Here is a 71,367-nt window from a genome sequence, read left to right as displayed (position 1 = left end):
CCGAGCCACTGTGGGGTCTGGCCTGGGATTGTAATATGGGACAATTAAGAATGAAATCCCGTTTTCACACAAAGAGTAGTGAGAATCTTGAAAGTTCTTCCAAAAGACTCTGTGAACTGGGGAACAATTCAAATTTTCAAAACTGTAGATTTTTGCTACATCAAGCTCTCTTGTGATCGGCAGCAGAAGAAGCTAAATGGGGTTTAGAGACAGATCGACCATGATCTCATTAAATCGTGGAAAAGGCTCAAAGGACTGAACAAGTTACTCCTCTTCCTAGAAATTCTGCCAATAATGTGCCTCAGTCCCACCTGAAAAGACTGCTCCTTCGAGCACCAGTGTAACACTTATCAATTTCCTGTACACGCCAACTTTCAGTTCCTTTAAGTGATATTGCCAATGAATGCCTAATTAGGGACAATTGAATTGAGATTTCCTTTTTTTAATAAATTTAGAATCCACAGTTATTTGTTTCCGATTAAGGGGCAATCTAGCGTGGCCAATCCACCTACCCTGCACACCTTTGCGTTGTGGGGGCGAGACCCATGCAGAGATGGAGAGAATGTGCAATCTCCACACGGACAGTGACCCGGGGCCGGGATCGAACCCAGGTCCTCGGCGCTATGAGGCAGCAGTGCTAACCACTGCGCCATCGTGCTGCCCGAATTGAGATTTCCTAAACACATTTGACATAAGATCTGGACAGCTAAAATACAGACAGGAGCATATTTCAACCATGCTTGCTGGGTTCAAAGCCAGGCTGCAGAGGTGAAAGTGCCAGGTCCCTCCCTTTCACGACCAGACCTTTTCATAATTTAAATTCTAAAGACATTTGGTGCCCCAGGTTGACGGCTATGTCCATGTTTCTGTTCAGCTCGATGCCCTTGAAGAGGAACTCAATTGTAGACGTGCTCACTGGCATCTTCAACGGCACAAGGAAGAAGCTCTTCATGTTGATTTGAAGGGTTTGATACAGGTTTCTGACACCAAAGCCGATTGCAAATTTGAGAAGGTATAGTATTCTTAGCGTAAGGTCTATAATAAACACTTGAAGTCGGGTGTCATCCTTTTTTAAAATATATAATAAATAATAATTTGTTAATACAGAACTTGAGTATTGATGAAAAAAGAAGCATGCTGTCGAAGCGTTTCATCCTGAACTCATCAGGACAGTTCACAAGAATACCAATAGTAAAGGGAGCAACAATTTGTAATTTAATTTAATAAATGTATTTTTAATTAAATGTATTTATTTTACAATTCTACTTGCCAACCAATCAGCACTCTCTTCTCTTGTAGCATGATTTGTTGTTTTCTTTACTATCGGTGGTCTTGCAAACTGTTCTGATGAGTGCAAGATGAAAAGCTTCGACAGCATGACTCTTTTTCTTCAGCAATACTCAATATTTAATGGTGCAGTAGAACTTAAATGTCCAATTAAAAGATCGAACTTACAGCTGCATCTGATGATATTTGGTTGGTCATTCAAACCTGTTCAAACAGTTCTCAGCTCAGTATCACGACCTTTACGCATCCAATTGCCCATCACAAACTGCCACTTGTACATTTCTCTCACTTCCTCTACATTAAAATCCAAAAGTATTTGCATTGCATCTTCCCAAAAGTTCAAATACACCTCCATACAACAAGATTTTTATTTAATTATTCCTTGTCAATTACTCCAGTTTTCCCTACTTAAAAGCCTCTTTTTCCATTGAGCTAACAAGATTTTGTAAGCTTCTTTATTTAGCGATCATTGTAACCTTGCATCTAATCGATACTCTGGTATCGTTCTGCAAGAGTAGTTCATCCTTTTTTGGACTAGAGGAAATGACACTTAAGACATTGTTTCTTCAGTCGTAAGCTACAGCCCTGAGAAGAAGTTCAGTGGCTCCATTGCTTCGATCGCCTGTTTTGATGATTCTGTTCCTCTGTGGATGGTGCAGCAGGTCTGAATCTTTTTACCTGGTTTTCCATAGGTTGAGGAGGATGTGACAGCCCTTGAAGATACCATTGACATGTTGCAAGACTCTGCACAGAGTGAAGCACAACGCAGGGACATACAGGATTCACACTTTGCATCCTTGATGCCAAATGACATTGTGCTTTTAGTTTCCCATGGTAAGACCTATGGCACCAGTAGTCTAATTTCAACTTTCAACCAATTAATTGGTTAATTTCCCAAACACAGGGGGTGGGATTCTCCGTTGCCCGCCGCCGATATTGTATTCGGCAATAGGGCAGAGAATCCCTGTTTACGACCGAATCGGGGGCAGCCCCTGTTTTCGGACGCTCCGCCCCCTCCAAAACGACGTCAACGAGGAGTAGGTCGCACGCCATTGGGACGGCCTCAGGATGTTACCTGAAGGCCCTCCCCCAATGCTCCGCCCCCGATGGGCCGAGTTGCCGACGGCACGGGGCATGTGTACTCTCAGATTTCATGAGCCCGGCGTGGCGGCTGCGGAACATGTCGTCGTGCCATGGACCCGGCAATTATCCAGGCGTTTATATCAGGAAGGCCATGGGTTTTACGTGGCGCCGCTGCTAGCCTTTCACCGGTCGGAGGATCGGTGCTGGGTCCTTGCCGATTTTTTTCAGCATAAAACTAGACACCTCCTCCGGACATAGCCTCGAAATCGGAGAATCCAGCCCTGGGTCTCTAAACGGTGGAGGCAACAACCACACTTGCAGTGGATTTTCTATTCTGTTCCCTCTTTACAGCTATTGTTAGCACCTTTGATGCTGTGTTTACCCTTTGCTCTGCCTTGTTAATAAGAGATAGAATCCACAAGGTTGTATGAAGGTGAAAAATGGCAGTGCATGAGTCAGCAACCCAAAGTCTGCATGGCCTTTCAGCTAATCAATGGTCAGGTAAGAGAATAACCTGTGGCCCAAGAGGCAACATTTATAATGATGTCTTTGGGTGTGATCCACTCAAAGAGGTGGCAGAAGAGAACAAATTCTCAAGGTGGATCTCAAGTGCTTCCAGAGACATCAATGTCACCTCAGTGATGATGATACTTGACGCAGTTGTTGGTGTCAATCTCCAGTTTACAACACCGAGGCAGAAGAAGGAGACTCAGGATTGTTTGGGGGTGGTGGGAGCCCTGCCCACCAACCAAAAAGTCAAGGGTGACCCCAACTACACCGGTCCGGGGAGCCTGACTGGGCTCTACATTGATGAGGCAGTTAATTGCCTGCCGTTGCAGATTCTGCCCCTTTCCGTTGCCAATCAGATGGCCAGCAGCTCTTCAGTCCCACTGGGAATGGTGGGCGCTGCTGGAACTGCAGCAGATCCCAGAACAGTCATCACAGAAGGAAGCCCTGGAGTACAGGTGTGCTTGTGGGACTCACCGGGGCCAATCAGGCAGGCCCCAGGGAGGGATTGTGGGTAAGGGTGGGAGTGGGTGAGACGGGGTTTCGGTCAAGAGGGCAGGGGAATCCTTCCAGTGGGTGCAGCCCTTGTCATTGTGGGGACCCCCAATAAGGAGGGCTCCTTGAGCCCACAACAAGCTGCCACCTGGCAGTCTCCCTACATCGTGTGGTGCCCACCCAGTGGCAGGGAGAAGGCAACTTCCCACTATCCCACCTGATGTTATGGAGCCCACCACCCCTCCTCCCAGCAGCCCCTAATCTCCCATGGGCCCTGTAAAATCCTGGCCTCAAAACATGCAGCTGGTTCAAGGAGAGAGATTTAACCTTCAGAATCCCAAGTATCTTGTCCTGCTGCCTGAATCTCTCCATCGTTCCAAAAAGTGATTTCCCAGGTCGATTCCGAGGCACAGCTGCAATATTCTGCACGAACAGTATTGTGTATTGCTTAACTCATCATTCTTTGATGCCCCCACTGGTTTTGTTGCTAATCTGAAGCGTGACATCCTGTGATCTTCAATGTATAGTGAACAAGGAGGAAGCAGAGCAGCAGCTTCTGTACTTAGCCATGGCTCAGACGTTCCTTGAGAAGGTGACACAATTTCTTCAAAAGATGCGTGGGGATGAGTCCCGACAGAGGGGTCAACTGAAGGAACTACAGGAGGGCATCGACCGACATGCAGAAGAATCTTCCAGACGGAGGTATCAGCAGGTGGGCAAATAATCACACACAGTGTGCACCTGAAGTGCAAGTTGTTTTATAGTGACCATTCACTCACTAAAGGTTTTCTGGCCCTTAACTATTGTTATGGACACTATAATAATAATCTTTATTGTCACAAGTAGGCCTACATTGGCACTGCAATGAGGTTACTGTGAAAACCCCTAGTGGTCACATACTGGCGCCTGTACGGGTACACAGAGGGAGAATTCAGAATGTCCAATTTGTTGTGTTATGTTTCTTCATGTATACATCCTTGATGTATGCTCTGACAAAGGAAGGTTCAGACTTGGAGATAGGTTTGACACATTTATTGAACAGTTAACAATTCTCCTACTTGAGTTCGACTCTCCTGCTAATCTTGCTATAGTAACTCAGTCTAACTAACCAGTCTGCTCTAAGCCACGTGGTGGGTGTGATGCTTCTGATCTGCCCCTGTCCTCTCTAAGTGTCACCTGTGGAAAGAGAATGAGCATGTGTGCCCTGTCCTTTTATATGGGTTGCCCCCTTGTGGTAGTGTCACCTCTGAGTGTCTTGACTGCCCATTGGTCGTGTCCTATTCTATGTGTTCATGAGCTGTATGTCTGCATGTCATGATGTCTCTGGTGCTCCCTCTAGTGTTTACTTAGTTGTAGTGTATTTACATTAACCCCTTGTGTATTTACAGTGATGCATATCACCACACAATTCACCTAACAGCACGTCTTTCGGGACTTGTGGGAGGAAACCGGAGCACCCAGAGGAAACCCACGCAGACACAGGGAGAACGTGCAGCCTCCGCACAGACAGTGACCGAAGCCAGGGATCGAACCTGGGACCCTGGTGCTGTGAAGCAACAGTGCTAACCACTGTGCTACCATTACAAAGGACACGGGGGGGATAGACAATATTATAGCTGTTTATTATTCCAGCTAAGGATGTGCATAATGAAAAGCTTAGATTTTATTTCCGTTGTTAAGATCTGGATGCACTGCCTGTCACGGGGATGGGCACGCTTTCAGTGGTAACTTTCAAAATGGATTTGGATATTCACTTATGGAAGAAAAACTTTCAGGACTTCGGAGAAAGGACAGAGGACCACGGCTCATCGTTCAGAGAACCAGCACAGCTCAGTGGGATGAATGGCTTTTTTTGTGATGTATAATTCCATGAGCTATTCAACTTCACCAAGGAAAACAAACGGATAAAACTGTTCTTTTTAAAAAGGTCAAGGGTTGGTTCGTGTTGTTGAGTGACCCTGTCAAGAAGGACGATTTGAACTTGGGGGCTTTACTTTATAGTCCCCAGGGGCTTCCCGCTTTTCGGGGCGGACCCCGTACCTGGTTTCAAGTGATTGAACTTCGTTCCAATCGCTTGGTTCGATTTCTCCAATACTGGAACGGTTCCCAGATCGATGGGCGGTCTTGAGGTGTCCGTTAACCTCTTTTGTGTTGGCTCCTGCTGGCGCCGAGGAGTCTGGCTAGGCCTTGTTTATCTCAAATGTTTTGATTGTTCCCGGGGATCGCTCATTAGTATGTAGATGGCTGCTACATTATTATGCAGATGGCTGCTTGCATCGATGCTGTCTGGGCTTTTGCAGAGTTTAATACACAATAAACTTTCACCTGCTAGTTTCTGCCTGTGTTGGCTGAATTTCCCTTCAGCCTTTGCTGTTCTCCATTTTACGTCAGGAGTTGGCCAACCCAGGTGGCTACAAGGGCAGCACGGTGGCGCTTTGGGTTAGCACTGCGGCCTCATGGCACCGAGGTCCCAGGTTCGAATCCCGGCTCTGGGTCACTGTCTGTGTGGAGTTTGCACATTCTCCCCGTGTTTGCATGGGTTTCGCCCCCACAACCCAAAAAATGTGCAGGCTAGGTGGATTGGCCACGCTAAATTGCCCCTTAATTGGAAAAAAAATGAATTGGATACTCTAAATTTTAAAACAAAATGCGGCTCAGGGTCACACACATGCTGACGCAGGGTCTCCTCCGTGATTTTGGCGACTGTGGTGGGGTCCCTGCCACCTGCGGAAAATGTTTCCCATGGTTTCAACTCAGTGAGGATTCAAAGCTGCTTTAGGCTTATCAGAATTAGTTTCTCCTTGTTTGTTGCAGTTCCTATCAATGCATCTGACCAAACCTCATTAAGGTTAGGCTTGTACTTCAGGCTGAATGAAGTTTGCCCTTTGATTCTCAGTCATCCAATCATAACTCATAAGGAAGCTTTATCCTGAATAGAATATTCATTCTCCACGCTCTGTTTCTCATAGGTAAAATCGCTTCTGACTCGAGAGTTTCAGAAAAATATGATGAGCAGATGGACTGGCCTTGACATGGTCTACATTAGGCTGGAGCACATCCGGGATCTGGCAGAGCTGTGTGTGTTGGAAGCCAAGGTAAACACACAGCATTGGAAAAGTAATTTATCAGTGAATTGACCACATCAACAAGGAATTTACAGCTGAGGAAAAGACGATTGCGGTGGTTAATCGAACTGGTCCCGATGTATAGACAGTATGGTGTCTCATGATATCCCTCATATCGCCCTATCAATTTTTTTTTTCCAGTTACTTATCCAACTACTCCTGAATTTACTCCCCCATTCCATTCCTTCACAGCTTACCACAAGAAGCACTTAATCCTAAACAATGCTTTCATACTCCCTGTAACAACTCTACTCCTCAATCAGTTCCAAGGCAGCACGTCATTGGGATGGTTTTTTCTATATTGTCCAGAGGAACAATGCTGCTACCCAGGGCTGAATAATTCAAACACACGAGCTAACCTTCCCCAGCCCTGCCACAATCATTAAGGTTAGGTAACTAGTGGTTCTCACCCCCGTATACCTTTCCATTTCAGGGTATTCTCCTTGGCGGGCTCCACTGTTTTGGAGACTACCAATTGATTGGGAGCCACGTTGGTGGCCATTTTCATGGGGCTCCAGATTCTACCAACCAAAAGATGCTTCCTCTTCTGAAACAGCTGATAGGCCTGTTGGAGGCCAACAGGAACATCATTCTATCACCAGACACCCTGAATCTTGTATCACGCAAAGGTAACAATTGGACTTATTTAAACATCTATTGGTCTTGCAACTCTTTACCGTTAACAATTAAGTATTGGAATGTTCTCATTGGTCTGAAAGTATGTTGGCATCTAATATGGTTCTTTACCAGCAACTGGGGGGGGGGGGGCACAGTTAGCTCAATTGGCTAAAGTATGGTTCAGATTAATGCCAATAGCCCGTTCCAGCTGAGGCCTCCTTACGCTGCCCCATTGTAAAATCACAGTTTAAGTCGTGGCTCGACAACCCTCAAAATTGAGGATGCTACAAAGAGGATTGAACTCCACCAATCCCAAGCCCATGTATTGCATTATCATGTATCTTCACTCAGGCTGAGCATACCATTCTTCCTCAAGCAAGCTTGATCCCCCCAGCCTCCATAGAATAAATCGGGCGTATTCTCACAACGGAGACCATCAAACTGGATGCTTTGAACTCATAGCCATCATACGCAATGTGCAAGTCCACATTCATATTTGTCGAAATCTTTAATAGATTCTGTGACAATAGGTTCAGCTCCTTGATTTGTGGTGACTTGTGATCAGACCAAAAAATGGAATTAAGGGTTTAGAAATAGTCGACTGGTAGTACAGAACTTCACTGCTGAAAAAAGAGACATACTGTCCAAGCATCTCATCTTATACTCATCAGGGTAAATGCTAGACTTCCAAATTTCAAAGGGAACAATGATTTACATCATTTAGGAAAAGGGGTGTTGATTGATTGGCAAGTTGTCTTCAATTGGTCGCAATGTTGGCGTGGCAAATGCACCAGGGAGCTTTTGTCCCCCGATCATTTGTTTATTCAAAAAAGATGGAATATAGGGGCATGTTCCTTTTTCTTGGAGAGGACAAGTCCCTGCATATAAACATCAGCTTCTAGTGAAGTGGTTGTTCGTGGAATCATAGCACACTCAGGGTTGTCCAGCAAGTGCTGCCCAATCTAATGTTGTTCTGAGTTTTGAAAGCACAGGTTGGTTCAGTGGGGTCAATACTATGCCTTTGTAAATATCCAAACGGACATGCTGTTTGATGCGATCTTCCAGTCATTGGGACGTATGACCTGCATACCTGGCATCACACCAGTGCTGAAATTCATATACCACATGTATTTGTGTGGTAGGCAGAACATATTTTGGGCATCCTGTTAATGGAAAACAGCATTCATGTTGCCACTGCTCATGTTGTTGTAGCAGTGTGAAATCTTCCTTTGTTGCTTAAATTTGAGATACGGTACACTTCTCGGGTAATTTGAGGTCGATTTAGCATTTTGCGTTCCAAAGCCTTAGGCCCATTCACAAGTATGAGTGTGAGCAATACATGGGGCACAATTATCTGATCAGCCATTATCCCGCAGGATAGTTTTGATGCACTCTATTTCTGGTAGACTTGCAAGGTGAGCAAAATGGCTAGAACCCTATTTACAAGATTGCTGATAAGGCCGGTCTTCTAGCATGCGAAGCTCTAGGAATCCCAATGCAGGAGGCTCGCGGTGACAGCAGGAGAGAGCCCATGAGCAGATTTCTCAACTGGCAGGTTGAGGAAAGCGAGCTCATTAGACAGTTCCATTTCAAAGGTGAATTTGAGCGCGAGTGTGTCAGGAAAGTCTTATACACAGCTGCAGGTTCAAAGAAAGCAAACGTGCCAACTACATATCAGAAATACACAACTAGGGGATTGTCAAACACAACACAACAGACTCTTACATTTATGTAGTGCCTTTAACATCAAGAAATGGAAAACACAATGCGATGGCCAACGTGCATTGTGGCGCGTGATTAAATGTGAAGTCGGTGTTGGGGCTGTCCAAAAGAAAGTACTGGCTAAGGAAAAGATCAAAAGTAAAGCTCAGCCAGTCTGAATAAACTTGTATTGGACTTAAATGCCTGGCTCAGAGCTGCATTTGAAGAGCAATATGGGAATCTCATATGAACGGGGTTTCTCTCCTATTGATCTTTTCATTCTTGCAGAGATAGACAGGGCCAAGCTGCTGTCACAATCTCCACTCTTCATGCTCCTTAAGGAAATAAATGGACAGCTGAAAGAAAATGCAGGCACAGAGGCACTTTCGCAGGAAAAAGACCATCCGCAGAACACAAGTCAAGCAGAAACCAAATATCAAGGTGCATTGCCTTAACAAATGATCAATCCAGATTAAATTGCGAAACTGTAGAATTTAACTGGATTATTCTTTGCATAAACCAAAAATTTTGTTTTGAACTTGTGTACTTTCTGATGAAAAGGTTTGTTGGTCTGATATTTTTGTCGGTTTAAATGGAAACTCTCTCATTGCAGAAACAGACAGACCATTCATAGACATTATGGATGCTCAGTGGACATGTGAAGGAACGTTGGTGCCACTGTCTCTGGAGAAGATTTCAGGGACTGAGCTTGCCGCCTACTGTTTTGGAATCTTTGTGATCCAACTGGTGAAAAGATCGATCAACGTGAGAGTTTGCTGCGGCTTGTGGAGGGGAAGCCTGTAACTAGAATCCTGCGCGTGTACTGTCTTGACATAAGATTCATCAGCCTCCATTTTACTCAAACTCGTTTCTTCCTAAGACCTCAACAATGAAACTCCTTCACCTTCCTCAGTTTTTCTTCGTTGTTGGTGGTGGGTTTCCTTTCACTGAAACAGCTAAGTGGCGACCTCGTAATAATTTTCAATATGATGAAAGGGGTAATTTTTTAAATTTGTTCATGGGCTGCGCTCCCTAGACCAGTATTTATTATCCATTCCCAATTACTCTTGAGAGGGTGGTGATGAGCTGCTGCAACCGTGTGGTGTAGATGCACCCACATTGCTGTTGGGAAGGGAGTTCCAGCGATAGTGAAGGAACCGCGATATTGCCCCAAGTTAGGATAGTGCGTGACTTGGAAGGGAACTTCCAGGCGGTGGTTTTTCCAAGCTGCCCTTGTCCTTCTAGGTGGTAGAGGTCACGGGTTTGGAAGGTGCTGAGAGATTGATTACTTTGATGGAAAATCGGTATCCAGTGGGTGTAGGCTGAGGATTATCACCAGTAGAACAAAGAGAAATATTTTTGCATACACAATTGTGTTAGAACATGGAATGGTTTACAAGTACTAACAAGGCAGAGCCTTTATATAGCATCATTCAAAAATTAAACTGGACAGTTGAAAAGCAAAAATATTTATGGAAATTATGATAAAGCAGGGAGATGGAATTGGAGTAGATAGTTCCAGTTGATGAGTTAGCACCAGCTAGTGCCATGGCATGAAGGGCCATATGGTTTCTTTCTGAGCTATACTTTTACAGTATTTTTCTCAGAATATTGATACATCACCTTGGCATTATTTGGTGAGTAAGCATGTATTTTCTCTTGTAAAGAAAAATATGAACAGTTTTGTCCCCCTTATGTAAGGGAAGATGTCCTGACATTGGGGGCAATCCATAGAAGGTTCACTATGTTGATCCCGGGTATGGAGCGATTTTCTTATGAGGAGAGGTTAAGTAGGTCGGACAGAGGAGGATTTATACTTTTGGAGGCCCGTCTTTGAAATGCACAAATGCAAGGCACAGAATACAGAAAGCCAAATCACTGCTTGACAGACTGGCTGCTGTCGTGCTCTTTAAATTATGACAACAACAAGCCTGTGCTGTAATTGATAAATTGAAATCCACGTTGGTGCCACTACCCGTTGTCAACATGACGGTAGAGATGGTCAATACTGCGATCTGTGTGTCTTCCGGCGAGAAAACATGAACTGGCGGATGAGCAACGGGATGGGAAAATCAACCGATGATATGACTGCTACGCAGTAGGCCAGTGCTAGACAGAATGTGCCAGAAAAAGTCCAGTGTAGAAGCAAATACGCCAATGAAGTGGAGTGTCTAGTTCAAGTCTAATATCAGTGGCTTTGCTGGCAACTTTGGTGCGTTAAAAAGTTGGTCTTCCCTGAGCCACAATATTGATAACTTTTCAAATGCTCTTTGAGAAGCTCGACAAATTCACTGAGATATTCAAGGCAGGCTAAAAAATGTCCTCTTTGTCTTGGCACTGATGAATCATCGTGTCCTCTTAGATGTAGTTCCAAGGAAGATAACAGTTTGACTGTGACAACAACACGTCTCAGCATTTTCCTCCTGTAAGAGCACTCCTTTTCAAACTGAACCGATAACAAAGAATCAATTATTCCAGATAATTCACATACTTGGACGAACACACACACAGCCTTAATATGAGCTTTGGAAGTTTCATGATCAGCAATATCTCTTCCAACATTTCTCCAGCTGGAGTACCCGTCGACAAATGACAGTTTCTCTTCACTCGAGTCAGGTAATAATTTGCAAACCTAACAGTCGACTGCCTTAGAGATTTCTGGAAACAATTAACCAATTTCTCCTTTCCGTCACACCATTTCTCTTCACCCTCGGAAAATGGGACCTATGAAGACTCTAAACTGCTTTCGCCTTGAACCTCAAACTCTTTTCTCAAATTTTCAACATTACCGATGTTCTCTTGTCTGTTTATTACAAAATATTCAATCATGCCCAGTGGAACAGATTTTGACCATAAGGCAATGCCTTCAGGGTGGGGTTCTTCCCCCACTCCAGCAGCAGGGGAATGGGCTTGAGCAGCCTCTTATAGTTCTAATCCCATTTCAGAGTCAACAACTTGTTCAAGTTTTTCAGGCGATGTGTTGACTCCGGAAATCAGCAGGTTGAAGTCATCAGACAAGTCACCAAATGTTTTTGTGGATGCTATTATCGAGGATCAATGCACTGTTTGGGCACTGCTCAATATTGGAAACCTTTTAAAGTAAAGTGCAAAATTGTCTTATTGCCCAGCTTCGCCCTCTTGCCTCGCCTTCAACTAGCTGCTTTTTTGACTCCCAGATTCATAGCGTCTCTTCATGGTGATTGGGGTTGGTCTGTCTTGATTTAGCAATTCACGAGTGTGAATCTGTCGAATGAAGTCTCCTTAAGAAAAAGCAGCCGATTGTCTAAGCTTCTCAAAGGCAGTGACAAATTAAACAAAGCTTTTGAGAGAGTTAGCCAGGGGGTCGCCTTCGGAAATTGTGAGAAGAATTGGCGTGAGGATGAGCTGCAGTTCACGGCCAAGATCCGACCGAGTAGCTGGCTCCTGGCAATAATCTTTGGGAACGCTGTGATACCGATGGCATCAATCAGAGATAGAAATGACCCCAAAAGAGGCAGTAAATTCAACATGCAAAACAAGAAGAAAGAACGTGTTGGTTGCTGCCCAGCCTTCTCACGCCCAGCCCTAGCTGGCCTCTGCCTTTGGTCGGGTCGCCCTGCTCCCAGTAGCTCTGCTCCCCTCACAGGCAAAGATCCAAACGCAGTTACGTATGTGGGACAGGATCAGTTTACTAACAATTAGTAATGGCCGTGATACAGAACCCCAAAACCAGATCAACACTTGACCTTTCTCCTTTCGTCCCATTCTTACTTCTCTAAACTTTTCACATTTGGTTGTTTACATCAAACTCCTCCCCCCCCCCCCACCTACTTCTCTTTCCCAGGGATAGGGGCTGGGATTCTCCGCTAACCGGCGGGGCGGGCCGTATCGGCGCCAAGGAGTGGCGTGAACCACTCCGGCGTCGGGCCGCCCGGAAGGTGCAAAATCCTCCGCACCTTCGGGGGCTAGGCTGGCACTGGAGGGGTTGGCGCCGCGCCAACCAGCGCCGAAGGGCCTCCGTCGGCCGGCGCGAGTTGGCAGATGCGCAGGAGCGCCTGCGTGTTCTGGCGCATGCGCAGAACCGCTGGCGTATTTCCTGTGCATGCGCAGGGGGTTTCTTCTCCGCGCCGGCCATGGCGGAGCTTTACTGCGGCCGGCGCAGAGGGAAAGAGTGCCCCCACGGCACAGGCCCGCCCGCAGATCGGTGGGCCTCAATCGTGGGCCATGCCACTCTGGGGGGCCCCCCCAGGGCTGAATCCCCCGTTCCCCCCCCCCCCCCGAGGACTCCGCAAGCCGCCTGCAGAGCCATGTCCTGCCGGTACGCCGGCGGGACTGGCCGAAAACGGGCGGTCGCTCAGCCCATCGGGGCCCGGAGAGTCGCCGGGGGGGCCATTGCCAACGGCCCCCAACCGGTGCGGCGCGATTCCCGCCCCCGCCAAAATTCGGCAGCCGCCGTCGGGCAGCGGGGCGGGTTTCACGCCACCCCCCCCCCCCCCGGCGATTCTCCGACTCGGCGGGGGGTCGGAGAATCCTGCCCAGGAAGAGCCAAAACCTTTTTCATTCACGGGATGTGGGTATCACCAATGTTGTCAGCACATTGTCCTTGAGAAGGTTGTGGTGGACGTGCTTCATGAGACCCGGAGGTGATCAGCCCAGTTCCACAGAAGTATGCATTCTTCTACACTTTTCAATACTTCAGTCCGTACTTCAGTCATAACCCTTCACCTTAAATAACATCATTGTCCTTTGATGTGCTTCAATAATTGAATTGCAGAATATTTATTGCTTGTAGAGGTAGGAGTATCATTGTGCAAAAGGATTTTGCACATTTAACATTCTCAGAGTGCCATAATAACACCATCCACTATTCTGCCAATTTGATCCCCCCCTTAATTTTCAGAATGAACATTTTTAATAGCTGGGAAATCTTACAATTCCAAAACGACAGCAGGCTACATGATTACGTCCTGATACCCACTGTGTTGTAATTAATGGTTCTTGGGGCTATTTCCACGTATTGAAGCATTGGATTCATTTCTCTCAGGTTAAAATGAACACAAGGGGTGGAATTTTCCCAAAATTTGTCAGTGTCAGATTGGTCAGTGTTAACCACTGCACCACCGTGCCGCTCTTCTTCTCGTGCTAAGGTAGCTCACTGGAATCATGGGCGGGATTCTCCCAACGGGCAGCTAAGTGCCGACACCGGAGTAAAACCGGGAGTGTTTTACTCCGGCGTCGGCGCCCGTTCCCGGACCCCATTCTGCGGCCCACAGGGGCTAGGACGGCGCTGGAGCGGCATCCGCCGCCCCAGCTGCCGATCCCGACTTGAACTCGGCGCCGCGGGGTCTGCACATGCGCAGTTGGGACGGCGCCAACTAGCGCATGCGCAGTGGCCTTCTTCCCCACACTGGCCCCGACGCCAAATGGCGCAGGGCTACAGGAGCCGTTGCGGAGGAAAGGAGGCCGGGGGGCAGAGAGGCCGGCTCGCCGATCGGTGGGCCTCGATCGCGGGCCAAGCCACTACAGAAGCCCCCCCCCGGGGTCGGACCCCCCCCCCCCCCAAACAGGCCGCCCCCATACTCTCCGAGGCTGAGGTCCCGCCGGCTCAGAGGATGTGAGAACGGCGCTGGCGGGACTCGGCTTTTTGATGATGGCCGCTTGGCCCATCCGGGCTGGAGAATCGACGCGCTGGCCCGTGCCGCCCGGGGCCAGAGAGTCGCCGCATACCCCGTCCGGTGCCGCGCTGACCACACCGGCGACAATTGCGCCGATTCTCCGCACTGCGGAGAATTGCTTCCCGTCGTCGGGGCGACGTAGCGGGATTCGCACGGCACCGGGCCGATTCTCCAACCCAGCGGGGGGGTCGGAGAATTCCACCCATACCTTTTGGGGACAATTTTAAACTAATCGACTTGTTGCGAAACTGGTGAAATTGGCAGTGATGCTGCTTTTAAAACCCATAGTAGAGTGGAACAACATTGGATGCTGTTTTAAACCAGTGTTCCGCTGAAGCCAATGAGTTTTTTGCCTGGCAAGTTAGGTTAACATTGCCCGAATCATCTCTAGCTGTTCCATTTTCACATTTCTTTATAGGTTCCGGAGACCAATCTACTTCTTGCCTCCAGTTTGCCAACTAACAAATACACACGCAATGCTTTCCGCAATTCCTTCTTTTATCAGGTATGTAAACGCATTGTGATTTATTCTTGTACCACCGTGAATTCGGAAGAAATGTATCCTCCGCCCATCCCTTACATGGTCAGAGGGGTCAGGGGCTGCCTCGGGTGAGCCAGGCATCTGGAGGACTAGCTATGCTGTGTGTGGGCGGGGGGATTTCCACCCCTTTTTTCAGGGCAGATAATTGAGCGCGAGTCCCAAAACAGCACTTCGGCTGCCGGGATTTCCCCACTCGATTGCTCTCCCCTCCCCCGCCCCACCAGTGACCTAACGGGGTTCGCGCCATGTAATGACTGAAACTCCTTTATAAGATATTTAAATATGATTAGCGGGCTTCCCTGCTGTAAACCCTTCGGGGGCACACAGGTAAGTACATCCCTTGGTGGGGGAAGAAGATGCCCAGGCTGTACCCTCGCATTTCCCTCCCGCCCAGGGCGCTGCCCCAGCACTGAATAAACCCACCCTGCTGCCCGCTGGCATGACAAATTGCGCCTCATGACTCGTTTGGAGGACAGTATGCTGACTGTGCACCGGCCTCCAGGTGTACCCAGGGGGGGGCCAGACTGCCGAGATGGACCAGTGTCCACATGAGGGATCAGAGGTGACCTGATGTGCCCTGGGAATCAAAAGGTGTAGTTTCAGGTCTTGGGGAGTGGATCTGGGCAGTCCTATTTGGTGGTGGTTGGGCAGCAGAGTTTTTAGTAGCATGGGGCAGGGTGGGCATGGAGATGTGCCCAAAAGTGACTCCAGCGCCCAGTGATCCTCAGCTAATCCAAGTTGTTTCCAACTGAGCACAAAAAATCCCAACGGGTTCAGCACCAGAGGGAACTGGATATGGAATCCCACCCCAGCCCACTGAAATCACACTCACAAACTTTCCAGCCCGTAATAAATACAAGCAACGCAGCCCAGAAATTGTGAATGCAACATGCTGAAGGAATAGACTCTTGTTGTGCAAGATGCACATTTTTGGGGGTTAAGTCCTCACCCCAGATTAATTACTAAAAAATAAAAAGCACCCCGATCAGATACAAAACCACCAGTGAAAACCCATCAATCATCAAAGTTTCCGCTGTGAAAAATCTCTATATAATTGTGAAGATTCTCTTTACAAGGAAGATTACAATATTTGTCATTTTTCTAAATGGATAGAATAATTTTTTGGCCAGTATTAGCATGGTGCTAAGACCAGAGATTCAATCCAGCACAGGACAAACCAACCCAGTCTTCCTTCATTGCTGATTGTGGGGTGCCATGTGAGCTATCTATTGATAATAGCAGAGATCATTAACACCAGAGAAGTATCCTCACACTGGCACTGGCACACCGATTGTCTATAAGAGTGGTTGGTGTAAATGCACCCACGTTGTTTCAGCAAGATCACTTCTTCCAAGAATGGTTTGAAGGTAATGTTGAACATTTTTTGGTTCCAACCTATTTAGCCTTGCCCGTTACAAAGTATGGGCACAAAGAAAATTAATGTTTTGCTCTTGAAGATTGTTCTTCATCAGTTTTATACAAAGGAGAAACAGTTTTAAATGTGACACAGCTATGCAGTGACCTTCAGACCTTTGTTACTCCAGCATTCTCAGAAAACGCTGTTCATTCGACGACAACGGCTGGCGTCTGTGGGTGATTTCTCCCTCCTCCTGGTCCATTGTTTATCTCACCTCGCTGCTGATGAGCTCAATGATGACTCCAATCCTCAGTTCCTCAGGATTTTTCACCAGGTAATGTCGTACAGTCTTATACTGACACAATTAATATTCTGTGCAGAGTAACCACGGAACGAAGAGTAAAGGCAACCACTTTAATTGCTTTTTAAGCAGCCAAATCTGAAACCAGAGGTCTGTTCTGTTCTAATTCCAGGCGCTCAAGGCCTTGTTTGAAGACATGTTCTTCCTCAGATTTCGGATTCCTCCTACCAGCAATGCACTCAACCTGAGAGCTTCTACAACGGACAAGTTGTTCCAAAACGAATTCGACCCAGAAATCTACACTGACGCAATTTCTGATTTGCTGAACATCAAGCTGAAGGACCCCAAAACCTTGGCATTTTTTGCAGAGGTAATGGTTGTTTCATTTATTCCAAAGAACATTGTTTAAAGGCTAGTTTAGTTTGACTACACCCTTCCTTTAGAGAAATTCTGGGCTCCACAATCATCTAACGAAATCATGGTAAAGAAAGGTTGGCATTTATATGGAAATCACCATCTCAGAAACATTATAAAATCCTTTACATGTTATGAATTACTTTGAATAACGTTAGGAATTCAGATATTGTGAATAGAGCCACAGCCCACATATATCTCCGTAGGGAGATAAATAAATAATTTGTCACGGAACAAGATTGTGTTTTCCTACTGTTCGCGATCAGTATGTTTTGTATGTGAGGTGTGTATATTTTCTTATATCAGAGTGACTGTCCAATTTAAATAATTTCAGCAGCAAGCTCTTTTGTGAGTTTAAAAATAAAGATCATTATTTATTATCTCACACTTGCATCGGAGGTGTAAACATTTGCAAACTATCACTCACACAAAGAATAGACAGAGCTGAAGAAAAAAACAATCAATTACATAGCATAATTGTCTCTGTCTCTCTTTCATGGCAGGCCTGTCGTTTCTTAGATTAATGGATATTTTTAGTTGAAGTGAAGGTCTTGTAAGTGGACAATTCTCAGCAGGTTGTAAGACTTCTAATAGTTTTTTTATCCATTCATGGGATGTGAGTGTCACTCGCAAAGCCAGCATTTATTGTCCACCCTAATTGTCCTTGAGAAGGTGGTACTTAACTGCCTCTTGAACTGCTGCTGTCCATGTGGTGTAGGTGTATCCACAGTGCTGTTAGGGAGGACTTTGACCCAGCAACAATAAAGGAACGGTGATATAGTTCCAAGTCATGATGGTGAATGACTTGGAGCTGAACATTCAGATGGTAGTGTTCCCAGATATTCGCTGTTTTTGTCCTTCCAAATGCAGTCATGAGTTTGAAAGGCTCTGCTGAAGGAGCCTTGATGAGTTCCTGCACTGCATCTTTTAGCCGGTACACACGGCTGCCACTGTTCCTCGGTGGTACAGGGAGTGAATGTTTGTGGATGGGGTGTCAATCAAACAGGTTGCTTTGTACTGGATAATGTCAAGCTTCTTGAATGTTGTTGGAGATACACTCATCCAGACAAGTGGGGAGCATTCCATCACATTCCTGACTTGTGATTTGTATACCGTGGACAAGTGTTGCAGAGCCGAGAGGTGAGTTACACACCGCAGGATTCCTAGCCTCTGACCTCCTCTTTTAGCCTCAGTATTTATATAGCTAGTCCAGTTCAGAGTCTGGTCGATGGTAACCCCCAGAATGTTGATAGTGGGATATGCAGCAATTGTAATGTCATTGAATGTCATGGGGAGATGGTTAGATTCTCTCCTGTTGGAGATGGACATTGCCTGGCACTTGTGTGGCATGAGTGTTGTTGCTAACTTTTGGTTGGTTCAATTGGCTCTGTTTATAACCTTTGCTCTCGAGTCGCCAGGTATCTTTATGATACTGCCACGAGGTTCAAGTTCAAGTAATGATCAATAACTCAATACACCAATTAGTAAGATTCAAGTCAAAGCACATTTATTATACACAGTAAATCACTACTCATGCACAAATTCTACTTCTAAGCTACTTCTACAACTAACAGGCCTATACATAGCTTCGGACTGGCCCACCAGGTCAGGGGAACAAATGGCCTTTCGTTCAGGTTCTGAGTCTGCAGGATTCAAAAGCTGGTATGGACTGGTAGCTAGGAGCACCTATCTCGTTGCGAGCGTTGGCTTAAGACTTACGGTCTCTTGGCGGCAGTTGAACCGGTCACTGTCAAGGGTTGGTTTGCGTTGCTGAGTGACCCGGTCAAGAAGGACGATTTGAACTTGGGGGCTTAACTTTATAGTCCCCAGGGGCTTCCCGCCTTTCGGGGCGGACCCTGTACCTGGTCCCAAGTGATTGGACTTTGTTCCAATCGCTTGGTTCGATTTCTCCAATACTGGAGCGGTTCCCTGATCGATGGGCGGTCTTGAGGTGTCCGTCAACCTCTTTTGTGTTGGCTCCTGCTGGCGCCGAGGAGTCTGGCTAGGCCTTGTTTATCCCAAATGTTTCGATTGTTCCCGGGGATCGCGCATTAGTATGTAGATGGCTGCTACATTATTATGCAGATGGCTGCTTGTATCGATGCTGTCTGGGCTTTTGCAGAGTTTAATACACACTAAACTTGCACCTGCTAGTTTCTGCCTGTGTTGGCTGAATTTCCCTTCAGCCTTTGCTGTTCTCCATTTTACGTCGGGAGTTGGCCAACCCAGGTGGCTACACTGTTACTTTCCACTAGTCAACCCAAGCCTAGATATAGTCCAGGTCTTGCTGCATTTGGACATGGACTTTGACTGCTTCAGTGAATGATGTTGAATGATCAGTGAACATCCCCACTTCTGAACTTATGATGGAAAGAGGGTCATTGATAAAGCAGCTGAAAATGGTTGAGCCTAGGACACTACCTTGAGGAACCCCTGCAGTGATGTCCTGGAGCTGAAATGATTGACCTCCAACAAATACAACCATCTTCCTTTGTGCCGGGTATGATTCCAACCAGCGGAGAGTTTTCCCCTGAGACCCATTGACTCCAGTTTAGCTAGGGCTCCTTGTTGCCATATTCGGTCAAATGCTGCCTCGATATCAATGGCAGTCACTTTCACCTCACTTCTGCAGTTCAACTCTTGTGTCCATGTTTGAACCAAAGCTATAATGAGGTCAGCAGCGGTCTGGCCCTGACGGAACCCAGACCAAGCATCAATGAGCAGGTTACTGCTGAGAAAGTGCTGCCTGAAAGCATTGTTGACCCCTTCCATCACTTTACTGATGATTGAGAGTCGACTGATTGGGCAATAATTGACCAGTTTGGATTTGTCCTGTTTCTTGTGTACAGAACACTTCTGGGCAATTTTCCACATTGCCGGGTAGATGTCAGTGTTGTAGCTGTCTGTACTGGGACAGTTTGGCTAGGGGCGGCAAGTTTGGAACAAAAGTCCTCAGTACTATTGCCGAAATATTGTCAGAGCACATAGCCTTGCAATATCCAGTGCCTTCATCCTTTTTTGGGGGGAGTGAATCGAATTGGCTGAAGACTGGCATCTGTGATGTTGGGGACCTCCAGAGGATGCCAAGATAGATCATTTACAAGGCACTTTCATCAGACAATTGTTGCAAGTGCTTCAGCCTTATCGTATGCACTGATGTCCTGGCCGCCCTCATCGTTGAGGAGGGGGATATTTGTGGCGATTCCTCCTATTAGTTGTTTAATTGTCAACCACCAACCATGGCTGGATATGGTAAGACTGTAGAGCTGAGATCTATCCATTGGTTGTGGAATCACTTAACTTGTCTATCACTTGCTGCCTCGTAGTCCTGTGTTGTAGCTTCACCAGGTTGACACCTCATTTTTGGCTTTGTTTGGCGCTGCTCCTGGCATACTCTGCAACATTCTTTATTGAACAGGTTTGATTCCCTGGCTTGATGTTAATGGTTGAGTGGGGGATAAGCTGAGCTATGAGGTTACAGATTGTGGTTGAGTGCAATTGTACTGCTGTAAACGGCCAACAGTTCCTCGTGATTACCGAGTGTTGAATTACTAGATCTGCTTGTAATCTATCCCATTTAGCACAATGGTCATGCTGCACAAGATGGAGGGTATACTCAATGTGAAGAAGGGACTTTGTCCCCACAAGAACTGTTCCAGGAGGTTGGTTCTCATGTGAACTTGAAGTTGGGACAGATTGGGGCGCGTCCTACTCCCACGATCAAGTGTTGCTGTTTATTACCTTGGCTGCATCGTTGACTTGCAGCTGGTTCATTGTCTTCTCTAATGGACTTCTGTCCAGAACAGCTTCTTGATGCGCTAAAATCAGGACACCAACCTGGCTGTCTCACCATGTGACCAGTTACAAGTCCAAAGTCCTTTTCCGAATAAGGCGGGTGAGCAGGCGGATTATATATCCTGTGTGATGACTTTCACACCTTGAGGGTTTGAGACAGCTAGTGTCCCTTGTATCAGAACGACCCATTCAATTTGAAATTGCCCTTATTTGAATTACTTTCAAGAAAAGGGAATTATGTCAACTCGGGTCCAGAAAATCCCTTTTGCTCCCTCTCGAGACAGGGAAGTGTTTCAATCCACAAGAGAAGTCAAGTGCTCTTCAGGTGGCCGGCCTCTGCAGTCTTTTGTGCTTTTCAAAATCCAAAGTATTTATTGCGATTTCATTATATACCGGAACAGGACAGATTCTTCTGCAATCGGTGTGGCTGCCAGTGGGGTTCAATATGCATCTTTCTCGCATCTAAACCTTTATAAAGTAAACAGTGTTTGTGGGGCAACTGCAAATGGTCAATGTGGGGGAAAAAAGTCTCCTGAAAACTCTTGTAAATTAATCTGAAGGCGCTCATTTCGGATTCACATGTAAGAATCTTTGCCGAGGAAATGGTCCCTCGTGCGGCTTGCTGAATAGACCAACATGTATATTTTTCAGCATCTGCAGCGCCGCACAGCAGCTGGGAAAAGCAACACAACCGGGACCCCAGTGAAAGACCTGCGAGCCAAAAAAATAATCGAACATCTGCAGGGCCAGAGTGAAATACAGAGGAGCAACGGGTAAGGTGTCACTGCACTCACTAACGCTGTGTCCTATTGCCTGAAAGCTGCGTATACTAAGAGATCTCTGCATAAAATGTTCAATGATTAATATTAAGCCGTACAGGTAAGCACTCAGCATTTCTTTATTCAACGTGTATTGTTAGAAGTAATTTGGTGCAATGTAAACATAGATTATTGAGTTCAACCCAAATTCTGTTTCTTCAAGCCTAATGCGTCATTATTGCTGTACTTTCTGGACCTACACTAGCTCCTAGTCCAACATGCCTCCGATTAACGTTGACCCAGATCATCTAGTCTCTAAACCAATGCAAGGTGTGTCTTCGGACTCCACAGAGTCACTGTGTGGAATATCTCTGCAGCACAGTGTATTGTGACACCTAATAAACCACAAACCAGAAATGAATCTTTAGAAGATCTGAAGATATTAAATCTCCCTTTTATCCTTTCCCATTGGGATACCACTTGCTACAGTAGATTGCGCGATCCATGACTATGATAAACGCTATCTTACTGGAATATCAGTGAAATTACACCATGTGGCATCTTGAGCAACAACAGAGTTGAATGGCTACATTTTCCCGTCCCTCACTCTGTTCCTGGCCTTTTCTAAGAGCTGTAGTTTAGAAGACCCAAATGGGATTACAAAATGAACCAGCAGCCTTGAAGTAATCTGGTGGAAAACTAGCCTAGTTAGGCAACCCTCCACCTCAGGAGACAATGTTCATGTGACGAATGCAGAACTTTCAAATATATTGTATTATGTGTATCTGGTGCAATAAGGGTTAAAGGCCTGGATTAGTGTGTGTATGACTGCTGCAGTCATGTTTTTAAAAAGTCCTGGCTCGAATGACAGCTAGGCTTTTTGAAGCCAGAGGTGCAATTAAAATATCGTAAAAGTTTGGGGTGAAGTAATTTCAAACATATTAAAAATATGACTTTTATTTTATAGTGAGAGGGTTCCACGGTGAGTAGATAATTAGAGACAGTGTGTTCAGCTTAGTGTGATTATGTAGTTAACGGGAAGAGCCAGAGGCTGAAGCAGTCAGGTGGTGATGGTTTCAGGGTTCGTTTTTGGCTGGAAGGTGAGCCGAGAAGGTTTCTGAAGAATGCAGCCAGAGATTTTGCATTATTCTGACAGGGTGTCAGGTCTCTTTCTTTCAAGCAACCTCAAAAGATCACTCTTTCTCAAAGTGGAGTATCCAAGGCATCTCTTTACAGCAAGCATTCCTGAGTGCTAACTGTATTTAAAAGTGGATTGTGACTTGAGTTCTGTTGTTTGAGTTGGACTAAAGATAGCAGTTAAGGGTTATTGTGTCACTATATTGATTAGCATTGTTTAAGGGTAATTGTAAGCTATTTTCTTGAGTGATGTTAAAGACATTATAATACTGTGTAAGTAATAAACTTTGTTTCAATATACCACATCCCGAGCTTGCGTGCAATCACTCCTGGAGTGAGGTAACCTTTTCTCACTGTCTTACAAAATTAAAATAAAATATTGGGGTTTCTGTCCCGTATCTGCGCCATTGCGGGATCTGGTCCAGATCGTAATATCAGTGTATCCAGTTCTCTTTTGTTCCCTTAACATCGTGAAGAAGAGATATCCTGTCATTATCTTGTCGCTGTTCTGGGAGCTGTGCGCAAGTAGGCTGCTGCAGTCCCTACAATACAAGAGCAACTACAATTTAACACAGCATAATTGGAAAAGTGCTTTGCAATGCCCTAGGTCACGAAAGGCGCTATATAAATGCAAGTCTTTTTTTTTTTTCGATATCGGAGGTTTCTAACAGGGCACATTTAAGCAAAAATGCTTGTCATAAATTCCTTTTCCGTTGAAGATGTTTACTGGTTTTAAGCAGGGGGGTAAATTTCTACTAATGTAGGGGGTGAAGTAATTTCAAACATATTAAGAATTTTCATGTTGGTGTCCTGTGACATAAGTAGAGGACCCATGAGTTGATTAATTTCTCGAATATGTACCAGAAATGAAATACATTGCTGATGTAAAATTAACTTCATATTTGTTCATGCAGAGATTGCTTTGAATCCAAATCAGAACTGGATCTGGAGGACATTGAAGAGAAGATTGATAATGTAACCATGGAGCTCACTGCAGTATTTGAGACAGAGCAGGAGGTGCAGGAGAGCACGGTGTCTGTTTCAAAGAAAATAGCTTTCTTGAAGGAAATTGAAGAACTGGAAGCAGAATTCGACAGCAGGGGAAAGTGAACTCTTTGCTCCTGCAATACAGTTGTACCACCGCACTGGATGGATTAATATGATACATTCATGAGGAAACTTTGGCAGGGCTACGGGGAAGAGAACTGAAGTGAGACTAATTGGAAAGCTCCTTCAAACAATCGCCGCCCAGGAGCAAATTGCTGCAAGTTAAACCCAGCCCCACAATCCTCTGCGATATCTGTGCGCCTCTAATTCTGGTCTCAAGCATCCTGAGTTAAATTGTTGTGCGGTTGATGGTCACACCTTCAGTTGTCTTGGCTGTAAACTCTGGACTATCTTCCCTCGTCCTCTCTGCCTTTCTAACTCACCTTCCTCCCTATTAGACGCTGCTTAAGACGTAACTCTTTACGAGGCTTTTGGTCATCTGACTTAATATCCCCTCGTGTAGCTCAATGTCATATTTTGTTTTAATAAATGAAATGAAATGAAAAATGAAAAAATGAAATGAAAATCGCTTATTGTCACAAGTAGGCTTCAAATGAAGTTACTGTGAAAAGCCCCTAGTCGCCACATTCCGGCGCCTGTTCGGGGAGGCTGGTACGGGAATTGAACCGTGCTGCTGGCCTGCCTTGGTCTGCTTTAAAAGCCAGCGATTTAGCCCAGTGTGCTAAAGCAGCCCCTAATAATGCTCCTGGACAGCACCTTGGAATATTTAATAATGCTAAAAGGGCTATATAAATACACGTTTGTGTTGTGATTGGTATTTGCTCTTCCACTATTCCTTTACATAGACCTTCCTTTAATAAGCACCTGAATTAGGTACTCGTCCAAAGGATCTATAAATCATTGGATTGCATGACTTGTACATAGAACATACAGTGCAGAAGGGGGCCATTCGGTCCATCGAGTCTGCACCAACCCACTTAAGCCCTCACTTCCACCCTATTCCCCCTAACCCAATAACCCCTCCTAACCTTTTTGGTCACTAAGGGCAATTTATCACGGCCAATCCACCTAACCTGCACGTCTTTGGACTGTGGGAGGAAACCGGAGCACCCGGAGGAAACCCACGCAGACACAGGGAGAATGTGCAGACTCCGCACAGACAGTGACCCAGTGGGGAATCGAACCTGGGACCCTGGCGCTGTGAAGCCACAGTGCTAACCACTTGTGCTACTGTGCTGCCCTTTCTGTGGATCACTGCCCCCTACATCCTGAGTGTTTAATTACAGTCCCTCTTCCATTGAGAATCACACTCATTTCCTCCCATCCACCAGTTCACATAATAAACTGGTTTATTGAAACTTGAGATCAGCAATGACACATCCAAGACTTTATTCAGGCATCATTTTCCAGGAAGTCTTTAGAGTTGAAGTGCCACCAAAATACTAGTTCTTTCTCACTACAGGATTTGTTGTATCTGCACGTTGCTCTAAACGGGGCAGCACAGTAGAACAAGTGGCTAGCACTGTGGCTTCACAGCGCCAGCGTCCCAGGTTCGATTTCCCGCTGGGTCACTGTCTGTGCGGAGTCTGCACGTTCTCCCTGTGTCAGTGTGGGTTTCCTCCGGGTGCTCCGGTTTCCTCCCACAGTCCAAAGACGTGCAGGTTCGGTGGATTGGCCATGATAAATTGCCCTTAGTGACCAAAAAGGTTAGGAGGGGTTATTGGGTTACGGGGATAGGGTGGAAGTGAGGGCTTAAGTGGGTTGGTGCAGACTCGATGGGCCGAATGGCCTCCTTCTGCACTGTTATGTTCTATGTTGTTCTAAACGTGGTCACTGCATTCTGTGAAATTCTCAAATGTTCATTGCCTTTTGTCCCTCTGCCTGTTTTAACTGGAAACAGTTTATTTAGCTCGCACTTTGTGAGAGGTAGCAGTCTACCCAGATTGTCACAGGTTTTGTTGAAAATTCATGTCCATTTCTTGATTGCTTTTCATGTGTGAACAGCGACAAGGATTCAACAGCAATTCCGAAAACACTGCGTTTATGAATGATTGGACTTTTGCTGCTTCACCTGAAGGATGCCCTCTGACTATTTGTTAATGTTTCAAATTTCAGAAGTGTGAAAATCTCATAAAATAAAGACCAACCTTGGCACTGGCGTCCACAGTTCAATGTTTGCTGCATAGACTTCTTGCTTTTTTGTACGTCGATCGGGTATTGAATTAAATGTTGATGCAATGACTGACCATTTTCACTTTGACCAACATTCACCCCTCTGCTGCCTTGTTTCTCGGAGCTACAAATCAAATGTGCTCCCGAGCAGAAATAGGTGACCAGCTGTCACTGCCTTTGCCGATTTTGACATTGGACTGGTGCCAGGATGAAATATTGAAGTTTTCAACAGCTGCTGTTATTTTTTTTCTTCTACCTTGAGAAGTCAGCAACTTCACAGCTCAGATTTCTGAGAATGCTCAGCTCCACCCACACTCTGACATCACTCCAGTAACATGAGCAGCTCAATTTCTTAAAGGTACATTTCTTAAACACCCAATTCTTAAAGGGTACTCTCACATGACAAATCCAAGTCGACTCCTGAAGCCAGGAACTGCATTCCAAAAGTAATTCCTGATTAGGGAATTCCTGAATGGTATTAAAAGCAAATTACTGCGGATGCTGGAGTCTGAAACCAAAGAGAAAATGCTGGAAAATCTCAGCAGGCCTGGCAGCATCTGTAGGGAGAGAAAAGAGATAATGTTTCAAGTCCAGATGACCCTTTGTCAAAGTTCTTAGCAGCATTTTGTCGACGTTCTTAGCAGCACTATGACAAAGGGTCATCTGGACTCGAAACGTTAGCTCTTTTCTCTCCCTACAGATGCTGCCAAACCTGCTGAGATTTTCCAGCATTTTCTCTTTGGTTCCTGAGTGGTATATAAATTGTAAGTACTTTCTTACAGCAGTCCACCAAAGATCCAAACCATCTGATATATACTAAAGTATAATTAAACCTTCACTCACACAGCACCCTTATACGGTACTCTGGTTATCTGAAAGTACTTTACAACCAATGTTTGAACCCATATCCATAGAGCCCCTACACTACAGAAGGAGGCCATTTGGCCTATTGAGTCTGCACGCACCCTCCAAAAGAGCATCCTACTGTACCACCCAGTCTCCGTAAGCCCACCTGACCCGCACATCTTTTTGGACACTAATTCAGCATGGCCAATCTACCTAACTTGCACATCGTTGGACTATGGGAAAAAACCAGAGCACCCAGAGGGAACCCAGGCAGAGAACGTATAAACTCCACACAGACAGTCACCCAAGACCAGAAGTGAACCCAGCTCCCTGATGCTGTGAGGCAGCAGTGCTAACCACTGTGCCGCCCAATTCAGTCACTGCGGTTACTAGACTAATAATGCATGATGGGTGGGGATCTCTGCTGGCTGACGCCAAAATCAGGAAACGTGATTGTGCAAAGAATAGTTTCCGACACCGAAATAGCGGCAGGTGCCGATTTGACGCCAAATCGCAATTCTCCGTCTCCTCGACAGCGGCGCCAATGCGGTCTGGAATGCACATACAGTAAACACCGTTTGCAGGTCATTAGCGGCCCTGACCGGGTATTCTCCAGGGCCTCCGCCATTCTCTGCCTCTGATGGACCGAGTTCCTGACGGCATGGTTCACTTTGTGCTGCTGGCCAGGGGGCGTAGCGGGTTGGCCAGGAGTTGGGCTGTGGGATCGGGGTGGACGGGCACGGAACACCATTGCCGCAGCCGGAAAGGCAGCCGTGCAGCTGTGCAGGCTGCAGACAGCCCACTGTGAACTTAGGGCCACGGGTCGTATAGGTGTCCCCCCCAGGCCACCCCCCTAGGTGCCCTCTGGCCCCAGCGACGTATGGGTGCATTTCAGTGTCATCTTGTTGGCTGGGATGAGTGTGTGTGGGGATTGTAATGTGTATATGCAGCAACTTGTCAGGCTCCTGAGTGTCAATCATGGTGTGGTAGTCACCACTAGTAGTATATTACATGTATTATGGCGCTGCCTGTATATTAGAGGTACATGGGTAAATCCCTGCCTGCTGGCTCCGCCCAGTAGGCGGGGTATAAATGTGTGTGCTCGCCGGTGCTGCAGCCATTCTGGTTCCAGCTACAGGAGGCACAACACCTTGCTCAGTTCCTGGACCCGTCCTCCTTCGGAAGCATGTGCGGAACCATAAGTCGGACCCCTTGGGCAGAAAAGTCCACCTTTTACATGCTAACCCGCAGTACGTCTATGTGACACACCCCGACGGGTGCCAGGACACAGTCTCCCTCCGGGACCTGGCACCCGCTGGATCCCCACCCATGACCCCCGACCTGACATTGCCCCCCCCCCCCCTTCCCGGTTGCCTCTTTCGCCCCTGTGCCACTCATCCTCCCTCCTGCGAACCTCACCGCAGCCCCCGCCCCAGCAGGATCCGTCCTCCCACTGGTTCCACTCCGGGGTGACGAAGACGAGGACAACACGCTCCCGGAGTCGCAGGTGACCAAGTCGGTGCCCACATCACCACCGGGACTGAGGCGATCGCAGAGGAGGGTCAAGGCCCCTGACAGACTTAACTTGTAATATTCCCCCCCCCCCCCCCCCCGCCGGACTCTTTTTTCAACAGGGGGTGAATGTGGTAGTCACCACTAGTAGTATATTACATGTATTACGGCACTGCCTGTGTATTAGACGTACAAGGGTAAAGCCCTGCCTGCTGGCTCCGCCCAGTAGGCGGGGTATAAATGTGTGTGCTCTCCTGCGCTGCAGCCATTCCGGTTCCAGCTACAGGAGGCACAACATCTTTGCTCAATAAAGCCCCGATTGTTCCACTATTCTCGTCTTTGTGGTAATTGATAGTGCATCACATGGACCCGGCGAATCCCGCACCGTTTTTCAGTGGAATCGATTGTGTTCCATGTGGCGCTGGTACTAGCCCCTCCACAGTCGCTGAATCGGTCCAGGTTTGGCACCAGTTTTGCTCTTGTGAAAGTCCACAAATCCTGCGCCGGCGTCAGCACTTAGTCTCAGGAATGGAGAATCCAGTCCATAGTAGCCTGGGCTCTATTAATAGGGGTATGAGCAGGGAAGCTATACTGAACCTATACAAGACACTAGTTGAACCTCAGCTGGAATATTGTGTACAGTTGTGGGTGCCACACTATAGGAGTATGTGAACGCAATGGAGAGAGTGCAGACGAGGTTTACAAGAATGGTTCCAGGGATGAGAAACTTCTGTTATGAGGATATATTGGAGAGGTTTTGGCTGTTCTCCTTGGAGAGAAGGAGGCTAAGAGGAGATTTGATAGCGATGTCACATTTCAAAGAACATAGAACAACATGTCATAATATCCACTCATGTATATAATGAGATGCAGACAGGCAGTGATTGACACATAGGATGACCAGTAAGCACACAACACAGCACAGCCAATCACCAGACAGGACACAACCACTATAAAGCCAGAGGGCACTAGGTTTCCCGCTCTCTCGGGACCCAGCTACTGAGACAGTCAGAGTCCACGAGCTAGCAAGCACAAACACCATGTGGTAGCTCGTAAGTCTGGTCAGGCTACTACAAGGTCACTAGTCAGATCAGTATAGTGTCGACCCACAGCTGAATATGTACAGCAGTTCATCTAGTTGAATAAAGCAGCGTTGGATCTTCTCCTGTGTTAGACGTCTGTTTCTAACTTCCCTGCATCGAGTGCAGTCCACATCGAACCAACCTGCCTAACACATCACAAAACAGCACAGGAACAGGCCCTTCAGGTCTCCAAGCCTCATGATATGTTTAAAATCATGAGGGGGCTGAACAGATTAGATAGGGAGAAACTGTTCCCCCTCCTAAAGGGATCAATAACAAGCACAGATTTAAAGTGATTCGCAAAAGAACCAAATGTGATGTGAAGAAAATCTTTTTCACCCAGCGAGTGGTTCAGGACTGGAAGTGTGGTGGAGGCAGGTTCCATTGAGGCAATAAAGAGGGCATTAGATGATTATTCAAAGAGAAACAATGTGCAGGGGTACAGGGAAATGACACGAAGCCATGATGCTCATTTGGAGATTTGGTGCAAACAATTGTGTGCGGTCTACGTTCTGTCATTCTGTGATGTGGGTAAGCATGCCATTGCAATGTTGCATGAGCTCTGAAAATGAAGCACATCACCAGTTCTTCAGTTTTGGGTGATCCTGACTGGTGAACATTGATTAAAACACCAGCAAAATTCTGTTCTACAAAATCTTCAAGTGCCAGATGTGGGCTTTGGTTCAATATCTCAGCTAAATATATTTAACAACAATAGCTTATACCATAAAACATCTTATATTTCACAGAGAAGGGAGAAGGAGGAAATAGATTTTTTTAAAGTAGAAAAGACTGTATTCAATAACAGAAGTGTTTGTTGAGATGACCAAAAGCTTGGTTGAACAGTCTATGATTCAAAGTTGGAAGAGAGACAGACTCAACTGGCTGAGGGAAAAGACTACAACTCCCAGCATGCTGCTGGCCGGGGGTGTATTTGCGCACGCGTGGCAACGACCGCCATGGTGATGTGCCCGTGCAATGGCTGGCCATGCGCAATAACGCCGGCCGGTGACTGGGCATACGTACGGACGCCAGGCGGTGATTTAAGCATGCGCAGTAACGCCGGCCGGTGAATGGTCATGCGCAGTTAACGCCGGCCGATGAGTAAGCATGCGCGGTAACGCTGGCCGGTGACTAGGCATGCGCAGTGTCACCAGGCGGTGACTGAGCATGCGCAGTGATGCCGGGCGGTGAATAAACATGCGCAGTCGCGCATGGCGACTGTTGGGCATGCGTAGTCGTGCTCGGTGACGGCCGCTAGGCATGCGCAGTCGCCTCTTGAGGCCTAGCTAACTTCCGGGGTTTGAGTGGGAACCCGGGGCCGGACATGAGTGAGGAATGTCCTGCCTTCTTCTGTTGTGAGACTCGGTAGGCCTGGGGTTTGCAGGTAGGCAGTAGATGGCAACGTGATGTTTGTACACGGGTATTTCCTGCAATGGGAGTTCAGTTAATTCTATTTCCCCTTTCCCCCCCCTCCTCCCCATTTAGATGTCGGCCCTGCCGGCCCTTCCCCTGCTCATCAACCTGAGCTGCTCCTTGCTGGGCTTCCTGGGCACTGTCATCCTCATCCCCGCCTTCAAGGACCACTTCATCGCAGCCAGACTCTATGGGATTGACCTAAACAAAACCTCCAAGCAGCAGATGTGAGTATAGTAGCCGGGGGTGGGGAGGGGAGAGAGGGCAGCAACTGGCATTGGGGGGGGGGGGCAGCAACTGGCATTGGGGGAGGGGAGGGCAGCAACTGGCATTGGGGGGGGCAGCAACTGGCATTGGAGGAGGGCAGCAACTGGCATTGGGGGGGCAGCAACTGGCATTGGAGGAGGGCAGCAACTGGCATTGGGGGGGCAGCAACTGGCATTGGGGGAGGGCAGCAACTGGCATTGGGGGAGGGCAGCAACTTGCATTGGGGGAGGGCAGCAACTGGCATGGGGGGAGGGCAGCAACTGGCATGGGGAGAGGGCAGCAACTGGCATGGGGGGAGGGCAGCAACTGGCATGGGGGGAGGGCAGCAACTGGCATGGGGGGGAGGGCAGCAACTGGCATGGGGGGAGGGCAGCAACTGGCATGGGGGGAGGGCAGCAACTGGCATGGGGGGGAGGGCAGCAACTGGCATTGGGGGCAGGGTAGCTACTGGCATGGCGGAGGGCAGCAACTGGCATTGGGGGGTAGCAACTGGCATTGGAGGTAGGGCAGCAACTGGCATTGGGGAGAAGGGTAGCAACTGGCATGGGGGGAGGGCAGCAACTGGCATTGGGGGAGGGTAGCAACTGGCATTGGGGGGAGGGTAGCAGCTGGCATTGGGGGGAGGGTAGCAACTGGCATTGGGGAGGGCAGCAACTGGCATTGGGGGGAGGACAGCAACTGGCATGGGGGAGGGCAGCAACTGGCATGGGGGAGGGCAGCAACTGGCATGGGGAGGGCAGCAACTGGCATGGGGAGGGCAGCAACTGGCATGGGGAGGGCAGCAACTGGCATGGGGAGGGCAGCAACTGGCATGGGGAGGGCAGCAACTGGCATGGGGAGGGCAGCAACTGGCATGGGGAGGGCAGCAACTGGCATGGGGGAGGGCAGCAACTGGCATTGGGGGGGTAGCAACTGGCATTGGTGGAGGGCAGCAACTAGCATTGGAGGTAGGGCAGCAACTGGCATTGGGGGGAGGGCAGCAACTGGCATGGGGGAAGGGGAGCAACTGGCATTGGGGGGAGGGCAGCAACTGGCATGGGGGAGAGCAGCAACTGGCATGGGGGAGGGCAGCAACTGGCATGGGGGGAGGCCAGCAACTGGCATGGGGGAGGCAGCAACTGGCATGGGGGAGAGCAGCAACTGGCATGGGGGGAGGGCAGCAACTGGCATGGGGGGAGGGCAGCAACTGGCATGGGGGGAGGGCAGCAACTGGCATTGGGGGGAGGGTAGCAACTGGCATTGGGGCGAGGGTAGCAACTGGCATGGGGAGGGCAGCAACTGGCATTGGGGGGAGGGCAGCAACTGGCATTGGGGGGAGGGTAGCAACTGGCATTGGGGGAGGGCAGCAACTGGCATTGGGGGGAGGGCAGCAACTGGCATTGGGGGGAGGGCAGCAACTGGCATTGGGGGAGGGCAGCAACTGGCATTGGGGGGAGGGCAGCAACTGGCATTGGGGGGAGGGCAGCATCTGTCATTGGGGGGAGGGCAACAACTTGCATTGGGGGAGGGCAACAACTAAAGGGCAATTTAGCATGGCCAATCCATCTAACCTGCACATCTTTGGACTGTGGGAGGAAACCGGAGCACCTGGAGAAAACCCATGCACACACGGGGAGGATGTGCAGACTCTGCACAGACAGAGACCCAAGTCGGAATCGAACCTGGGACCCTGGCACTGTGAAGCAATTGTGCTATCCACAATGCTACCGTGCTGCCTCTCATTCCAAATGAGCAGCTCTTGATGTCAACTCTTTACTGACAGGTGATGGATTCTTGGAGAGAGCATTGCGGGTAAATTGTGGCCTGTGCTGTCCCTAATTCTGCAAGTCAACATTACTGGAATATTTAAGTAGGAGTTTTTGAATTCCTTGTCATTTCCTCTTGTGTTCCTGATAAACTTGTAAATGTAGCAAGTTCCAAGATATGGTCACGGCAGTTCGCAGAATTGTTACAGTGGCAGAGACTATTTAGCCCATTGTGTCTGCTCTCTGACTATTCCTCCACCTTCTCTCTGTAAACCTGCACATTTTTCCTTTCCGGGTAACAGTCTAATTCCCTCTTCAGTGTCTCGATTGAATTTGCCTCCAATCGACTCTCAGGCAGTACGTTCCAGATCTTAAACCACTCGCTGTGTGGAAACTTGTCGTCGTTACACTTTTGCCGATTGCTTTACGTCTCTGCCCTCTTGTTTTTGATCATTTCATGAATGGGAACGGTTTCTCTTTATCTACTCTGTCCAGACCCCTCGTGATTTTGAACACCTCTATCAAATCTCATCTCAGCCTTCTCCTCCCCAAGGAAAACAGTCCTAACTTCTTCAATCTATCCTCATTAACCAAAGTTTCACACCCCTGGAACCATTCTTGTGAATCGTTGCCCAACTGCTTCGCCTACTTTAATATAGTTGCCCACAGTCCAATTCAGCATGTTCGTTCCTTGCCTGGTACTCGGGTGCTTCAGATTTGGTGTTGTGTTGGACCGGGAGTGTCAACATCGACTTTGCTCTGGGATAGATCTTGAACCTATCTGACTCTGAGGTGTAAATGCTGCCAGTGAGCCACTGCTGACACTTAACAGCAGTAACACGATGCAACCCAGTGAAATGTGATTGCGTTGTACCATTGGCCGCCGTACAGTTTGTTGACCTAATAAATAAACCAAACTGTGATTAAAAAATGGACGATGCAGTGTTTCCCAAAGCAGTGTGCTATAAGTTTGCTTCATAATTATCTTGATGGATCAGGGGTTATGGGGAGAAGGCAGGAGAATAGTGATGAGAAAATATCAGCCATGATTGAATGGCGGAGCAGACTCGATGGGCCGAGTGGCCTAATTCTGCTCTTATGTATTATGATCTTATGGTCTAATTAGGCAGCCAGCCCCGATCACTCTGTAAAATGTGAACGTGATGCCCCAGTTCAAAGTTGAACATCAAAGTGAGATTTTGTTCCATTCCCAGTTCCTGCTTTCCTGGTAAATTTCTGCTTATTTGTCTCGCAGCCCAGAATCGCAGGGAGTAATCAGCGGTGTCGTCTTCCTCATCATTCTTTTCTGTTTTATCCCGGTTCCTTTCCTGCACTGCTGGGCGAAGGAGCAGTGTGTCAGCTTTCCTCACGATGTGGTAAGTGATCTCCTTGTCTGTTTTTTAATGCCTCGTCTGCACGCGCATCCCTCAGCTAGTTTTATTACAGCGGTTCAAACAGTGTTACCCTGTGCACAGCACTTTAAAATCAGCGCTGAGACAACCGATTTCTGAAATTCAGGTGTGATCTCCCCAGACATTGCTCAAGCAGTAGAGCAGTCTTGTTCTAACCTGAGCTGACAATTACTTCAACATTATAAATATAATTGCAAACCACTGGAAAATCCAGGAAGCAGGCTACCTGCATCATTAATCTCATATATTACAACAGCGACTGCACTTTAAAAAAAAAAGTACATTGTCGGCAGTAAAGCGGGTTGAGTCACCCAGTGTTTGTGAAAAGTGCTATTTATATGCAAGTCTTTTTGTTTTTATCACCCTGAGATTAACTGCTATGTTTTCCCAAATCTACATGTTGGAAATCACCATCAGTAATGCTACAAGTAACATAGTGCTTCAAATATGCATCATCCACAGACTCTCACCAATCCATTAATTTCCCCAGTGCCATTTCCAAGCTGTTAGATTGATAAATCAGTCCCCTTAGCCTGACAGTTTGCTTCTGCAGTTCTGATGTTGGGATAATTGAACTGATATTAGTGATGAACATGCAGGGAACCGATACGTAGACATTGTCCTTCTACGATTCAAACATGCAGAGGCCTAGATCTCAGTTGCCTCCCTTGGCACGATACTGTTGCAGCCACAGAGACTCGGGGACCATTATGCCGCTCCAGACAGTTGATTAACCCTATTGCATTTATCCTTGCAGCCCTCAATTCTGTCCCTAACCAAAACGAGCACCATTTTTCAAAAAGCTAATCGGCCAAGGATTAACTGAGAACCTTATTCCATGTCTAATTTCTCCAAGATCATTAGCTGTGCCTTCAGTAGCCTAAGCTCAGGAGCTGCCTCTCATTCCTCCATTAAGACACTTATTAAAATGTACTTATCTTTGACCAAACCTTTGGTCACCTGATTTAATATTTCCTTACCTGGCTTGATTTCAGACTTTGTTCTATAATGCTCCTGTGACACCCTTGGGATGTTGTGTTAAAGGTGTTATATAAATGTAAGCTGTTCAGTGTATCTACAGCCTTATGAGGTGATAAATGTTCCATACTGTTTGTTGTTGTGAAAACAGTTTTGTTCTCATTTCTAAAATAAGTTGTCAGGTCATTTTGGTCGTGCCATTGGTCACCTGTTCCTATATCTCTCGATGTAGGTTGGTGAATTTGATCTGATTATGGTTCAACAAAGTCCTTTGGGACGTTTTACTACTTTAAAGGTATATAAATGCAGGTTGTTGTTGCCGTGGCAATTAGGAGAGGCAGTGGCCTAGTGGTGGTGTCACTAGACTAGTAATCCAGCCACCCAGCTTCGAATTCCGCCATGGCAGATAAAAATCTGGAATTAAAAAGTCTAATAATTGCCATGAAACCATTGTCAATTGTCGTAAAAACCCACCAGGTTCACTTTCCTTTGATGTCCTTGAGGAGAGGAAATCTGCCATCCTTACCTGATCCAGAACAATATGGCCGACTCTTAAATGCCCTCTGACTTGGCGCAGCAAGCCGCTCGGTTCAATTGGGGAGAGGCAATAAATGCTGGCCGTGAATTAATTTTTTTTAAAAATTGAAATCACTCATTCTTTTTACCGTGCCCCCCCCCCCCTCCCCCCCCAACAAATCTTCAATATTTTACATATAAATATCGGATGAATTGTAAACTTGCTTGATGCAAAAGCATTGTATGTGGAACAGTATTATTTTTCCCAAAGTGCATAAATTGAGGTGCCAATGCACTGTGTCATTTGAATAATTATAAGAGTAACAACTACTTACAATTCCTCACATAATGTCCATACGCAGGTGGGGTATCCAGGTAGGCCTGGAAAGGAAAACTGAGATAGGTACCCAAAGTGCTTGAATGCACCTCTTTGCAAGTTTCCAGAGCATCTGGCAGTATCAATGTGAACAGATCCTGGGCGGGATTCTCCGCCAGCGGGATTCTCCGTTTTGCCGCCGCCCGGGAGTTTCCTGGCGGCATGGGGCTGCCCCACAATGGGAAACCCCATCGACCGGCTGGCGTAACAGAATCACGCCGGCGCGGGTCGGGGCAGAAATGTAGCGGGGCGGAGAATCCAGCCTCCTGTCTTTCCAGAGAAGTTTGTGGTGTGTGTCTCACAAGAAAGAGAGACGAGAGCTTTAGTGGAAAGTTAGGGCTGTACAAGTTTTGTCTTCTAAATATTGGGTCTGTGCTGCAATCTTACTTGAATTTGTGTTCTAGTTTGTACAGTTGATTGGGGCGCTCCTTGCCATCTGCTGCATGATATTCCTCGGATTCGCTGATGACGTCTTGAACTTGCAATGGAGGCACAAGCTGCTACTGCCAACCATGGCATCCCTGCCCCTTCTCATGGTGTACTTTACCAACTTTGGCAACACTGTGATTGTAGTGCCAAAGCCCTTTCGCTTTCTTTTGGGTCTCCATTTGGACTTGGGTAAGTTCTCGAGATTGGAGTCGCATAGCTGTTGGCAACATTATCACAGATGCTACCTGGTTAATGCAAAGTGGACGTTTGCTTGACTTATAATCCTATTGCTTTGCAAGTTTGTGAGAAACTAACAAATCATTTCTGTAAGTTTATCTCTAGTATTTTCTGCTGCTAATATGTGCTCTCAAGATTCTACGCTGTGTTTAATTTAATGTCCATAATAACCCAGAATTAGCGTGGGAACCTAACGGAATCTTATGCATGGACTAGCCAGCTCTGTGTCCCTCTTGTCAGCAGGCATAGTTACACTCAAACTAAGTAGAATGTAGTTCGGCTGACCGTTTACTGTTGGAGATTTACAATGTACATACGTGACTGTTCTAAATGCAGGTTAAAATTTCAGCGTTAAGAGTGACTGCGATTTCAACGGAGGGAAGTCATGTTGTTTGAATCTGAGGAGGGTGGAATGGTGAATAATGGATCCATGAATGAAATGAAAATGAAAATCGCTTATTGTCACAAGTAGGCTTCAAATGAAGCTACTGTGAAAAGCCCCTAGGCGCCACATTCCGGATCCAGTGAGTAGTTACAGAACAGTCACCTCAGGGGGGAAGTCATGAGCACACAGCGAATGTGTAATATATAAGGTAGGGAGAGGATTATACTCAGATTTTTGTTTCCATGTTTCAATCTGCCACAGCATTAAATGAGCTTTGGTGTAGTAAGAAGAGCAAATGGGTAGCCCATATTTATTTTCTCTTTTGGGTGGGATCCAGAAATAATTGTGATCGCAACTTTTATGCATATAATGTACCTGCTTTAATTGCGGATCAGACTGGCCTGAGGCAGTGTGATAAAATGTAGTTTTGTTGTGAGAGAGTGGAGTCCAGACATGGTCAAATGCACTTCCTCTATACTGGACATACCGGATAAATCCCGGAGTAAATATACATCTCTTTTTCTATTCTTTCAGGAATTCTGTATTATGCATATATGGGAATGCTGGCAGTGTTCTGCACAAATGCCATCAACATTCTGGCTGGCATCAATGGCATTGAGGCTGGGCAGTCTCTGGTGATTGCCACGTCCATCATTGTTTTCAATTTAATAGAGTTAAATGGTAAGTTGACCTCACCATGGCGTTTAGATGTTGCAGCCTCACATTCTTGAAGATTCAACATTTTCATTTAATTTTATACATTCGGGTTTTTGTTGCTTTAGCTGCTCCCAGGGCCATTTGTTTTGATAATGTCACGACTCTGACACCTGTCCTCATCTCTTTGGTTCAGCTCATGACTTCAGGTAAAAGAGAGATCGTAATTTTTCAGTAAATGTGTGTGGGAGTATTGGGTTTTGGATTTGAAATACTTTTAAGCAGTGGAATTTTAAAGGAAACCATTAGCTGGATATAAAATGTAGTTCTATTGGTGATTCACGGGATAAAGATTAGTTTATTTAACAAAGGATTCCCCCCACCCAATGCCATATAACACCTATGCTGGAGGAAGTGTCGCTAATCAATTCCCAGATCTCTGCCGATGCAGATTTTCAGCTGCCCACCAAGTGGCGCAACGGAAGGAAGACTAACTCTCCCTCCACTTCCTGTGGAGGATACCAGCCTCTGTTTGGCATCCATGGAGAGAGACGTAAAGCCTGGATCATTCTTCAAACTTGTTGGCAAGACAGTGTTTGCCCCTTCATCATTTAAACAATTCCACTAAATAATGGCACAAGCTTAACAAGTGAGTTGTGTCCAGGGTCTGGGATTAATTCCAAGGTATCAATGGTCAAATCTTGCCTTCAGGGTCAGGACCCTATTTCCAACCCTGATGAAAGAACCAAAAACTACTCGGTTCCTCCAATTGTTTTGGGGAATCTGGCAGTGGAGGATTCTTCCAAACTGACTCAACACCGAAAATCCAGTGGAATTCATTGCCACAGAGGGCGGTGGAGGCCGGGACGTTGAGTGTCTTTAAGACAGAAGTTGATAAATTCTTGATTTCTCGAGGAATTAAGGGCTATGGAGAGAGGGCGGGTAAATGGAGTTGAAATCAGCCATGATTGAATGGTGGAGTGGACTTGATGGGCCGAATGGCCTTACTTCCGCTCCTATGTCTTATGGAAAACATCGGAGGGAGCAGTGGAGAGATTCCTTCCAAAAGCCATTTCTTTTCCCTGCCCCCCCCCCCCCCCCTTTTTTTTCAACGGCACTCGCTGGCGTGTTCTGGAAGTTAAAGTTGACATGTCCCAAAGCTTCTGTCAAAAGCTCCGGAGAGAAGGTAGCTGGGTGAGGAGGTAGGGTGTGTGAAGGGATCAGGTCGGTTGCTTAAGTGGGTAGAGTGGGGCAGGTGGTAGGTGGCAGAGTGGTGAGGTCAGGTTAGAGGGGAGTCAGGTGGTGGGGCCTAGTCGGGCGATGTTGAGGGGGGCAGGGTGGAATTGGGGTGGGGCAGGGCTGAGTTGGGGTGTCATGGGGTTAGCCAGTGTAGGGGGGCAATGTGAGTCTTTTGGGGGGCGGGGGTCAGGGTGAGTTATTTGGGGGGGGGGGGGATTGTCAGTTGTATAATTGCCCAGGTGTTAAACTTTTTTTAGTCTGTGTAACATTCCTGGATTACTTTCCAGGTAAGTAAGCCGGGACTGTCAGAAGTGTAAATCTGCCGGGCACATCCCACAGCCTCATTACATTAGAACGTCTGAAGAGCCCCGTAGCCTGTCTTGTGGGAGGTGTCCCGTCTCCGACTGTTCAGAGACCAGAAAATCTGAGTTTGTGGATCTCACAACAGTTCAACACATTAATACTCCATACCACCTGATCTTACATAGAACATAGAAAAATACAGCGCCGAACAGGCCCTTCGGCCCACGATGTTGTGCCGAACCTTTGTCCTGGATTAATCATAGATTATCATTGAATTTACAGTGCAGAAGGAGGCCATTCGGCCTACCGAGTCTGCACCGGCCCCCGGAAAGAGCACCCCACCCAAATCAACACCTCCACCCAACACTAAGGGCAATTTTGGACACTAAGGGCAATTTTGGACACTAAGGGCAATTTATCATGGCCAATCCACCTAACCTGCACATCTTTGGACTGTGGGAGGAAACCGGAGCCACCCGGAGGAAACCCACGCACACACGGGGAGAACGTGCAGACTCCGCACAGACAGTGACCCAAGCCGGAATCGAACCTGGGACCCTGGAGCTGTGAAGCAATTGTGCTATCCACAATGCTACCGTGTTGCCCTTAAGAACAAATAAATTTACACTATATCATTTTACCGTAATCCATGTACCTATCCAATAGCTGCTTGAAGGTCCCTAATGTTTCCGACTCGACTACTTCCACAGGCAGTGCATTCCATGCCCCCACTACTCTCTGGGTAAATAACCTACCTCTGACATCCCCCCTGTATCTTCCACCATTCAACTTAAATTTATGCCCCCTTGTAATGGTTTGTTCCACCTGGGGAAAGAGTCTCTGACTGTCTATTCTATCTATTCCCCTGATCATCTTATAAACCTCTATCAAGTCGCCCCTCATCCTTCTCCGTTCTAATGAGAAAAGTCCTAGCACCCTCAACCTTTCCTCGTAAGACCTACTCTCCATTCCAGGCAACATCCTGGTAAATCTTCTTTGCACCTTTTCCAAAGCTTCCACATCCTTCCTAAAATGAGGTGACCAGAACTGTACACAGTGCTCCAAATGTGGCCTTACCAAAGTTTTGTACAGCTGCATCATCACCTCACGGCTCTTAAATTCAATCCATAAGACCATAAGACATAGGAGTGGAAGTAAGGCCATTCGGCCCATCGAGTCCACTCCACCATTCAATCATGGCTGATTTCAACTCCATTTACCCGCTCTCTCTCCATAGCCCTTAATTCCTTGAGAAATCAAGAATTTATCAACTTCTGTCTTAAAGACACTCAACGTCCCGGCCTCCACCGCCCTCAGTGGCAATGAATTCCACAGACCCACCACTCTCTGGCTGAAGAAATTTCTCCTCATCTCTGTTCTAAAGTGACTCCCTTTTAGTCTAAGGCTGTGCCCCTGGGTCCTAGTCTCCCCTGCTAATGGAAACAACTTCCCTACATCCACCCTATCTAAGCCATTCATTATCTTGTAAGTTTCTATTAGATCTCCCCTCAACCTCCTAAACTCCAATGAATATAATCCCAGGATCCTCAGACGTTCATCGTATGTTAGGCCTACCATTCCTGGGATCATCCGTGTGAATCTCCGCTGGACCCGCTCCAGTGCCAGTATGTCCTTCCTGAGGTGTGGGGCCCAAAATTGCTCACAGTATTCTAAATGGGGCCTAACTAATGCTTTATAAAGCTTCAGAAGTACATCCCTGCTTTTATATTCCAAGCCTCTTGAGATGAATGACAACATTGCATTTGCTTTCTTAATTATGGACTCAACCTGCAAGTTTACCTTTAGAGAATCCTGGACTAGGACTCCCAAGTCCCTTTGCACTTCAGCATTATGAATTTTGTCACCGTTTAGAAAATAGTCCATGCCTCTATTCTTTTTTCCAAAGTGCAAGACCTCGCACTTGCCCACGTTGAATTTCATCAGCCATTTCTTGGACCACTCTCCTAAACTGTCTAAATCTTTCTGCAGCCTCCCCACCTCCTCCATACTACCTGCCCCTCCACCTATCTTTGTATCGTCGGCAAACTTAGCCAGAATGCCCCCAGTCCCGTCATCTAGATCGTTAATATATAAAGAGAACAGCTGTGGCCCCAACACTGAACCCTGCGGGACACCACTCGTCACCGGTTGCCATTCCGAAAAAGAACCTTTTATCCCAACTCTCTGCCTTCTGCCTGACAGCCAATCGTCAATCCATGTTAGTACCTTGCCTCGAATACCATGGGCCCTTATTTTACTCAGCAGTCTCCCGTGAGGCACCTTATCAAAGGCCTTTTGGAAGTCAAGATAGATAACATCCATTGGCTCTCCTTGGTCTAACCTATTTGTTATCTCTTCAAAGAACTCTAACAGGTTTGTCAGGCACGACCTCCCCTTACTAAATCCATGCTGACTTGTCCTAATCCGACCCTGCACTTCCAAGAATTTAGAAATCTCATCCTTAACAATGGATTCTAGAATCTTGCCAACAACCGAGGTTAGGCTAATTGGCCTATAATTTTCCATCTTTTTCCTTGTTCCCTTCTTGAACAGGGGGTTACAACAGCGATTTTCTAATCCTCTGGGACTTTCCCTGACTCCAGTGACTTTTGAAAGATCATAACTAACGCCTCCACTATTTCTTCAGCTATCTCCTTTAGAACTCTAGGATGTAGCCCATCTGGGCCCGGAGATTTATCAATTTTTAGACCTCTTAGTTTCTCTAGCACTTTCTCCTTTGTGATGGCTACCATATTCAACTCTGCCCCCTGACTCTCCGGAATTGTTGGGATATTACTCATGTCTTCTACTGTGAAGACTGACGCAAAGTACTTATTCAGTTCCTCAGCTATTTCCTTGTCTCCCATCACAAAATTACCAGCGTCATTTTGGAGCGGCCCAATGTCAACTTTTGCCTCCCGTTTGTTTTTAATGTATTTAAAGAAACTTTTACTATCATTCCTAATGTTACTGGCTAGCCTACCTTCAAATTTGATCCTCTCTTTCCTTATTTCTCTCTTTGTTATCCTCTGTTTGTTTGTGTAGTCTTCCCAATCTTCTGACTTCCCACTACTCTTTGCCACATTATAGGCTTTCTCTTTTGCTTTGATGCATTCCCTAACTTCCTTTGTCAGCCATGGCTGCCTAATCCCCCCTCTGATAACCTTTCTTTTCTTTGGGATGAACCTCTGTACTGTGTCCTCAATTACTCCCAGAAACTCCTGCCATTGCTGTTCTACTGTCTTTCCCACTAGGCTCTGCTCCCAGTTGATTTTCGTCAGTTCCTCCCTCATGCCCCTGTAGTTACCTTTATTTAACTGTAACACCTTTACATCTGATTCTACCTTCTTTCTTTCAAATTGGAGATTGAATCCCTCTGTTAATAAACGCTAGCACACCATAGGCCTTCTTCACAGCTCTATCCACTTGAGTGGCAACTTTCAAAGATGTATGAACATAGAGCCCACGATCTCTTTGCTCCTCCACATTGCCAAGAACTCTACCGTTAACCCTGTATTCCGCATTCATATTTGTCCTTCCAAAATGCACAACCTCACACTTTTCAGGGTTAAACTCCATATGCTACTTCTCAGCCCAGCTCTGCATCCTATGTCTCTTTGCAGCCGACAACAGCCCTCCTCACTATCCACAACTCCACCAATCTTCGTACCGTCTGCAAATTTACTGACCCACCCTTCAACTCCCTCATCCAAGTCATTAATGAAAATCACAAACAGCAGAGGACCCAGAACTGATCCTTGCGGTACGCCACTGGTAACTGGGATCCAGGCTGAATATTTGCCACCCACCACCACTCTCTGACTTCTATCGGTTAGCCAGTTCTTTATCCAACTGGCCAAATTTCCCACTATCCCATGCCTCCTTACTTTCTGCAGAAGCCTACCATGGGGAACCTTATCAAATGCCTCACTAAAATCCATGTACACTACATCCACTGCTTTACCTTCATCCACATGCTTGGTCACCTCAAAGAATTCAATAAGACTTGTAAGGCTTGACCTACCCCTCACAAATCCGTGCTGACTATCCCTAATCAAGCAGTGTCTTTCCAGATGCTCAGAAATCCTATCCTTCAGTACCCTTTCCATTACTTTGCCTACCACCGAAGTAAGACTAACTGGCCTGTAATTCCCAGGGTTATCCCTAGTCCCTTTTTTGAACAGGGGCACGACATTCGCCACTCTCCAATCCCCTGGTACCACCCCTGTTGCCAGTGAGGACGAAAAGATAATTGCCAACGGCTCTGCAATTTCATCTCTTGCTTCCCATAGAATCCTTGGATATATCCCGTCAGGCCCGGGGTACTTGTCTATCCTCAAGTTTTTCAAAATGCCCAGCACATCTTCCTTCCTAACAAGTATTTCCTCGAGCTTACCAGTCTGTTTCACACTGTCCTCTCCAACAATATGGCCCCTCTCATTTGTAAATACAGAAGAAAAGTACTCGTTCAAGACCTCTCCTATCTCTTCAGACTCAATACACAATCTCCCGCTACTGTCCTTGATCGGACCTACCCTCGCTCTACTCATTCTCATATTTCTCACATATGTGTAAAAGGCCTTGGGGTTTTCCTTGATCCTACCTGCCAAAGATTGTTCATGCCCTCTCTTAACTCTCCTAATCCCTTTCTTCAGTTCCCTCCTTGCTATCTTGTATCCCTCCAACGCCCTGTCTGAACCTTGTTTCCTCAGCCTTACATAAGTCTCCTTAAGACATTCAACCTCTTGTCAACCATGGTTCCCTCACTCGACCATCTCTTCCCTGCCTGACAGGGACATACATATCAAGGACACATAGTACCTGTTCCTTGAACAAGTTCCACATTTCACTTGTGTCCTTCCCTGACAGCCTATGTTCCCAACTTATGCACTTCAATTCTTGTCTGACAACATCGTATTTACCCTTCCCCCAATTGTAAACCTTGCCCTGTTGCACACACCTATCCCTCTCCATTACTAAAGTGAAAGTCACAGAATTGCGGTCACGATCTCCAAAATGCTCCCCCACTAACAAATCTATCACTTGCGCTGGTTCATTACCAAGTACTAAATCCAATATTGTACCTCCTCTGGTCGGATAATCTACATACTGTGTTAGAAAAGCTTCCTGGACACACTGCACAAACACCACCCCATCCAAACTATTTGATCTAAAGGGTTTCCACTCAATGTTTGGGAAGTTAAAGTCACCCATGACTACTACCCTGTGACTTCTGCACCTTTCCAAAATCTGTTTCCCAATCTGTTCCTCCACATCTCTGCTACTATTGGGGGGCCTATAGAAAACTCCTAACAAGGTGACTGCTCCTTTCCTATTTCTGACTTCAACCCATACTACCTCAGTAGGCTGATACTCCTCGAACTGCCTTTCTGCAGCTGTTATACTACCTCTAATTAACAATGCCACCCCCCCCCCCCCCCCCACCTCTTTTACCACCCTCTCTAATCTTATTGAAACATCTATAACCAGAGACCTCCAACAACCATTTCTGCCCCTCTTCTATCCAAGTTTCCGTGATGGCCACCACATCATAGTCCCAAGTACCGATCCATGCCTTAAGTTCACCCACCTTATTCCTGATACTTTTTGCGTTGAAGTATACACACTTCAACCCATCTCCGTGCCTGCAAGTACTCTCCTTTGTCAGTGTTCCCTTCCCCACTGCCTCATTACACGCTTTGGCATCCTGAATATCGGCTACCTTAGTTGCTGGACTACAAATCCGGTTCCCATTCCCCTGCCAAATTAGTTTAAACCCTCCCGAAGAGTACTAGAAAACCTCCCTCCCAGGATATTGGTGCCCCTCTGGTTCAGATGCAACCCGTCCTGCTTGTACACCTTCCCCAGAATGCGCTCCAATTATCCAAATACCTGAAGCCCTCCCTCCTACACTATTCCTGCAGCCACGTGTTCAGCTGCACCCTCTCCCTATTCCTAGCCTCGCTATCACGTGGCACCGGCAACAAACCAGTGATGACAACTCTGTCTGTCCTGGCTTTTAACTTCCAGCCTAACTCCCTAAACTCGTTTATTACCTCCACACCCCTTTTCCTACCTACGTCATTGGTACCAATGTGCACCACGACTTCTGGCTGCTCACCCCCCCCCCCCCCCCCCCTTAAAGATCCTGAAGACACGATCCGAGACATCCCTGGCACCCGGGAGCCAACATACCTTCCGTGAGTCTCGCTCGCGACCACAGAATCTCCTATCTATTCCCCTAACCATTGAATCTCCTACAACTATTGCTTTTCTATTCTTCCCCCCCCCCCCCGCCTTCCCTTCTGAGCCCCAGAGCCAGACTCGGTGCCAGAGACCTGGCCGCTAGTGCCTTCCCCCGGTAGGTCATCCTCACCCCCCCCCCCCCAACAGCATCCAAAACGGTATACTTGTTTTGAAGGGGAACGGCCACGAGGGATCCCTGCACTGTCTGCCTGTTTGTTTTTTTTCCCCTGACTGTAACCCAGCTATTCTTGTCCTGTACCTTGGGTGTGGTTACCTCCCTGTAACTCTTCTCTATCACCCCCTCTGCCTCCCGGATGATCCGAAGTTCATCCAGCTTCAGCTCCAGTTCCCTAACACGGTATTTGAGGAGCTGGAGTTGGGTGCACTTCCCGCAGGTATAGTCAGCGGAGACACCGGTGGTATCCCTCACCACCCACATCCGACAGGAGGAGCATGCAACTGGCCTAGCCTCCATCCCTTCTTACCTTACAGAATATAGCTGCCCTGTGGACCAACTGGATCTCCGCCCTCCGACTCTGCTCCCAGTCAGCTGCACTCTCTGTAAACTCCTGGCTCTCTTCTCACTCTTTGCGGAAATGTAAGAAACAAAATGAAAGGAGCACCTTACTTCCTCCTCACCTAACTCCCTCAGTCACCAAACTCTCACTATAGCACTCAAATGCACCAAATTCAGCACTCCCTCAGTCACCAAACTCTCACTATAGCACTCAAATGCACCAAATTCAGCACTCAGTGCAAACTGAGTGTTTGCACTGATCTTGTTTCATCATATATTGCTACGGCTATTGTTTTTATTTTTTTTCCTAACTTTTATTTCTTTTAAATAAAAGCTAAAAAATGCTCTCCTTGTAACCTCAGTGAGTATTGTGCAGTGCAATATATCTTGAATTCTAACCTTGAATAAAATGAGTTGGAGCATTTCCAATTCAGCTCCTGATGGACATGGTGTGAAGCTGTCCATAACCAAACATTAAGTTGGTCAGTCACTTAAGGACGTTTGGGGGTGAGAAGTTGGTCCTGGGTGTTCGTCATGTTGCAGGATTGTTGCCCCCTTGCTGAATTCTGTGCCTAGCCTGAAGATCTTTACTGTTGAAACAACCAGGCAAAGTGCTATGTTCCCCAGTACCAACATTCCTCGCACTCGGGAGCAGAAATCAACATTTATAAAACCTAGTACATTTCAATCTTTCTTTCGAACGATCATTTTCCCTACAGAGCAATGGAGAAGGCTTAAAAAGAAGAGTTCATTATAGGTGAAATGCTTTGAGCTGGCCTGTGAGATATGTAAATGCCAAGTTCCTGGTGTTTCACCTAACCCAGGATGAGCACAAAAGGCAGTGCAACTAGCTGCCGAAAGTCTGATCCCTGATTTGTGCTCTCCGATCCCAGCCAAGACATTCCTGCCATTTTTGGCACACTCTGATTACAGTCTGCTACCTGTGATGGAGAATGGACGTCTGTGTAAGTTACAGTGATGGAAACTTGAGAAGACGTTAAAAGAAAGAAAAGTGAGAAGGGGGGAGTTCGGGTAAGATAGAGAAATGGTGACTGAGAGAGTGTGCACCATGGAGCAATCAAGTCGCGGAGGGACAGATGTCTGAGGAAATCATTGAGGGAACTTTGGACAAGGCAATGAGGAACTTTGCTGTGAATTAATTTATAGGTTTTGTATAGCGACTTTAATCTCAGGCTCCCAAAGTGCTTTACAATCAATGACATTCTCTTGAAGTGTAGTCACTACAGTAATGGAGGAAACACAGCAGCCAAATTGTGATCAGTAAGATCCCACAAACAGCAATGTGATAACAGATCATCTCTTTTTTTAAGCAATGTTGGTACGTCACACACGGTAAAATATCCTGTCAACAGAGGCTTATATTTGAAGATTCTTTATAAAGAAGGATTAAATCAAGAGATTACAGTTGTTCTGGGTATTATATTCTTGTAGCTGGGATAAATATTAATTAGTGTGTTTTTTCCCCTCTTTTAGGTGATTACAAGGATGACCACATATTCTCCTTATACTTCATGATACCATTTTTCTTCACCACGTTAGGACTGCTGTATCACAACTGGTATGATAACGTTTTACATTTCTGGTGTTTCACCTCAGGCAGTCAACACTAGTATGGGTGAACCTGATCTGTGCAGGTGTCAACTTACCCGGAATGAGCTGTACTGATATTTGCACTGTTGTTTTCTCTTTCCTATGCATGGCTTGGATTAGGTCTCTACTCGATAATGAAAATATCCAGCAAACAGACTGAGTTCAGGGGGAATTGTAAAGGAGCAGGAGGGCAAAACAGATTTGCAACCAAAATGTTCTATCTTCTGACCAACAGAGCAACAGGATGGGGTTTGATTGTGGCAGTTCCTTATACATGTGGAGTATCCCTGGTATAGGAGGTAAACAGGAAAGTAGAGTTGAGGCCACAGTCAGATCAGCGATGATCGTAGCAAATGACGGAGCTGTCTCGAGGGGCCAAATAGCCTCTTAATGTTTTATGTTCGTGTATAAAATTGCAGATGTTAAATTACACAGAATTCAGAGGACGGAAGGAGGCCGTCTGGCCCAGCTGATCCGTGCTGGTGGTCATGAGCCATGTGAGCCTCTCCACAACCTTAGTTCATCTAACCCTATGTCCCTCGATTCCTGTTTCCATCTTGTACTTGTCTAGCTTCACCTGCGATTTGCCTGAACCACTCGATGTGGCCGCGAATTCCACATTCTCTCCATAGTCTGGGTCAAGAGATTTCGCTTTGATTCTTTGTTGGATTTATTCGAAACTGTATTCTATTTATGGCCCGTTGTTTTGGATTCCCCAAAAATGAAGCTATGTGCTTATTATCAAATAGCGACTTTTTGCTACATGGAACTAGCTATTACTATCTCTAATGTGGGGGGGCTACTGTGGCCAGCACCTAAAATTCCATTAAATTCTACAAATCTGTTCAATCCGATAAGGAATCATTTATGTCGAGAAATGTTTTTGAGGATGATCATGCAAGTGTTGATACACTGAAGACCCCCATCTTAACTACATAAGCAAAATGTCAGCTACTCAAAGGACAGCCATAGAATTCCTACAGTACAGGAGGAGGCCATTCGGCTCATCGAATCGGCACTGACCCTCTGAAAGACCTTCTTACTTAGGCCCACTCCCTCGCTCTATCCCCGTAACCCTATAACCCCACATCTTTGGACACTAAGTGCAATTTATCAGGGCCAATCCATCCAAGCTGCATATCTTTGGACTGTGGGAGGAAGCCGGAGCACCCGGAGAAAACCCACGCAGACACGGGGAGAACGTACAAACTCCACACAGACTGTCACCCAAGGCCAGAATTGAACCTGGGTCCCTGGCGCTGTGAGGCAGCAGTGCTAACCACTCTGCCACCAGCCAATCTATCTCCCGATAAAACACCCTTTTTTATCACTTCCAATAAATCACCTATTGCAGTGCCTACAAACTGATGGTGAAGATTTATTGATATTAGATGAGGACATAATTGATAAACTTTGAAAAATGCTATTTATTTGTTCTTAAATACTGAAATCTATGGACATATGGGATCCATTTGCAGCCCCTTCTTCCCCTCTCCTGGATGCACAGAACTCAGTGAAGTAGAAATGCGATGTGGCTGAAGAATATTAATAATAATTCAGGCAACCTTCCTCTTCCATTGCCGCCTCCACCTTTTTCCATGCATTGCATCATGCTAGCTTGTGTGTATTATTGTCACAACTTATACAGGAATGGTGTAATTTCCTCTTTTTCGACATCGGTTAGTGTATTTCTTTCATATTTTTGCAAAGTATGAACACCACCACCTGCAAGTTCCCCTCCAAGTCACAAACCATCCTGACTTGGAACTATATCGCCGTTGCTTCACTGTTGCTGGGTCAAATTCCTGAACTTCCTCCCTAACAGCACGGTGGGTGTACCTACAGCATGTGGAGGGCAGCGGTTCAAGCAGGTGGCTCACTGCCGCCTCATGGGCAATCAGGGACGAGCAACAACAGCTGGCTTTGCCAGCAATACCCACATCATGGGGGCAAAGAAGGTGCAGCTGAATGGACAGTGGTGGCGTCAGCGCCCTCGGAAGAAAACCGAAACTGGAGCAAAAATGAGAAATTATATATTTTTTAAAACTGGAGTGAATAATGGGGTTCAATCTACATAAACGGCATCAGGAAATAGAGTAGGCAGTCTAACGCCTTACCCCACTGTGATTTATTCTTTATGCTGAAGACTTGGAGCTGTGCAGTTTGTTGGGGTAAAGCCCTTTTGACCTGTTATCCTTCATGTGCTGCAGGTATCCGTCTAACGCCTTTGTGGGCGACACATTCTGTTACTTTGCGGGAATGACTTTCGCAGTGGTCGGGATCCTCGGTCACTTCAGTAAGACCATGATGATGTTCTTCATCCCTCAGGTGCTCAACTTTCTTTACTCGGTGCCTCAGCTCTTTCATATCGTTCCGTGCCCACGACACAGACTGCCAAGGTACGCCTCAGCTGCTTTTTTTTTTTTTTCAAACACAATCATTGGTGAGATTCTCTTCCCTTCCAGGTAATACACTCTCTCTGATAGAGGGAGTAAATGAGCAGCCTGTTTCTAAACCTCAGCCGACCAACTATTTAAAGTAAAGCAAAATAAGTCCACTGAGAAATTAACTTTTAAATGTGAACTAAACATTTAATACTAATAATCTTCATTGTCACAAGTAGGCTTACATAAACACTGCAATGAAGTTACTGTGAAAATCCCCTAGTCGCCACACTCCGGCGCCTGTTCGGGTACACAGAGGGAGAATTCAGAATGTCCAATTCAGCTAACTGGCACGTCTTTCGGGACTTGTGGGAGGAAACCGGAGCGCCCGGAGGAAACTCACGCAGACACGGGGAGAACGTGCAAACTCCGCACAGACAGTCTCCCAAGCCGGGAATCGAACCTGGGACCCTGGAGCTGTGAAGCAACAGTGCTAACCACTGTGCTGCCGTGCCGCCCAGTGCGTTTACAAGTAATTTACAAGTGCGTTGTCAGTGTCTAATATTAAACTTCAATTTTTTAAACTTACTGGGGTGGGATGTGGATTCCAACAGACGACTTGTCCATATAAACCTGAAATAGTCTTGGATGCTGTCTATAAACATGTCTATAATTTTGACCTTGTATGGTACAAGTAATATGTACCAGAAAACAGTGCGTCAGTAGTAATCATGTTTGCTTCGCTTTTCTTCTCTGTTTTTACACCCAGATTAGATCCTAGAACAGGAAAGCTGGGCATGAGTTACTCGAGATTCAAAACAAAGGATTTGCCTAAACTCGGAGACTTTATATTAAAGGTACTTTTATTTAAACCCTTATTGAGTAAGAAGGACAAAACTGTACACAGGGTCGCGATGTAGTCCAACTAAGGCCCTGTACAACAGGAGCCAGTACCTCCCTACTTTTATGCTCCGTTCCCTTGCCATAAATGCTAACATTCCATTTGCCTTCCTAATCTCGTGCTGCAGCAGCACATCAACTGGTGCATTTTCTATGGCTTAGGCCAGCATGAAATGTTTTAGAGCGGGGTTTGTCATTACAGTCTGAACAATGTTACAGCACCATGTCTGGAGCAAGTAAATTAACAGGTGTTCCTGCCATCTCCTTTTTTTTTTTAAAAAGAAGTTGTTAGTGCCACCTTGGAAGCATTACTCACTGGTTTCTGTGTACTAATGCAGGCACCGTCAGCTCCAAAGGTGTGTGTATATATAGAGTAGATATCTGTGTATGTATAGTCTCTATTTTCAGGCTCCCTGTTGTCTGCTACACGACCATATTGTTAGAATGAGGTGTGCTTTTGCATGGGATGGGGAGGGAAACTTGAAGTTGAACCCGGCGTCCTTCAGGGAAGGAAATCTGCCGTCCTTACCTGGTCTGGCCTACACGTGAGCCCAGATCCATAGCAATGTGGTTGACTCTTAAATACCCTCTGAAATGGCCCAGAAGACCACTCCGATCAAGAGTAATTAGGGATGGGCAATAAATGGTGGCCCGGTCCGCATCCCTCAAATTAATTTTAAAAGCTCTATGCTGCTGAGTTGTCTCACAACTAATTTTGCAATGCACACCAGACTTGGCTCTTTTGCAGTTTTTGCTTTAAAACTAAATGAATTTCCATGTAACATTTGGGTAGCAATGCAGTGATATTGGCAATTTTGGTGAAGTCAGTTAAATGTAGGTGTCATGCCTGTCTGAAATCTGTGTTCAAAATTAAAATGCTAAAAATGAAATTGTACCACCGTCCACATATGCCACCTTTACACAGCCAACAATGGGAAAGTGCTGCTAGTTCTCTGAAATAAGTGACAATGTTATTGCAAGTACAGTGTTTGAGGCGTGATGAAGTGGTACCTGAATGTAAGTTCTTTTTTAGTTAAGCTGGCAGCTGTGGCTCGGCACACGTTCACACCTCTTGTGTCAGAAGATTGTGGGTTAGAAGTACCACTCCAGAAACGTGAGCACAAAGGTTAATTCGGGTGCAGCACTGAGGGAGTACTGCACTGACAGAGCTAGTGTCTTTTCGACGCGATGTTAAACCGACACCCCAGCTGCCCCTTCAGATGGACTTAAAAGACCCCATGGCGTTACTTCGAAGAAAGCCAGGGGAGTTATTCCCGTTATCTTGGCTAATATTTATCCTTCCGTCGACCTCAAATAGCCTCCTTCTGCACTGTAGCAATTCTATGGTCACAAAAGCATTACCTGACCATTATCACATTGCTGTTTGTGGGAGCTTGCTGTGAGTAAACTGGCTGCCAGCCTTCCTATGTTATAACTTACTGCATTTCATCGAAAAGCTTTACTGTCTGTACACTTTGTGATATTCAGAGTCGCTAAAAGATTCTATTGGAGTATAAGCTTTTTTTTCATTCTCTTGATCTGAATTGTGATTTTCCTTTTGCATTTGTGAGCTTGGTCGCCAGATTTTATAATTACGTCAAACATAGAACATACAGTGCAGAAGGAGGCCATTTGGTCCATCGAGTCTGCACCAACACATATTAAGTCCTCACGTCCTCACTTCCACCCTATCCCCGTAACCCAATAACCCCTCCTAACCTTTTTGGGCACTTAAGGGCAAGTTAGCATGGCCAATCCACCTAACCTGCACGTCTTTGGACTGTGGGAGGAAACCAGAGCACCCGGAGGAAACCCACGCAGACACTGAGAACGTGCAGACTCCACACAGACAGTGACCCAGCAGGGAATCGAACCTGGGACCCTGGCGCTGTGAAGCCACAGTGCTATCCACTTGTGCTACCGTGCTGGCCTATTTATTTAAGTTAATTTTATCCGTGTTATCTTTATCTACCCACAATAGCCAGCTTTCTTTTGGAGAAGATGCTTTTACCCAGTAATTTAAACCTAGAGCCGTTTGCTTCAGATTTCACTAGGTTTACTACAACAACAAAAAATCAAATTCACACGTACTGACTTGTGACAGGGCTGTTTGCACTAAAGTGATTTGGTTGGAATAAATGATTGGTGTTTAAAATAAGAAGCAAATGAACAAATAAAAATCTCTTAAAACGAATGTACGTTTATGCTCTGTCGGAGAGTGAGAGAAATCGGCAGAAAGGGCACCTCCCTCTGTGGGAAATACAAGCCAATCTGAGCTAGTGTGCTAGTCACAGAGATCATCAGCCCCAGGCCATGTGGAGGGAATTCCTTGTGTGAAGTGAGCTGGGAAGCGATGAAAACTGTTCCCTCTGCCAATGAATGTTGACTCTCTTTCTCGTAGGTGGTTGACAAATTCTGGCTGGTGGAGGTGAACCGTGGAGTTGGAGAAAATGACGAGTACACAGAGTGCAACAACTTCACTCTGATTAATTTTGTAATAAAGCTGATAGGCCCAACGCATGAGAGAACCCTGACCATTATCCTACTGCTCATCCAGGTGAGACCGACAGCAGGCAGCAAAACCTTGCACCCAATTATTACACTTAACTGATGGAGCAGACAAAAGATATTGTAATGCATCGATTGTTGCTGTGTCCACTGAGCTGCCTGAGACAACAACCGTTTCTTACAATTTTGCTGTAATTCCTGGTGCTGAATTATTTATAACTAGCTGGACGTGGCCTTGTCTGCTTCAGTAAATGTCGACCTTGTAACCTGAGATCCCTAAAAAATGCTGTTTCACCTTGGTCATGATACGTTGAGTAGGGTTTTCGTAAGAGTATTTGGCTGTAGAACAGGAGGTTGGGAATTAGAATGTTGCAGAATCAATAACGCACGGTGATACATTCTGTTAGCGTGGGGGCTGGTTTAGCTCAGTTGGCTAGACTGCTGGTTCGTGATGCAAAGCGAGGCCAGCAGCGTGGGTTCATTCCCCGTACCGGCTGAGGTTATTCACGACGAAGACCCCGCCTACTCAACCTCTCCCCTCGCCTGAGGTGTGATAGCAAACATTGCACACCCTTCTTCAGAGTCCCAGCTTCCTCTTCAATTGTGCTGATTGTTTCATTTCTTACACCAATTAATATTGCAGTCCTGCTGAACAGCTTTCCCGAACTGTTGCATTGAACCAGGCCCCTGGGTTCTCAGCCAATTTTGTTTTAAGTTGGATGTTTGCAGGTATTACAGAGACGATTTTGTCTCCTGTCTGGACTGAATCCAGCCGTCAGGAGGCAAAAGAATTGCATGCCTTAACCACTGTGACACCCAAGTGTTGTTGCATAATTAGATTTCATATTTGATCAAATCTACAAAAAGAAAGGTTCACTGTGCAGGGAAATTAAATCAGTTTGACTGCTTTGTTCCTTCCATGTTTTTAAACCTACTTGTCTTCTCACCCCCAACACCCAGGTTGCTGGAAGTGCGTTTGCTTTCATGGTCCGCTATCACCTAGTCCGCTGGTTTTACGATGTCTGATTCTCAATGAAAAATACTTGAATCACAGAATGCGGTATTCCTGTGCTGGGGGGTCGGGCTATTTTTCTCTTTTCCCCTTACTGCAACCCCCTCCAGCTTAGTGGATATTGGATGTCGATCACTGCTCTGGATGGAAGTGCTTGGTTTTGCTTTTTTTGAAAACACCTGTTTTCTGTCTCGTTAAATAATGTTACTGAAGATTAGATTTGAAGATTGTTTGCTTAATTTCCTTTGAAATTGCAGGAATCAAATGATAGAATAGGGAATGTCCAGTCACAGTTTTATTTTTACATTGTAACGGATTACTTGAAATAATAAGATGACTATGTTTCCGCCAGTTTGTGTGGAATAATTTAAATTCTATGTAGATTTTCCCTAACATGTACCTCATTATATTGCACACCTCATTGCTGTATGTTTCTCTCAAACTTGGTGCAATACTTAAGGACTTTTTCTGATCTACTGTAGCAGAATCTTTTGAATACCTTAAGCCACAGAGAGCTTTAGTTTCATTTCAAAACTCTTTGTCACCTTCAAATATTTTTTAGTTCCAGCGATTCAGAACTCCAATACGCCCGAAGGCATCGTAAAATCGCTCAACCTGCTGTATCATTGCAGTTCGCTGTTCAGACATGGAGGCTTGGCATCCTGGTCTAAATTCAGCCATAAAATACCCTTTCCAGTTGTGCGTTGACGTGTTAGGATTGAAAGGGTGTCTGTTATTGTTCATGCGCTGGATCTTTCAGTGAAATAATAAAGATGTTGAGAACTCTGAGCAGCCATCACTAAGACAAGACTGTGAGGGGAAAGCTCATTGATATACCTGGGCTCTCCAAAGGTTGCGCAGCTTGAAAGGTTGGGTATGATGTGACCAAATGTCAAAATGGCCCCATTGCCAATTATTTTAGATATGATATCAAAGGGTATGCATGCAGGCATGTGCAATGGGGGAGCATCATTCTTAAAACCGGAGTGAACTAAAGAATTGAACTGTGCTCAGGGATGAAAAGCTGACAATGCAATCTGGTTCGCTCACATGTTCTCCAATGCCCATTACAGTTTCCCCAGACTATGCAAAATTTTAGCAATGAATAAGGCACAGTGCTGACAACTCTCTGAGAATGGATCAGGCAAAGTTAATGGTCTGGCAAATTGACTAAATTGCCACCCTGATTTAAAAGGGCAAGTGCAGCCAAAGGGTACAGAGAGCCACGTAGCTCCCTCAAAGTGGTGTGGACATTGAAAGATGAGGCTGTCCCACCAACCACTGGCTGGGTAGTAAGTCTGCTGTTAAGCAGCCTGGTGCCGAGCTCAAAAATCCAAAGACATTATTTGTTAGTTAAACAGAAGCAAAATACTGCGAGTGCCGGATATCTGAGATAACAACAGGAAAGGCCGGAAGCACTCGGTACACCAAGCAATGTTTGTGGAGAGTTAATATTTTAGGTCAATTGACCTGTCAATTAATTCTGTTTTGCTCTCCGTCGGTGTTGCCAGACCTGTAGAGCATGTCCAGCATTTTTGGTTTTTACACTGTCACTTCAGTTTATTTTTTTGAAAAAGAGAGTGCTATGGATGGGAACGTACATAAGAGCAAAAAACACAATTCATGAAGCCCTAAGAAATTCCGCTTTGAAATATTGCTGGCGAGCTTCAAAAGTTGTAATTTATTTCTCTCACTTTGGAGTCCAAATCAAGCCTCGAACAACCGATTTAAAAATGCAGCTGAAAATATTATTGTCAATCTTGATAGTACGCCCTAATAACTTAAGCTGGCGCTGTTAATTTAATCTTGATATTGGATAAGAAGCAGAAATCCTGTTATCTGAATATTTTGAGTCTAAGAAACTTCTCGCCGTGAAGAGCTGTTTCAGGCTCTGCACATGATTACCAAAATTCTTAGCCGAGTATTTAAAAGTCTTTAATGTGAATAATTTGTACTTCCTTTGTTAAATTGCCATTGCCCTGATGTGATCTCAATTCAGTGCATGGTAACTGGAAAGATCACTGAATGAATAAAGTGAAGTGCAAAAACATGTTGTTTTTCTATATAAAAGATTGTACATTTTGTGTGTGTGTGTGTGTGTGTGTGTGTGTGTGTATATATAATATGTGTGTACAATTGAACTTAGGTACTCTGGTATTTGACTGGATAATATAAAGACAAAAATGTGGTTTTGAGACTTGTGACTCCATCAAAATAAAATCTTAAAGAAGGTAACCATATGGCACTGGCTATATATCACCACAATACGTGTGCAGCAAATTCAAAATTGAGCTATTTTATAGTTGTTACACTTAAAAGTACATAGAACATACAGTGCAGAAGGAGGCCATTCGGCCCATCAAGTCTGCACCGATCCACTTAAGCCTTCACTTCCACCCTAACCCAATAACCCCTCCTAACCTTTTTTGGACACTAAGGGCAATTTAGCGCTGCAAATCCACCTAACGGCACATCTTTGGATAAGTAGACAAGGATCAAGTATTGAATCCAGTTCATATGATTTATTAAAGATTGTAAAACCGCGCCGGAATTTGGCGACTAGGGGCTTTTCACAGTAACTTCATTTGAAACCTACTTGTAACAATAAGCAATTTTCATTTCATTTCATTTCAAAACGGCTGGGAGAGCAGATCTGACTTAAATGCACGTAAGAATTCGGACAGAACTCATCTCAGCTTACAGATGCGAAGGCAGAAGTTATATACGTGTTTGGACAGTCTTATCACTCCTCTTTGCTCCTGTCACTATTCTGTAGCCTAACACTTCCCTAACAAATAAAATTTATTCGAGATTTCCATGGTGATGCTATTGTCTGAGTCTCCCGTGGCCTTTAGAATTGGTAATAGGTCACGCTTCTAGATTTTTTGCTAGCCGGAGACTCCTTCATCTTACAAGAGAGGAATTGATGGCTGCCATGCCCCTGTAACAGGCTAGCACCGGTAGCCTGTTTCCTGTCATTATCAGTCAGCTCACTGAGGCCCCAGCCAGTTTCACAGCTTCCTTGAAAGCTGCACTAGGTCTTTTTACTTCCAATACAAAGGATAATATGGTCACCACTCCTAATTCACAAAATATTTTATAATGCTTGGTGTATTATGTTACAATACAAATTATACTTGGGGTGTGTCCTTAATATAAGTGTGTATGCATGATTATCATTTACAAAGGTTATATAGAGTGAATTCATAACAAATGTATGGCATTCATCACAGTTCATAATGTGACCTTCTATACCACTCACTACATATGTTTTAGTTAATACATAGTGTTGAATAACACTAGCTAACCTTGAGTCATTACAAGTTGACCATACACTGTTACAAAGTCCAATACTGAATTGCAAGTTTGTACCATGTTCTGTGATCAATATCTTTAACAGAAATCTGCCAGTAAATCTAACAATTGAACTGGCCTCTATGCAGAAAAGGACAACAAACTTCAACCACCCTTTCCATTTCAAAGTGTTTCCCAGCTTCACTCTTTGAAAGGCCTGGCTCTAATCCCCCAGTCGTGGACTTCTCCACCCACAAATATAGTTGCTATCGATTTGTGTCACCATAGTTCTAAAAACAGCAAATGTGATAATCATCTGTTTTTGTGATGTCGGTTGAGGGGGAAATTTGGCCAGAACACTGGGGAAAATTCCCTTGCCGTTATTGGAAGTGGTGCCATGGGATCTTTTGCATTAACCTGGGACTTTAGGCTAACGTCTCTGATAGTGAAACACTTCTTCAGTAGTGCGTTGAAGTGTCAGTTTAGATTTTGTGCTCTGGCCGTGGAGTGTGATTATCGGACTCGAGGCAAGAATGCTACACGCTGAGCTGCAGCTGACACCGGCCGTGGTACATTGGTAATGTCACTGGACCGGTAATCCAAAGATTCAGGCTAATGTCTGGGTTCAAATGCCACCGTGGCAGTTAGTGGTATTTAAATTCAGTAAATTTAATTTAAAAAGTGGAAGTCTCATTAATGATGACCAGGAAAGTATAATTGTAAAAATCCATCAGGTTCTCCCTGAATGAAATCTACCAACTGTACCCAGTATGACCTACATGTAACTCCAGATGTGGTTGACTTAACTGCGCTCTAAAATGGCTTAGCAAGCCACTCAATGCAAAAAAGCAATTGGGGATGGGCAACAAATGCTGGCCTTGCCAGTGATGCCTATATCCCATGAACAAATACCTGATGTATTATATCTGGCTTCAAAACCTAATCTAGCCATTATATTGTGACCACACTTGGGCAATAATAATACAGCTCGGGCACCATTGTCAGAAATTTGGTATTATGATCCCAGACCCCCAACATAGAATGTACAGTGCAGAAGGAGCCCATTCGGCCCATCGAGTCTGCACCGACCCACTGAAGCTCTCGCTTCCTCCCTATCCCAATAACCCCTCCTAACGTTTTTTTGACACTAAGGGCAATTTAGCATAGCCAATCCACCTAACGTGCACGTCTTTGGACTGTGGGAGTAAACCGGAGCACCCGGAGGAAACCCACGCAAACACGGGGAGAACGTGCAGACTCCGCACAGACAGTGTCCCAGCGGGGAATCAAACCTGGAATCCTGGCGCTGTGAAGCCACAGTGCTACCATGCTGCCCCAACATCTGCTAGGATATCTTTGGACAGAAACACCAATACTTGTTTTTAAATATGTAAAACTTGAGGAAAAGATACCCCGCTCCAGGAGTGATTCCACCCAAAAACAAAGTTGTGGGTTTTTAAAAAAAACTTTATTATTAACACAGTACCTTAACGAATAGCCCGCACGGGGCCTACGGGGTGGAATGATTATCTTCCTTGTGGAGTACGTGCTCCCCCGCTAGGGACAGTGGATCTCTATTAACGTCTGTATAAAAGGGCAGCCAGTAAGGCACCGACCAGGACAGGAACCCGGTAGGGATCTACCAGGCAGTGCAAATACCATGTGTAAATAAAACTATGTTTCTTTATTTTACTCGGTGTGGACTCCCAATGTCCTTATTAATTTAACATTAATGGGTAATTGTAAGTTATATTTGTGTAAACAGTGCTTAACAATATTTAACTTCAAACTGATACCTTTATCTCGAATAAAACAAAACCCATCACAGGTATAAAAAAAACACTTAAATAAAGTTGGCAAACAGGGTTACCTGCAGTACACTTGAATAGCGTTTACTTTAAAATACTGCTTGAAGAGAGACATCCTGTCTGGAAACAGCCTGTAGTTTCTTGTCTGTGTCAGATTATTGCTTGACCTTTTGCAGAAGTTGCTGTTCAGCTCACAGCCAACTAAATATTAACTGCTGGAGATCTGTAACAGACCTGGCTCCTCCCATTACATCATCTTTATCCCACACAAATCCTGAGACCTAATTATTTACCTTTAAACACAATGACTCTACTCCCCAGAAATAAAAGAAAATTAGGCCTCTCATTTTCAATAATAATGGTCCTACTTTTACTACATCTTAATTGCAACTCCACCCAAAGTGTCTGGTTTTCGTTTAAACCAGGAATTTTTAAAAGCATTATGCAGCATACACAACCTAAACCCTTGAGCCAGCTCTGCCATTACCTCGATTAGAACTTCAGAAGTGTTAACCATAGCCGGGTAGGTATGTTGACACTGTATCACCGGGTTCTGTGATAAGGTCCCACTCCAGGACCCCATCACAAAAATCAAGGCTGAGACTCCAGTTCAGTACTCAGAATTGAGTGCTACATGTCAGAGGTGCCCACCTTTAGGGTGCAATGTTGAACCAAGGTCCTGTCTGGCTTCTCTGATTGAAAAGATGCCACAGCACTATTTTGAAGAAGAGCAAGAGAGTTATCCCCATTGCTCTGGCCAAAGTGTACCCCTCAACTATCTTATATCACAGAAACAGGTTTAGCTGGTGTGATCACATTGCTGTTTGTGGCAGTTGTCTGAAAACTGATTGCTTCATTTCTTACAATACAACCATGACTATACTTCAAACGTTCTTCACTAGCTGTGAGATCTGGTGTTTATGAAGGGGGTTTATTAAATGTGGAGCTTTTTTCCTCCGGCGCTAATGAACACATTTCTCCCATTTCCACCTTTGCGTGACATTAGAAATGTGGGGCAGGGGCAGCATGGGAGCGCAATTGTTAGCACTGCTGCCTCACGGCACCGTGGACCCGGGGTCGATCTCGGCCTCGAGTCACCATCCGTATGGAGTTTGCACATTCTCCCCATGTCTGCGTGTGTCTCACCCCCACGACCCAAAGATGTGCAGGTTAGATGGACTGGCCACACAAAATTGCTCTTAGTGTCCAAAAAAAGGTTAGGTGGGGTTACGGGGTATAGGATGGAAGTGTGGGCTTAGGTCGGGTGCTCTTTCCAAGGGTCGGTGCAGACTCAATGGGCCGATTGGCCTCCTGCTCTGTAAATTCTATGATGACTCCCTACAACAATTGGAAAGCAAACCGTCCCATTGCCAATTTGGATGATGCCTGATTGTCAGCCGAATGGCCTCCCCCACTGTCATAATATACACCAGTATATTATGGTACGGACACACACTGATGGACACACAGACACAACACCGCAGCCAATCACCAGTGAGAGCACCCGCACTATAAAGACAGGGGACATCAGAGTTCCCGCTCATTCGAGTAGCAGTTAGCTAGGAGCACAGAGCTCACAGCCTGCAACACAGACATTCACCATGTGCTGAGTGCATCAACTGGTTAGGACAAGGCAAAGGTCTTTAGTTAAAGCTGGTATTGTATTTACCCACAGTTCAAGTATGTTTAAATAGTTAACCTTTTAATAAAATAGTGTTGCACTACTTCAAGTGTTGGTGACCTGTATGTGATCCAGAACATCCAACACATCACCCACCACCCACCATTTTCAAAATGTGTATATCTGGTAAAGAGAAATGCTGAAGGGAAATGATATTGAGGCAGCGGAACCTTCCGTCGGCGATTAGGATTTCAGCGGATCCGTCCGGACACTGAACGGGCCGGACACGTTGAATCAATCAGGGCGCGGGGACGAACCAGCCGCTTACCGATTGGTCAGCCTGTGGAGGGCTGCCTCCCAAGCCCGCATTCCGATTGGAGGGCCGCGATGTCAATCAAGCTGGGTCGCTCCTTCGCCCCCGCGGTGAGTCGGCGCATGCGCGGACGGCAGCCAGGCGCTGCTCTCCGATTGGCGCCCGGAGCCGGAGGTGACGGTGGGGCGCGCTGGCGCGCGCGGGGCGAAGGGGGCGTTCGCATTTCCGGTGTCAGCCCTGACCTGCGGCTGGGTCCAGGTGAGGAGGCAACACTGCTCCCCAACCCCCCCCTCCCCCCCAGGTGAGAACTCACACTGCCTCCCCGGCAACTCCCTCCCACACTGTCCAGTCCCTGGCTGGGGCTGCTGGAAAGAATTGATTTTTTTAAAAATTCCCTCCCCCTATGTCTCACTTTCATCTGTTTAGAAACGGATAGAGGGAGACGAGAACCTGGGAGGGGGCAGAGTTTCACAGTAAGAGGCCTGGTTTTTCATATTGAGATGAGGAGAAATGTTTCTCTTGGAGGGTCATTGGGCTGTGGGATTCTCTTCAGAGAGCAGTGGCGTCTGGACCATTGAATTTATTCCAGGTTGAGTGGGACAGGTTCTTCATATGGGGGGGGTTCCAAGATTTATGGAGGGTGGCAGGCAGCAAAGTGGTGTTGGTACCATGACCGGATCATCCATTATCTTCTGGAATGGCAGCGCAGGCTAGTGCTGCTCCTAAACCCCGTGTGCCTGCCCTGGAACTGCTGTGATCGCTAATGAAGGCAGGCTTTAGTTTATGCTACCTTGCTGTTGCCCAAATGTGCAGCTTCTCCCACACCATTCAACCCCAATCTCAATGCGGCAGCACCAGAGACAGACTGGGGCCTGAGGTACCTGCTCTGCATTGTTTTGCAACCTCAAAATCTGGAACTCCCTCCCTAAAAGCAGTGTGGGTGCTGACAAAGGGTCACGTTGGACTCTAAACGTTAACTCTCCAGCATGCCAAGTATTTTGTTTTACTGTAGCACTGTCGGTGAAGCTACCGCAGGTGAACTGCAGCGGTTTAAGAAGGCAACTCGCCATCACCTTCTCAGAGGTCATTCAGGGATGTGCAATAAATTCTGGTATCTCACTTATGCTGTTTCCAGGCACTTCGTTGGATTCTGATGGCAGTTCATTGATCTTGAAATGTTAACTCTGTTTCTTGCTCCAAAGCTGCTGCCGGACCTGCTGAGTATTTGCAGCACTTAATGTTTTTATTTTTCAACAGTAGGTGGATAATTTGTTCTTGAAATGGATACGTGGCAGTCTAGTCTGCCACCTGACAACTCCCATCTGCTGCTTGGGTGGCGTGAAATTGTTTAAACATTTTTAGTTAATATGATTGAAAATTGTGTTTGGCAAATACAGACAATGTAATGAAAGTAGCTCCACCTTGCTATTAGTATATGTGAGTTTTATGTCAAAGTTTATTGGTCGCTATCTTCAATGAGCCAGGTAACCAAAATGACAGTACACAATGTCCATTAAACAGTTCTCTAACTGTCCTATTCTCAGGAATTGTTCAGGCGGTTGCTCTTTTCTTGGCTATCGGCAGACCCTAGTGAGGAACCATCTCCAACGTAAACTAATCACTTCCGGGTGTCGATTGAATTGGACGAGGGAGAATGAAGATGGAGCTGCACACGCTGGTATATTGAGAATCTTAGCAACTTGGAAGATGCAAGCTATCAGATACTTGAGAGCAACTGGATGAAGGATGTGATTTGAGCGGAGCAAAATGGCGAAACGGAAGAGAGGGTAAATAATCCTTGACTTAACATCTGGTGTCCTTAATACGCAGCATAAGTGGCTAACCACACTAGAGAAATAGAGGATAATATACAGCATAGACGAACATGACAGAATTAATTACAAACTCTTACACCCGCCCACTTCTGTGAAACCAGGAGTTACGGTAAGGATCTTCCAATTCCCATAGCCACAAAAGGAACATTTATGGCATGGTCTTCCAAAACTATAAGGAACAGGAAAAGAACTGATAACCGTGGGCCACAAACAAATGTTCATGTTTGATATAAACCAACGGGAAATTTGTTGGCACCTCCTTTTCGGACGTGCATTTTCCCAATGTAGCCAAGTGCATATTGACAGTGATATCCTATGAGAGAAATCACACTAATGCCAACATGTCCTTGTGTCAGGCTGTACCCCATAACCTGATTGGGAAACTTGAAACCATCATGGTCATATGCAGCTCAAAACACCCTGAACACAGTCCACATTTAAAACCCACAATGTCTCATTCATAGAATTTACAGTGCAGAAGGAGGCTATTCGGCCCATCGAGTCTGCACCGGCTCTTACGAAGAGCACCTTACTCAAGCCCACGTATCTACCCTATCCCCATAACCCACCCAGTAACCCCCACTTAACCTTTTTGGACACTAAGGGCAAAAGGTGTCCAAACCCGCACATCTTTGGACTGTGGGAGGAAACTGGAGCATCCGGAGGAAACCCACGCAGTCACGGGGAGAACATGCAGACTCCGCACAGTGACCCAGTCACTGGGTCGAACCTGGTCCCCTGGAGCTGTGAAGCAACTTTGCTAACCACTATGCTACCGTGCTGCCACATCATTGTACGGCTGAGTAATGTTTCCAGTTTATAGAGTGGGAAATATCGAATTCTGTATTAGGTCTTACTGAAATCATACAATGTACGATTTGCAATTTAGTTATATTAAATTATCATCAAAGTGAGTATGAGGAGGTCCTAGATCCCGCTTAAGAAATTTACTAAGAAAGTGAGATTTTCTGTTTGGACTCAGTAACTTTTCACTGAGACAGCAAGAATTTCATGCCCTATTTCTTTGGGTGCCTCAGCTAGCTAAGCTTCTCTGCTGGGAGTGAAATTGGATCTTTGAATCAAAAGCAAGAAATGGTCAATTTTTAAAAGATCCATTTTAACAATAGATGATCTGACTATAGTGTCGGCACAGTGGTGTAGTGGTTAGCACTACTGCTTCACGGTGCTGAGGTCACTCCGTGTGGAGTTTGCACATTCTGCGTGTGTCTCAGCCCCCACAACCCAGGAAGATGTGTAAAGTTCTCTCTAGATGACATTAGATAATAACAGGAGCAATTTGAGGTGCATATCATACAAGTGTCATGGTGCAGCTTTTGAAGTACAACGTGAATTTCTGCTTCGGCAACACCACAAACTTACAATCAGGTTAGCCATTTTACTGCACCTACTGTTCAATGAATGAGAGGCAACACAAAATACCTGCTACCAAGTACATTAGCTTAAGTGCAAATTTAAAGTGTGTTGGTACCACACACTCTACTTTCACTTGCTAACCAACACTTGAAAGCCTAACAGTTACAGCCAGGCTGTGGAACGGAGTTCCTCACTCTGTGACCAAATATGAACCATCAGTTACTTTGGGATGAACAATATCCAAAATAAATAACAGATGACTTCTTTCACACTTAATTCCTTATGAATCATTAAGATCTGCTGAACTGTAAAGTTAAAGTTGTTTTTTAAAGGTTGTACCACAACAAATTGGAGTCATCAGTAGTCAATAACCGTATGATCAACTCCTAAGAAGGCAGTTAGAACCTTTTAAAGTCCTCCCCCAATCCCAGAACAGACCCCAACAGAGGCTAGGATACTGGACCTTAACCCCAATATTTTACTTTATTTGTAAGAGGGTGCGGAAAGAATGATTCACTCCAGGAGCGATTGCACAAAGAAATGGGGCTTGGATATTGTTAAAACAAAACTTTATTATGACTTCAATATTAACCTTACTTAACTTCACACCTGAGAACCACACCCTCTGGGGCTGGTTTAGCACACTAAATAGCTGGCTTTTAAAGCAGACCAAGGCAGGCCAGCAGCACGGTTCAATTCCCGTACCAGCCTCCCCGAACAGGCGACTGGGGCTTTTCACAGTAACTTCATTGAAGCCTACTTGTGACAATAAGCGATTTTCATTTCAGAAGAAGTGTAACACTGCTCAATTTCCCATTAAACAACAAGAAAATAAAAACAGCTCCCAATCCAGCTTAAACCAGCATGACCTAAAGCAATACTTGTGTAATGAATTTTCTTTCAAATTTAAAAGTCAAATTACAGTTTGACAGAGTAGACGATGTATAGTATTCAAGAACAAAACCAGTGCATTTTCTCAATTGACCAGGTATGATGTAATGGCTGCCGGGAAGAGCATGAAGTACGAATCTCTGGTCCTTTTGTGCGAATGGGGCTCGTGCAGATTCACTGCCTCTGGGATGGAGGATTTCAGCAACCACATCGCAGGACATTTAAAGGACCAAGTCCAGGGGGTCGAAAATGACCTTGAACCACAAGGTAGGGCCACAGCACAGTGGATGGACAGTGTCGAATTATTTTGAGATTGTTAATAACTTTTGATTAAAAATGGTTGTTGCAACTAACTTCAGTGTGGCACTATGTATGAAAATAACTGGGAATTGGCCAGTAATCTGTAGAGGAAGAAAAAAATCTGCAGTTACAGCCCTTTTTTTACAATTGGCTATTTTTTGCCCCTTCTATTCAGAGTTGCATATGGCAGGCCATGAGTGGCTAGCTCTTGTGTTTCTATCACTGCTGCTCTGTTTTACCTACTCTGCTATAATTAGTGTATTCCTCTCCCTCTTTATGAATCCACTTTAAAGGTATTTCATGGTTTGTAAAGCAATTTGGGAAGTCTTGAGCCTGTAAAGCATGCTCTAAAATGCTGGTACTTTTCTTTGAAAATGTTAACATTTAGTATTCTGCCCACTGGGGCACAAGAAGCCAGTGGAGTTTGACGACCCAATGAAATTTTGGATCAGTTGGAGTTTCTGAAATATTAAAAATTTGCATAGCCACTTGCTGAGCCAGGAACGGAAACATTCCAAAGAAATAATTTGTTATTTTTTTCAACCGTGTAATGAGGATAAACTCCCATTTTAATAAATCTTCCTTCACACTTCTTTTTTTTCTTTAAATATAAATTTAGAGTACCCAATTTTTTTTTCACCCCCCCCCCCAAATTAAGGGGCAATTTAGCGTGGCCAATCCACCTAGCCTGCACATCTTTGGGTTGTGGGGGTGGAATCCACGCAGACATGGGGAGAATGTGCAAACACCACACGGACAGTGGCCCAGGGCTGGGATTCGAAGCCGGGTCTTCAGTGCTGCAGTCCCAGTGCTAACCACTGCGTCACATGCAGCCCTTTCCTTCACATTTCTGAAAGAATAATGTGTTGTCTGGAAATGTATTTTCATTATTATGTGTATATAGTCAATGCAGCTACTTAAGATAAACTTTTATTTTAAATTGCCCAAATTCAGACAGCATTCTAAGGAGAATTGTGCAATTTTAACATGATCTCTGCTGGCCCACGTTACATTTACTACTTTAGAACTGTTGCTTCAGCAATTTGGTAGCAGGTATTTTGTGTTGCCTCTCATTCATTGAACAGTAGGTGCAGTAAAATGGCTAACCTGATTGTAAGTTTGTGGTGTTGCCGAAGCAGAAATTCACGTTGTCGTGGATATTTGTTCCCACTGGCCCAAATCAAAGGAACTCGACATTTAAAAGGGGGCAAGCAAGTTAATGATTTGCTCAAGTACACAGACATATTCTGCAATGAAATAAAAAATTCAATAGAACATAATCCAACCCTTCCACCCTTTGGAATTCAAACAAGTTGCAATTTAAAAGCTTCAAATCCTGCAAATATGTCTTGCAGATAATACCGACTTGGGTGCTGGGGACTAAACATGGTTTCAAAGGTGAGATATGGAATCTTGTTTCACTAGAGGAAAACAATCCTGTGCTGATCCCGTTTTGTGTGTCTGTTTCTTAGAGGAGCACCAATGCCTGTGGACCGAGTGTGGGTTCTATTCCGTGGAGAGCTCAGCTGACCTGATCCGTCATGTTTACTTTCACGCCTACCACACAAAACTGAAGCACTGGGGTCTACAATCCCTGCAGGCTCAGACTGAACTCGAGCACTGTTTACTGGATCAGCAGAGCCGCAACGTCATTCCGGAAATCCCAGAGGGCTTTGTTTGTCTCTGGGGCCACTGTGACGTGAGTCAACCATTCAAATCTGAATTACGTTTCCTTGTTCTGTTTTCTCTGCTCGCTCTCTAGTTTACTTTAAACTTGCCCATGAGATGTTTTTTTAAAAAGTATTTCTGACCATCAACGATTAAAAAATTATCCTCGAGGCGAAAAGAACTATTTTGTGGTCAGAGTGATATCTGGAGAAGGAAACTGCGATTCACAAAGATTCATCCATGCAGCAGATCCTTTGTTACCCTGCAACATCTCCACTGATGCAAAAGCAAAACACTGCAGGCCCTGGAATTCTGAAATTACAAACAGCAAATGTTGGGGACACTCAGCAGGTCAAACGGCTGCGCTAGAGAGAGAGAAACAGTTAACGTTTCAGGTGGTGGCCTTTCGTTAAAACTGGAGCATTGAATTTGTTTCTCTCTCTAAGATGCATCTTTACTGATGGCCATAAGATGCATCTTTATTGATGGCCGTGTCAGTTTCTGGGGACTGGAAGATGATCCATCATTTGTGAACCTTTTTTAAAAAGTTTTTAAAAAAATCATTTTTACACAGTACCCAGGCCCCCCCCCAACGCCCAGCAGCAACCAGGTCCCCAAAGTGCAAAATGAACAACCCCCCCTCGACACTGTCCTCAACTTGAAGTGCTGTCGGAATTGGCCCCAGATCCTCAGCTTAGCTACCACCCAGAATACTTCCCTGGGGCTAGCGGCAGTGGTTGCCAGCACCCGCAGCTCTTGCAGGACCCCGCCTCCATCCGAATCCCCAAGGCTTCCAACTCGTTCCTCCAGCCATGCGCTTTCTCCGCATTCGCCGTCCAGTAATATTGCAGCAGAGTCGGAAGAGCAAAGCACTACGCACCCCTGCCCGACTGCCGCCCGCTTTGGAGCACCGCCTTCCTTATCCTCACCACCTTCCCTGCCCACACGAACGACGAGACCAGCCTATCCACACCTCGAAAAAAAATGCCGTTGGCAAAAAGGCCGGCAGACACTGGAACAGGAACAGAAACCGTGGCAAAATATTCATTTTGACTGCCTGCAGTCGGCCAGCCAACGACAAAGGGAGACTATCCCATCTCGCCAGGTCCTCCTTCACTTTCCTTACTAAACCTGTGAAATTTAGCTGAGGGAGTTGCGCCCAGTCATGCGCTATAATTTTGTGAACTATTAAACTCCTCTAGCCAGGAGGGTGATAACCTGATTTACAACGTTTTCTCCTGTTCTAATCTAAAGCAGACACTGGCACAGATTATGCATTGCTTTTTACAGCACGGTTGTGCTTTGCTGCTTTATTTCAGCATTTCTATTTTCTCCTTAGAGCACCTTTGAGAATCCGGAATGGTTCTACAGACACGTGGACATGCATGGAATGTGCTCAGACCGTGATGCAACCACAGATACTAATCTAATAATCCCCTGCTGTTGGAAAGGTGAGTTCATCTGGAACCAGACTGCACAAAAAACTCTCTGCTTAGTTCCACAGTTTCTATTTTGCAGACCCACCTCATCTGACTTGAGTGACGGTTAATGGGAAGGTTTCTTGACAGGGTAATTATAACAGGCCACAAGAATTATATAACATTCTTGCACAGGATGTCCCAAAGCACTGTGCAGCCGGTGAAGTACTCTTGGAAGTGTAGTCATTGTTGTAATGCAAGAAATGTGGCAGTCTGTTTGCTCACAGCAAAGCTCAAACAAAGAGTCACACGGACTCAGAACTTTAGCTCTGCTTCCCCCTCCACAGCTGCTGTCAGACCTGCTGAGCTTTTCCAACACTTTCTGTTTTTATTCAGGAGCAATTAATTTCCAGTTTTCTGTCTTTTTAGATTGCGAGGCAACTTTCAAAGTGAAATTTAAACTGCGGGAGCATTTACGTAGTCACACACAGGAGAAAGTTGTGGCCTGCCCTACCTGTGGAGGGATGTTTGCCAGCAACACCAAATTCTTTGATCATATCCGGAGGCAGACAGCCATGGAATGTAAGTAAAAATTCCTTAGGATGCAGCAGGGGGGGCCTGGTTTCGTAGTTTCGCATTTGTATAATTTCCCAAGATAGGAACTCTCTCTTTGAAACTTGGCATCTCCGTTACCTGAAGCCAATTTAAGACATGGGAATGCGAGATACATAACAGGGCTCCCATCAACATCAGAAGGCTGCGAATCATCCCTGGAGCAAACACGAATTGTTAAATGGTCTCATTGAGTGGATCGATTTGTTGCCGTGGTGTGGCAATACCCTGTGAAAGAAACGTGATGTTGATGTAAAGCCACTGACTTCAAACTGGGTTGTGGCTGAGCATGCTGTTTAATGCCATTGACACAGACACAGAACTTCACAGAGACAGCTTGTGAATACGGTACTGAACCTATTACTAAAAGAATCGTGTATCACAATTTTTGTTTCGCTAGACCAGCGGTTTCAATGCTCCCACTGTTCAAAGAGATTTGCCACTGAAAGGCTACTCAGGGACCACATGCGGCATCATGGTAAGCAGAGTTTTATGCTGTTGCTTATCTTTATATCCAGGATCTTTTCACACAAAACAGTTGGCCCTTTCAGTCACACTGTCTGTTTTATAAGAATGAAATAACGGCTTTCACCAACATAATTTGTGTTCCATTTTAATGACAAACCACGCAGTAACCTCATCCCTTGAAGATTCTTAATGCATTTCACCTTCCCGCAGGTGATTTCCAGGATTTCCCCTCCTTAGTAGTGGGAGTCACTTAGTTGCGTAATCTATGATGTCAATAACAGTGTATTATAGACATTGCTTTCTTTCATTATTCCACGCATATTCAAGCACAATTGGGGAAAGTTCAATATCCACCTGGTGTTGCCTAGGCATTGATTCTTCAGTCCTGAATTGAATACTTGAGTGATGGCCTTTATACATGTCAACTAAGTAGCACAGTAATCATCTCTTTCCATTAGATACCATTACCGTCCCCCCCCCATCCTCCTCAAAAGAAAATTAACTTCTCTCAAATCAAGATTGGATATGAAAATCTTGCAAAATAATTAGGAAAATAAAATGGGATGTTAGTGTGATTTTTAGTTTAGACTCTTGTACGAAGACGAAAAGTCAGTCATCCTATGTCTCCGTAAAGAGTTGGCTATCCCTTTATTGTGAGGACGCACATGAAATACTCAGCTGGGTTTGAGAGAACATTGAATGTTTTTTTTTCCAGTGAACTATTACAAGTGCCCATTTTGTGATATGACCTGCCCAGCACCTTCTGCCTTGCGGAACCACATCAAATTCCGCCATAGCGATGAGAAACCATTCCGCTGCGAGTACTGCGAGTACAGGTACGTCCTTCAGTTAAACCTTTGGTGTATCTTGCCCAGTCGTTCCTGCTTTTCCAGTTCCATATTACTCTCTGCTTTCCTGAAGTATGGATCGATCTGGCGTCCCTCGTAGCTTGCTTTGCTTGCTTTCGTACCCCTCAAATTTGTATGCCGTTGCTACCATTTCGCCAGCCAATTGAAACAAATCTGTCTCAGTTTACCCTGTCATAGCCCTTTGTAATCTGGGTGATCTTTTTGAACCAAGTGGAGAAAGCTCTACGTCTCAAATGTGTTTTTGCAGCTTTTAATCGCTACACCCCAGTAACAATCTATGTGCAACATTTGTATTGTTTGTATGTCTTTCTCATGAATAAGGTGCCCAGAACCCGATGGAACAGTACACACTGCACCTTTCCAGTCAA

General features: G+C 45.8%; 3 protein-coding genes across 5 annotated transcripts in view; all 3 read left to right on the top strand.

Moving 5' to 3' along the window:
- The first annotated feature begins 9,016 nt into the window (after positions 1-9,016).
- Positions 9,017-23,883, top strand: LOC140398738 (uncharacterized). The gene is made up of 7 exons (XM_072487748.1): positions 9,017-9,257; positions 9,430-9,581; positions 14,889-14,975; positions 16,556-16,702; positions 16,842-17,039; positions 21,530-21,651; positions 23,688-23,883. The coding sequence occupies exons 1-7, from the start codon at positions 9,017-9,019 to the stop codon at positions 23,881-23,883; spliced, it is 1,143 nt and encodes a 380-aa protein (XP_072343849.1).
- Positions 23,884-30,627: 6,744 nt separating this feature from the next.
- dpagt1 (dolichyl-phosphate (UDP-N-acetylglucosamine) N-acetylglucosaminephosphotransferase 1 (GlcNAc-1-P transferase)) lies at positions 30,628-56,576 on the top strand. Its single transcript, XM_072486527.1, has 10 exons — positions 30,628-30,780; positions 30,882-31,036; positions 34,077-34,197; positions 36,508-36,721; positions 37,689-37,835; positions 47,608-47,692; positions 49,935-50,123; positions 50,878-50,965; positions 53,410-53,565; positions 54,477-56,576. The coding sequence occupies exons 2-10, from the start codon at positions 30,882-30,884 to the stop codon at positions 54,540-54,542; spliced, it is 1,221 nt and encodes a 406-aa protein (XP_072342628.1). The 5' UTR covers positions 30,628-30,780; the 3' UTR covers positions 54,543-56,576.
- A 5,130-nt stretch (positions 56,577-61,706) lies between these two features.
- The window catches only part of hinfp (histone H4 transcription factor), a 17,222-nt gene continuing 7,561 nt past the window's right edge, over positions 61,707-71,367 (top strand). Inside the window, exons 1-8 of one of the 3 annotated variants that reach the window (XM_072486523.1) lie at positions 61,707-61,822; positions 63,109-63,351; positions 65,762-65,931; positions 67,437-67,663; positions 68,972-69,083; positions 69,480-69,632; positions 70,063-70,140; positions 70,846-70,966. In XM_072486523.1, the coding sequence (XP_072342624.1) occupies positions 63,332-63,351; positions 65,762-65,931; positions 67,437-67,663; positions 68,972-69,083; positions 69,480-69,632; positions 70,063-70,140; positions 70,846-70,966 (881 nt within the window). In that variant the 5' untranslated portion in view covers positions 61,707-61,822; positions 63,109-63,331. Of the gene's footprint in view, positions 61,866-63,108; positions 63,352-65,761; positions 65,932-67,319; positions 67,664-68,971; positions 69,084-69,479; positions 69,633-70,062; positions 70,141-70,845; positions 70,967-71,367 lie in introns of those variants that run through there. The other 2 variants (XM_072486524.1, XM_072486525.1) reach the window with 2 other exon arrangements.

Source organism: Scyliorhinus torazame, chromosome 21 (genome assembly GCF_047496885.1).
Source record: "Scyliorhinus torazame isolate Kashiwa2021f chromosome 21, sScyTor2.1, whole genome shotgun sequence".
Classification (NCBI taxonomy): Eukaryota; Metazoa; Chordata; class Chondrichthyes; order Carcharhiniformes; family Scyliorhinidae; genus Scyliorhinus; species Scyliorhinus torazame.
Note: the sequence above shows the minus strand (reverse complement) of the source record. Positions and strands in the feature narration are given on the sequence as shown.

Excerpts from the sequence above, each read along its gene's own strand:
- LOC140398738 (XM_072487748.1), top strand. The coding sequence starts at position 9,017 with ATGCCTGGCTCAGAGCTGCATTTGAAGAGCAATATGGGAATCTCATAT. Across the intron at positions 9,258-9,429 it reads AGCAGAAACCAAATATCAAG|AAACAGACAGACCATTCATA; the intron begins GTGCATTGCCTT and ends CTCTCATTGCAG. Across the intron at positions 16,703-16,841 it reads TCCTCAGGATTTTTCACCAG|GCGCTCAAGGCCTTGTTTGA; the intron begins GTAATGTCGTAC and ends TTCTAATTCCAG.
- dpagt1 (XM_072486527.1), top strand. The coding sequence starts at position 30,882 with ATGTCGGCCCTGCCGGCCCTTCCCCTGCTCATCAACCTGAGCTGCTCC. Across the intron at positions 34,198-36,507 it reads TCAGCTTTCCTCACGATGTG|TTTGTACAGTTGATTGGGGC; the intron begins GTAAGTGATCTC and ends TTTGTGTTCTAG. Across the intron at positions 50,966-53,409 it reads TCGGAGACTTTATATTAAAG|GTGGTTGACAAATTCTGGCT; the intron begins GTACTTTTATTT and ends TCTTTCTCGTAG.